This window comes from Eschrichtius robustus, chromosome 13, assembly GCF_028021215.1.
Source record: "Eschrichtius robustus isolate mEscRob2 chromosome 13, mEscRob2.pri, whole genome shotgun sequence".
Lineage (NCBI taxonomy): Eukaryota > Metazoa > Chordata > Mammalia > Artiodactyla > Eschrichtiidae > Eschrichtius > Eschrichtius robustus.
In genome coordinates, this window is record NC_090836.1 from 46427102 (window position 1) to 46496216 (window position 69115).

Below are 69115 nucleotides of genomic sequence, written 5' to 3' on the forward strand. Positions count from 1 at the left end.
GACTGGCGAGAAGAAAGAAAAACTCAGCAGGCCTGGGGAGGGGAACAAAGGAGGCAGGTAGAAAGAAAACTGAAAGAGAAAAGAGATGGTGAAAGAAGGGTAAGAGTTTGATCAACAAGGATGGAATGAAGGGAGAAAACAAGGAAAAGACTGAGGGTGATATAGGAAGAGGAAATTAAGCTGGGGGGAAAGCATGGACTGTCAAAGAAGGCCAAAAATGTGAGAGATTGGCCCCAAGAGGCAGAGAGATGGGAAAGATGTCTCCGGCTTCCAGATCCTTCCCAGAACCGTACATTTCCTACCCTCCAAAGGGGAAGGGATTGGAGGGGACAGGGTCCTGCGCTGGCCCAGGCAGGATCGGGGTGGGGCTTCCCAGGGATGTCCACAGGGACTTGTCCCTCTGCCTCTCCCTTCTCCCCAGGCTGAGACAAAGGCAAAGGGGGGGAGGACATTTTCCAACTGTGCTATTTATAACTCTAATCCAGAAATGGGGCCAAGAAGAGAGATAGGAAATAATTTGACACAACTGGAACCTCACTTGCTGCCACATCCCGTTCCTAGTTCTCTTTCTTACTGGGTGTTGGTCTTGGGTATATCCATCTGTCCATTTTTCTCCCTTCTCTCTCTCACCCTCTGGTTTTGTCTCATCCCCAGCTCTGTCCTTATCCCCCTTCTTGTCTCTGTCACTTGGAATCTTTCTAGACTATTTCTCAATGTCTCTAATGTTTCCTTTGCCCCCCAAACACTATCATATCCTTAAGACTCTCTGTTCTCCCTCCCTGTCTTCAAAGCTCCAATATGTGTTCTCCTTAATTCCTCTTCCCATGTTCCCTTTGTCTCTCTTACTTCTTCTTCCAGGATTATACTTAAAATTTAAAAAAAAAAAAATTTTTTAAATAGGCTCTCACTCTGCTGCCCAGTGGGACAATCCTTGCCCTGTGTAAGTTACGATACATTTGAAAGTTTAGGACTTCCCTCGTGGCGCAGTGGTTAAGAATCCGCCTGCCAATGCAGGGGACACGGGTTCGAGCCCTGGTCCAGGAAGATCCCACATGCCGCAGAGCAACTGAGCCCGCGCACCGCAACTCCTGAGCCTGTGTTCTAGAACCCATTAGCCGCAAGTACTGAGCCCGCGAGCCACAACTACTGAAGCCCGGTTGCCTAGAGCCTGTGCTCCACAACAAGAGAAGCCACCACAATGAGAAGCCTGCACACTGCAGCAAGGAGTAGCCCCTGCTCGCCACAACTAGAGAAAAGCCCATGTGCAGCAATAAAGATCCAATGCAGCCAAAAAATAATAATGAGAAATTAAAAAAAAAAAAAAAAAGAAAGTTTGGGCCTCCATTTTTGCGACACTACACTTGTGGCCATCCCCTCCAGGGGACCAGCACACGTCTAAACAGGTGCTGTCCAGGTAATTCAGCAGGCTGGCCCCGAGATCCTACTTTTATTATCCCCCAGATATGCCCTCTCCATTCCTTTTCTATCTCAGAGCCCAGACAATGGAGAAGAGCTGATAGGAGAATGCAGAGGAGTAAAGTCAGGATAGAGCCCGGACTCCTGACTCTCAGCCCAAACACCCGACCGGGGTCAAAATGCCTTCAGAGCCCCAGCTGCCTCTCTCTCTGCACCTGCAATCCTTGCCTCCCTCGATCTCTACTCCACTGGCTCCTGCTAAATCCGAGGCTGAAATCAGACGCCAAGAATCTGCTTCTGACCTCCTCTGCCCAAATATTTGAGAAGTCACCTCACCCACCACAGGAGGAAGGAGCAGGAAAGAAGAGAGAGAGACAGGCCACCCAAAATTAGCCTGGCTATAAATAGCCGGGAAAGGGAGGGCGGGGAACATGAGAGAGTCCCAGACCAGCCTAGTAAATGTAGATGTGTAGATTTTCCCTAAAGGAGAAATGAATCCAGATTGTTGGAGTGGGGAGCAGTATTTCAGGTTAAGGGGGAATGAAGAAGCCAGAGGAATCCAGAGAATGGAACAAGCTTAATAGTCGAATAAACAACCTGCCAGAGAACTTTTGTATTTGAGTTCAAAGTTCGGGAATTCATTAAACTAAAACCAATGCTGGGAATTCCCTGGTGGTCCAGTGGTTAGAACCCCGCGCTTTTACTGCGGTGGGCCCGGGTTTGATCCCTGGTCGGGAAGCTAAGATCCCACAAGCCCTGCAGCACGGCAAAAAAAAACAATACCAAAACACCAATGCTGATACTATGTGTTTCCACTAATATAACAAAACTGTGGAGATGAAGAACAGATTGGTGATTGCCGGGGGACAGGGATGGGGAGGTGGAGGTGTGAATATAAAAGGATAGCATAGGGAGTTCCTTCCTGGGGATGAAGAGTTCTGTATCTTGATTTTGGTGGTGGTTATCGAATCTATCCGTGGGATAAGATTGCATAGAACTACGCACACACACAAATGAATGCATGTTAAAAAAAAAAAACTGGGGAAACTTGAATGAGGCTTGTAGGCTAGTTAACAGCATTGTACCTATGTCAGCGTCCTGGTTTTGATATTGTGCTACAGTTATATAAGATGTCGCCTCTGGGGGAAGCTGGGTGAAGGGTACACAGGATTTCACGCACTATTTTTTTGCAGCTTCCTCTGAGTCTACAACTATTTCAAAATAATTTCAAAACCTTTTAAAAATTGATGGATTCCAGACCCAGCAAAGACTTTGGCCCTTGTCTGGCAGCCCCTCCCCCCCTCTAACAGCCCTCTTCCCCTCTGACAGGGATCCCTGTTTTTCACCTCCTCCAGATCACACATTTCCCAGCTGCCATCTCTAGCTTAGGAGCAGACACTTCCAGGACACACACTGCAGGGTTAACTTCTCCCTGTACCTCATCTGGCAGCAGAGCCTTGGAGCATATGTCCCAGGGTCAGCCTCTTCCTCCCCAACATACATGAGGACTTTCTCACCCCACCCACTTCTCCAGCACTGGAATCCTTCTGCTAGCCTCTGAATTCCGGCTGGAACCAAAGTTCGAACTATGGGAGTGGCTGGGAGAGAAAGAATATAAACATGATTGAGGACAGTCAGTGGGGAAATGACTTGACCGCTCTGGTCTTCGAGGATCCCAGGGAAACCCCTTGCGTCTTGGGGAGAAGGACTGGGAGGTCACTTCCCACAGTGAGCCATTTAGACTGTCTTGAGGGCCCCTTTTCTTTGAGCACTGGCTTCAGGCCAACATTTGGAACTTGGCCACACCACCAACGGCCCCCTCTTGAAGCCCAGCCAGATTTCCCAGTATGAGAAGCCTTCTCCACTCACACCATGTCCTCCCTCAGTCCTCACCCAACTCCTAACGACTCAGCAGCATCCGGCCCTAAGGCTTGGCCCGGCCAGTCAGCTTGGAGCTTGCTAATTAAAGCTATCTGAAAGAGACCTCAAAAGAACAGGGAAATGAGTGGACAAAAAGAGTATGGAGTTGCATTCATTTATTCTAAGAGAAAAATAATCTGAGTGAGAAATTGTAAGCAGAGGCGGGCAGAAAGAGATTTCAAATTTCAAGTCATTCTCCGGATATTCATGCAGCCAGTGTCCACCTCTACCAAAGGCAGGTGGAGCTGAGTTTCAACCACAGTAGACACTGAGGTTAGACAGTGAGCAACAAGGGCCCAGAAAAAGAGTAGGTGGAGGATGACCCTGGAGAGATCAGCTGGAGTCCCCAGATACAGGCACCCATGTCCTCTGCCCAGCTCTAGGGCAAAGGAACAGCCAGTGTGTGGGAGAGGAGGGCGGGGCTGATGTCCGCAGAGCCTTGGCAGCCTCTGTACCGTTGTGAAATGCCAGGCAGTTGTACCAATGGGGTGAGGGTAATACAGGATGAGCCTGGCACTCTCCGTGAGTCATCCTAATCTTAACAACACAGACTCACCACTGAAACCCCCAACACCAACCCTCCCTCGTTAGCCCCTGCCCTCTGTTTCACGATCCGCTTGTCACCATTCTCCGGCACCCCTGCCAACCCCTGCCTTTCTCTCCCAGCTTTGCGAGTGAGGCACCAGGCATCTTCCAGTCTGCCTCTATTTTGCTTGCTCACTGCGGTTGGAAGCGAAAGCCAGAGTGGGGGAGGACTGGGCCAGGCTGCCCTGCAATGCTCTCACTCTTCCCACTTCTATTGATCAGCTCCTCTCTGGAGCGAAGCCTCTTCCCAAACACTCCCCCCACTACCAGGATTCCCTCCAACTGATGCCCCACAAACATAGAGAGGTATAATGACAAGAGACATGGAGCCGTCCCCAAAAGTGCTTCTGGGCCTCCCCCTCCTGGGTTCTCTCCCATGGTTTCTACAGTATAGTACAGTGGTTACACTCAAGCTCCGGCATCAGATAGCCCAGATCTGTATCCTAGCTAGACCACTTATGAGCTCTATTACTGCACTGCTCTGTACCGCAGATTCTTCCTCTGCAAACTGGGGATGACAGTTATTATACTTCACATGATTGTTCTAGGAATTAAATGAAACAATACACATAAAGTGATTCACACATGGTAAGCACTCAGGATATGTTGTTAAAGAAGTACACATATAAGCAAAAACACATAAACACAGTATCCAACGCTTTTTATTCAGAGTTTTTATTTTGGCACTTAATGTTCTGCTTTATGCTGCCACTTAACCATTTCACTCACTAATCCTTTGAAACTTGTACACCTCCTGGGATTTAAGATGCTACTCTGCAAAGAGTTGAATGAACTAATAGTAATCTTCAACTCTGACTCAGAAAATTCAAGAATGTTCTATTCTAAATCAATCAGCGGGACTTCCCTGGTGGAGCAGTGGTTAAGAAGCCTGCCAATGCAGGGGACACGGGTTCGAGCCCTGGTCCAGGAAGATCCCACATGCCACGGAGCAACTAGGCCCGTGCGCCACAACTATTGAGCCTGCGCTCTTAGCCCACGAACCACAACTACTAAAGCCCGCACACCTAGATCCCGTGCTCCTCAACAAGAGAAGCCACCGCAATGAGAAGCCCACATATCGCAACGAAAAGTAGCCCCCGCTCACCGCAACTAGAGAAAGCCCGCGCACAGCAACTCAGACCCAACGCAGCCATAAGTCAATCAATCAATCAATCAGCATCCATTTCTCCTCCCCCTGCAAGTAGATATAATAAAATCAATTTCCAACTATGTAACTGAATCACAAAGTGAGAGAATGCCAAAGTTGGAAATAGCCTTAGATATGGTTTAGTGCAGTGATTCTCAACCTTGGACGCACATTAGAATCACCTGAATAGGGCTTCCCTGGTGGCGCAGTGGTTAAGAATCCACCTGCCAATGCAGGGGACACGGATTCGAGCCCTGGTCCAGGAAGATCCCACATGCCATGGAGCAACTAGGCCCGTGCGCCACAACTACTGAGCCTGTGCTCTAGAGCCCGTGAGCCACAACTACTGAAGCCCACGTGCCACAACTACTGAAGCCCACGCGCCTAGAGCCTGTGCTCCACAACAAGAGAAGCCAACACAATGAGAAGCCTGCACACCAGAGCGAAGAGTAGCCCCCGCTCACAGCAACTAGAGAAAGCCCGCGAGCAGCAACGAAGACCCAACACAGCCAAAAAAATTCATTCATTCATTTAAAAAAAAAAAAAAGATCACCTGAACAACTTTTTAAAAAATAATTATACCAGGCCTCCACCCTCAGAGATCTAGTTAATTGGTCTCTGACCAAGGCATATTTTTTAAAACTTCCCCAGATGATTCTAATGTTTAGCCAGGGCTGAGAACCACTGATTTAATCCGATCTTCTAATTTTACTAAGGAGAAAACCAACACCCAGCGTGGATAAGCAACTTGCCCAAAGTCACCCGGCATGTCAGTGCACAGTGCACCAAGAAAGAATGTTGTAATAGCAAGAATATGTTGCTGACGTTTATAATTTTTTGTTGGGGTTAATCCCAGAAGCATTTCTCTTTAGTTCAGAGAGGTGTTATATAATTTACCTTTTACTTTGGTAGCAGCTTATTCTGCTGGTAGGACTGAAATAAATGGGTTTGCATTCCCTAACCACAAAAGGACAGAGATGGAATTGCACATTCACCACACATAGCCAGCCAAATTAGCAAAGCTCCCTAGGAGGCCGCTGGAAGGGCCTGAAATGTTTCTTCTCGACAATGATCACCCAGAGCTGAGGGACTTTGGCGGGGTGGTGAGAAGAGAGAGAGCTGGCAGAGAGAGGAAAGCATTCCCCCCCTAGAGGGAGGAGCTGAGGATCAACTGAAAACCGACCAGAGCTGCCAGGAGGGAACGGCCAGGGAAGGAAAAGAATTTCAATGAGTCCTGGGAGCCTCTGCTCCCGCAACAACCGAACCGTGATGGACAGCCTGGCAACAACAACCCTCCTGGGAGCCTGAGATCCAGAGAAGATTAAAAACTGGTTCTGCAATGCGGGTACGAAAGAAAATTTCTTCCCACACTCACCAAAAGTGAGCTCCCAATAAAGACAGGAGCTCACCTGGCCCTACTATCCCCTCCCTTCCCAGCCAAGATCCTCACTACCTACCACCCCAAGTCTCAAAAGGAGGGCGGTTCCGGGCCTCACGTGACACTGCAGCCACGTGACCCCGGACCCCGCGGGAGCCGAGCAGCTCGTTCCAGTTCCGGAAGCCGGAGGGGGCCGGGCGCGCCCTGCTCCCAGCCCGCCGCGACCATGCTGTCCCGCCTGCTGAAAGAACACCAGGCCAAGCAGAATGAACGCAAGGAGCTGCAGGGTGAGCCAAATATCCAGTCCGTCGTTTTCTCTCCCACCGCGGCCTAGCCTCAGCCCGGAGCCTGGACCTTGAGTAACGGCCCAAATCCAAGGAAGGGCGCAGGCCAGTGGGCACGGGCATGTGGGAGAGGGAATTAGAGGAGCTTTTGGGGGAGTTCCGTTCTCTTGCCAACGGGCCCTGGTCTCTAGCAGCGCTCCCGCCCCCCACGGCAACGCCCCCCACACTGTCTCAGCGGCATCCTAGCCCCGCCCTCTGTCACGGAACGCTGTGCCGATTGGTCCAGGGAGCCGCTCATCCTGGAAGTGGGAAGGAACGCTCCTGAAGGGTTGGGGACCCGGCAGAGCTGGGATTCTTGGAGGCCTGAAACCACCGAAATGGGGGTGGGGCCCTTGTTTTCTGAATCCGGGCTGGGAATCCCGGAGTTACCAATCCTAAAGCCAAGACATTGGGAAAAGCGTGCCTGAGAGTCTGGAGTCCTGGGCGCTGCCACAGACTCGTTAGCGTCCCTGGGCGAATCGCTTCCCTTCTCAGGGTACCAGTTTCCTCACCGCTAAAATGAAAGGGCTTGCTTTATGTTTTGCAAGGTCCTTTCAGCTCTGGCACTCTGAGATTAGTTGAAATGTTCCCACAACTAGCAGAATAGTAATGAATGGGTGAGGGAACCTTAAGCACCACCCCTCAGAAAACCAAGTCTCCAGTCTAATCCCTTTTCCCCCTCCACCCAGAGAAGAGGAGGCGAGAGGCTATCACTGCAGCGACCTGCCTGACAGAAGCTTTGGTGGATCACCTCAATGTGGGGTATGAACCTCTTCCCATCAACACCAACCCCGCCCCCCCAAGTTTAGGCACTGGCAAGGTCTAGCCCTCAGACTGCTCTTGAGGGGATGAGATGTCCCGCTCATTCCCCTATCCTCCCCCCACCCAGTTTAACTTTTATGGAGAGAGGCTTGAGCCAGCTCTGACCCCTAACAAGGGCAGGGAGGAACAGCTGCGGTGGTTGGAAAAGCAGCCAGATTTCCCCTTCCCAACAATAACTTCCCTGGTGCTCACAACTTGATGCCATCTGGCCACCTCTCTTCACCCGTCCAAGTCCAGCTGTCACTTCCAGCGGGAGGGAGAGCACCGTCCTTCACCACAGCTTCCCAGCCCCTCCTTCTCCACCTCCCACCCTCTGGCAGACCTGGAGAGCAGCTGGCAGGAAAGAGATGACACAACTGGTGAGGGTGAGGGCAGAACCTATGCCAGGAGCCACCTTAGAGCCAGGCTGTCACTTCCCTTCTTTCTGGGTCTTCAGAGACCACCCCTTGCTTTGGTCCTAAGTGAGGATGCCAGTAATGACCAGAGACTCGGGAAGGAGCAAAGAACATTGTCTCTTGACCCTGAGTGACCCAGAAAAGTGGAGAGATGATGATCTGATAGCCAGGCCATCTGTTGGGAGAAAGGAGGCAGTATGATGCCTTCCACCCCAGGGCAAGTCAAATAGCTTGGTTGTGAATTCAGAGACTGAGTCACCCAAGTGAGCCAGGCAGGAACTGTCACCTTCATTGCTCATCACGGGAAGATTAGGGGGAGAGAAGGCTGTGGTTGGGGCCTCTGATCTCCCTTCCCTCCAGGCCTCTCCCTCCACGCATTGTGAATGAGAGAAAGCAAGAGGTCAACAGGGAAAATGAGGATTTCAGGAACTCCCAGGGGAATCTTGAAGCATTGGGAGCGCCCTGCTATGACTGTTTCAGCTCCTACCACACCCCGTACCGTGACCCAGCTGTCTCCCAGAGAGAAGGGACAGGGTCTGTGCCTTCCCTCCCTCCCACATTGGCGCCTCCTGGGCTCTGCTCTGTGGTTGGCCCAGGCTTCTCCTGCTTCTCTTCCTTTGCTAGGGGCCACCCCACTTTCAGCTTAAAGGGCAGCTAAGCCAAAGCCAGATTAGAAAGGGTTTTGTGTTGCTGCCCACGGCTCCTCTCATTCCCCGGAAAGGAAAACAAAGGCTCAGTCTATCTCAGCCCCTGTCAGGTGTCCTTCCCACTCTCTGGACACCCCCTGCCCGTCCCCTTGTCCCCTCCAGTCCCCACAGATTCCAGTGGGTGGGGGCAGCGGATGTGGAGTCTCTCAGCTGACCCAGAGCTTTGGGGTGGGGAATGAAAGATTTATCAGCCAACAAGGGGGAACAGTTATTGCACAGTTATTGCGGGGGCGGGGGGGTGAGCGGGGGGCGGGGTGGGGGGTGGGGATACCAGCCTTGGGGCAGTAATGTAACTGCAGGCAACCGTGATCGAGGAGAAAAGAAAACCTGTTGCCTAGAGCAGAAGGGGGAGAGAGAGAGAGAGAGAGAGAGAGAGAGTGTGTGTGTGTGTGTGTGTGTGTGTGTGTGTGTGTGTGTGTGTGTGTGTGTGTTCGTTCATCTGTGTGGGCGAGAGGAGAAGGACCGGGAGAGAGACAGAGCCAAGAAGCAGCCCTTGGGATATCTTCCCTTGACCCTGAGTTCCTGGGGAGGGGGTTGCTCTCCCATCCCACCCCAGATTCAGGGAGGAGCCCAATTTCCCTTCCCAACTTCTCGCACAGATCCCTGGCCTTCCAACCATTGCCAGATGTGTCCCTGCCGCTGGATTTCCCAAGCTTCCCCATGCCCCCTTTTCCCTCCCAGCTTCTTCCTCAGTGATACCCCCCAGCCCCACCAGGTTAACCCTCCCTTTTCTCACCCAGCTTCAAGAACTCCTCTGGGGGTAGGAAGTGGTATGTTTCTGGTCAGCTCCCAGCTAGGCTCTCCTGGGAGTCCTGGGAGTGGAAGGAAGGGACCGGGCTCATTTGCATGTACTTTGTAGTCATTTGCCTCACATCCAGGAATGGCCAAAATCACACGGTTTTCTCCAGCCTGACTCCTGACTGGCCTCCCACTCTGGCAGTGGGGTATCAGTTCTGGAGACCACTCCCCACCTGCTGGGCGAGTTGACCTCCTTCCTCCTCCAACCTCTAGCGTGGCCCAGGCCTACATGAACCAGAGAAAGCTGGACCATGAGGTGAAGACCCTACAGGTCCAGGCTGCCCAGTTTGCCAAGCAGACAGGCCAGTGGATTGGGATGGTGGAGAACTTCAACCAGGCGCTCAAGGTAGGCCACGCTCCCTATGTCTCCAGCCACATCCTGCGCCCCCATCAGCTGCCTCCAGCGGGGTCACCTCAGGCCTGGGGTTGAGGAGGAAGTGGGGATCGTCCCAGAAACCCCAGAAATCTATGGCCCCAGTGTCACAGAAGCTAGAGAAGTAAAAGCAGCTGGTGGGTCCACACAAAGCCCTTTCTAGGGGATGGAATGAAAGTGCCCCCATCCATCCCCTAGAGCCACACCCCGCCCACCCTGACTCCCGGGCTCCCACACCCCACCACCACCTTGCAGGAGATCGGGGATGTGGAGAACTGGGCTCGGAGCATCGAGCTGGACATGCGCACCATTGCCACCGCGCTGGAGTACGTCTACAAAGGGCAGCTGCAGTCGGCCCCCTCCTAGCCCCACTGCCCTCCCCTCCCCCACTCCTCCTACCTCCCCCCAGGCGGGCAGGAAGGAGGGGGACAGGCTGTGAATAAAACACAAGCCTCCATGTCTCTGTGTTTGTCTCAAGGAGCTACTAGCTCAGTGTGAGGGGTAGGAATGGAAGGTTCGAAGGCTCTTCCCCTGAGCGATGGTACCTTTTGGGTAGAGGCTGGAACTAGCTTCCTCTTACAAGCTCAACTCTCTTCTCCTCCTTGGACCTGGTACCTGACGCAGGTACTGTTGGGTAAGCAGAGGGTGGGAGTTTCCCACCCCTCCCCAGAGAAGAGCAGGGGGCCCTGTCCCAAGCTTCCTAACCCAGGACTTCCATTTCCCGCAGAGGAGAAACAAGACAGGGAGCAGGCCTGGTCCAGCTCTGGCTCTCTGCCTCTCCACGTGCTCACGGCCTCTCCCAGCCTGGTGCTAAGCAGTGTCATGAGTCTGGACCAGTTGGGAGATTAATTCTTGGGCATGGGAGCACTTCAGGGCAGGGAAGGGGGAGGAATGACAGGTCCAAGGTCACCAACAGAGAGGGGCAGCTGCCATCCTTGACAGATCCCTCCTCTTAAGAATCTGTGACAGGACTTCCCTTGTGGCGCAGTGGTTAAGAATCCGCCTGCCAATGCAGGGGACATGGGTTCGAGCCCTGGTCCAGGTAGATCCCACATGCTGCGGAGCAGCTAAGCCCGTGTGCCACAACTACTGAGCCTGCGCTCTAGAGCCCGCGAGCTGCAACTACTGAAGCCCGGGCACCTAGAGCCCGTGCTCCACAACAAGAGAAGCCACCACAATGAGAAGCCCGCGCACCGCAACGAAGAGTAGCCCCCGCTCGCTGCAACTAGAGAAAGCCCGCGCGCAGCAACGAAGACCCGACGCAGCCAAAAAATAAATTAAAAAAAAGACTAAGCCTTGTGGAATTCAAAAATTTAGAAAAAAAAAAAAAAGAATCTGTGACAGAGGTGGTCAGGAAGCCCCACTGGAAAAGAGAGCCAAGCAGGGCACTGGGCACTTCTGGCCTGTACCAAGCCCTGGCTTCAACCCACAGGCCTCAGCTTCCCTGGCTCCTCCTCCTCCTCCCCCACCCCGCCCCACACGCACTTAATACGTCTGGCACCCAGTCCACCTGCCTCGGACTTTGGCCTCAGTGGTAGCTAGTGTGGGAGCCTGGGAAGCCCTGGAGCAAAGTTTCTCAAGCAAAGCAAAAGAAGAAACTTCAGGTGTTGTAGTGCCTGCTAGCTTTCCCCTGAGAAGGTAAGCAGGGTACTGGGAGCTCGGGGGCTATGAGAAGACAGTCAAGATATTCATGTATTGATAACTCAAAGCCTAAAGCTTTATCATGTGCCGCCTCGCACTTTATCCCCTTTGATCCCCCGCAGGTCCCAGGTGGGCATGCTGGGTGTTAGCCCCACTTGGTAGATGAGAAAACAGGTTCAGAGACACAGTGAGGTGCTCAGCCTCACACGGAAAGCTTGGAGCCAGCAGGACTAAAATGCAGGGGCTCCGTATGTGTCTCCAAAAACAAGGCCCAGCTGGTTTAGCAGGAGGTAAGAGGTGATAAACAAGATCCCTCTGCTCCTGTGTGGCGGGTCTGCACACAGGACCCAGCTCATCTGGTTTTAGTTGTTACCCACAGATAACAGGGTCTGCCCAGATCTTCGCTTTACTTAGATGAACTGTAGTTTGCCAGTTATCTACCAAGCAGATAATTTCTTAGTCTGCTCAAACCAGAGACTTCCAGCTAGGGGGAAGGTATGAGGGGCGAGGGCTGGTGGGCCAGAGTAAGCTAGACAAGTCTCCCTGCCCAGCCTCGGCTGCCACCTGCAGGTCACGTGGGGTCCGGCCATGTGGCTGCCTCTGCTTCTGGGAGTCTCGCTCTGGGCAGCACTGTGGTTGCTCAGGGACCGACAGAGCCTGCCCACCAGCGATGCTTTCGTCTTTGTCACCGGCTGTGACTCGGGCTTTGGGCGGCTTCTGGCACTGAGGCTGGACCAGAGAGGCTTCCGAGTCCTGGCCAGCTGCCTGACGCCCTCAGGGGCAGAGGACCTCGAGCGGGTGGCCTCCTCCCGACTCCACACCACCCTGCTGGATGTCACAGATCCCCAGAGCGTCCGGCAGGCAGCCAAGTGGGTGGAAACACACGTCGGGGAAGCAGGTGAGTATGGCAGGGGGCCACCGGGAACGGGGCGTAAGGTGTGCACTCGCAGGGGCTGTGGGAAGCTAGAGGGGCTACGGGGGAGGAGCAGGGCTCAGATCCTCCCGGAAAGGAGAGGGGCCATTGGAATGCCTCACCTACCCCGTGCCTGTCTCACCTCCCCACAGGGCTTTTTGGTCTGGTGAATAATGCTGGCACGGCTGGCATCATCGGGCCCACACCTTGGCAGACACAGGAGGATTTCCAGCGGGTGCTGAATGTGAACACACTGGGTCCCATCGGGGTCACCCTCGCCCTGCTGCCCCTGCTGCGGCAGGCCCAGGGCCGGGTGATCAACATCACCAGTGTCCTGGGCCGCCTGGCAGCCAGTGGAGGGGGCTACTGTGTCTCCAAGTTTGGCCTGGAGGCGTTCTCTGACAGCCTGAGGTGAGGGGTGCCGGGCCCTGGTCCCAGTCCAGCGGGAGCCCACTCAACAAGCAAATTAGCATCTGCCCTGCAGAGCTGATGAAAACAGCGCGTGGTGCAAACTTAGAGACAGTTTAGGGCTCGAGTTTGTGGGTTCAAATCCCAGCTTTCTCTCATGTGAGCTTGGTGACCTTAGGCAGTTACTTCTCTTTTCCCCAGTTTGTTCCTCCTCTGTTAAATCAGGATGAGAAGGCCTGCCTCATGGGTGAGTAAAGTGAGGTACATGTGAGGCCCCAACAGAGCCTGGCACATAGAAAATGCCCCCAAAAGCCCGCTCTCATCTTTTTAATGTTATTATTACTAATAACAACTATTACTTACCACGAGCTAGTACCTCTACTGAACACTTTCTCATTCAGTTCTCCCAAAAATCCTGTAAGGGTAGGTGTTAACACCCTTAGGTAACATAAGTTACCCAAGACCACATGATTGTTAGTGGGAGCGCTGGCACGTATTCCCCGGGTCTGCTTGCCTACAGACCCTGGTCATTACATTCTCCTGCCCCTCATCTTTAGACAATAATGTTCGAAGTCCCACGAGAGCACAAGGGAGACTTAAGGATGACACAGGAACAGAGTTCGATTCCCCCAAGCTGGGCCCACCTCCTGAAGGAAGTCTTCCTCTGTCACCATCACTCAGCAGATAACATCAGTATCTACTTTTGTCCCTATGCCTCAGTCTTTTAATTTTCCAATCAGCATCACGGAACACATACTCTATAGTTGGACTTCTGCAATCTGTGCCGAGTACTCCCGCCTTCCCCCAGCAAATACCAGTCTACACCCTCCATATCCAGCACTTGGGGCTCAACCCTGTGTTTTGGGATCTAGGGAATGTGTTCTTCCAGTTCAGGAGTCGGCAGATTGTGGTTCTCAGGCCAGATCTCGCCAGCTGCCTACAAGCTACTAATGGCTTTTACATTTTTAAGTGGTGACACTGTAAATGGTTATATAAGTAGCTACATAATATCATTAATTTTAGATCTGCAATGCGAAAAATATTTACTGTCTGGCCCTTTAAGAAGTTTGCAGGTCCCTGCTCTAGATGCTAGAAGAGAATACAAAGGAAAACAAACCTCAAAAATACCTCCTTCCCTCTGCCCCACTTGCCCCTCATCCCAGGGCAGCGGGGATATCCCTTCCTGTCATGACCCCTGACCCTGTGATGCTTTCCCATCTTAGCCTCCCTACCCATGTCCCTGAAGTCCTCTCCCTATAAAGACAAGAACCCAGAAACCTCCCGCTGCCCCCACTCCAGGCGGGACGTGGCTCCTTTTGGGGTACGAGTCTCTATCGTGGAGCCTGGCTTCTTCAGAACCCCTGTGACAAACCTGGAAAGTCTGGAGGACAACCTGCAGGCCTGCTGGGCACGGCTGCCTCCAGCCACACAGGCCCTCTATGGGGAGACCTTCCTCACCAAGTGTGAGTGATGATGGGCCCACGCAGGGGCATATGAAGGGAAATGAGAGTGCCACAAAGGCCAGGCCTGCACCAGCCTGCTGGGAGGAGGTGGGTAGGGCAGTCAGGGAAGGGGTGAGGGTGAATGGGATGCCATAGGAGAACACCCAGGCCATGTGCAACCTGCCCACTCCCCAAACTGGGGAGGGGACTGAGGACCCCTCTCACCTCTACTGGGCAGCAAGCCCCAGGACCCAGGAGATAGGGCCTGAGGTAGGCTGGAACGGGACAGGGACACTGATTACAACCGTCCGCTGGGCTGCAGATCTGAGAGTGCAGCAGCGCATCATGAACCTGATCTGTGACCCGGACCTGACCAAGGTGAGCAGGTGCCTGGAGCATGCCCTGACTGCCCGTCACCCCAGAACCCGCTACAGCCCAGGCTGGGACGCCAAGCTGCTCTGGCTGCCAGCCTCCTACCTGCCAGCCAGCCTGGTGGATGCTGTGCTCACCTGGGTCCTTCCCAAGCCTGCTCAGGCGGTCTACTGAACCCAGCTCTCCAGCAAGAGGTTGTTGTTCAAGGCAAGGACTTTGATTTATTTCTGTCCCCCACCCTGCACTGCCTGGTACAAAACAGGCACTGAATAAATGTGTACTGGGGCTTCCCTGGTGGCACAGTGGTAAAGAATCCGTCTGCCAATGCAGGGGACACGGGTTAGAGCCCTGGTCCGGGAAGATCCCACATGCCACGGAGCAACTAAGCCCATGCACCACAACTACTGAGCCTGCGTGCCACAACTACTGAAGCCCGGGCACCTAGAGCACGTGCTCTGCAACACTAGAAGCCATGACAATGAGAAGCCCGCACACCGCAATGAAGAATAGCCCCCGCTCGCCGCAACTAGAGAAAGCCCGCACACAGCAACGAAGACCCAACAGAGCCAAAAGTAAAAAATTAATTAATTAAAATGTGTATTGTTCAAAACAAAACAAAACAAAACAAAACAAAACGCACTGTAGGTGGGCAAAAATGAAGGTGCCCAGTGGAAGACTCCATGTAACTCCTAACTAACCTAGGCTGACATCCTCCAGGGTCTCTGGCCCATTTAGTACCTGCAAAACAACCAGCACCCACTGGGGGGCGCAAGGGGATTGTCTTGCATCTGTAAGGCATCTTTGAAGCTGCACCTGGAGGGGTGGCCACTAGAGGGCACTGTTGGATGTTTCCTTTCTACCTGGAGTAAGGTTGAAATTCAGTGTTTGCAGTGGGAATGGGGGCATGGGGAGGTGATGAAGAGGGGTCAAGGCCAAGCTGGGTGGTTTTCATGGGAAAAAAGCCAATACCCTCTTAAATTCTTCTGTTATCTAACGTAAGTCAAGAAGGATAGACACTGGCCACACAGGTATAAAAGCAACTTGTCACCATCCTGAAAGGAGCCAGGCCCCCTTGAGGGTCAGTGTGGCAAGGAGTTGCTGGGCCCTCAGAGGTGGGCAGAAGGCCAGAAAGAAGATGTCGACAGTGGACGTGGGCTGGTCTCTCCCAGGTAGGACCTTTGTAGAGAATCCCTTTGACGTGGGAAATGGCTTCACAAACCCTTCAGCACTGAGCCTGGTAGCACGAGACTAGGATACAGGGAGGGCAGTGGGCCTCAGCCTCCTCAGGATCCCCACTTCCACTGCCAGCCCAACGAACGCCTTCAGCACAATCCTCCTTTCCCCCAGACCCCCCAAAATAGGCTTGCCTTTCCAGAGGTGCAAACAGAACAAGGTCCCAGAGGAGAGGAACATGGATGAGGAGGGGGAAGGGATAAGGTATCACTCTTTAAGACAAACTGAGACTCTCTCTCTTTTCGGTCTGAAAAAATAATCCGTTTAATTGAAAAACCTGGAGTATACTACCCACTCCCCTGGATGAGGGGGCTGAAGAGACTAGACCCCCTACATCACCTCATAGCCACTTCGGATGCTCTTCACAAGGCAGCAGGCAAAGATGATACCCAGGACCTAGAAAGAAAGACAGAGATGGGGGTGAAGAGGAGTCAGGAAGGCAAGGTACCCAGGACCCACCCAAGAGACCCCAAACACAACCAGGGCTCCCCTCCCCAGGCCAGCACCTCCTGCTCAGCACCCTCCCACTGCCCCTAGATCCCAGATGCTCAAGGGCATCTCTCACCTCCACAAAGGCAATGCCCAGGGCTGCTGCAGCCACCACCAGCATTTTGCTCCTCAGCCAGCCCCCGATCCTCTCCACACAGCCCTGAAGGGTGGCAGGCACACAAGACACCATCAGAAACTTCCCACCCACCTTCCTTGGACCCCCTGTCTCTCCCCCACCCTCTGTACCTTTCACCCCACCCCTAGCATTCCCAAATTCCCTCCCCATCCCTGATGCCCAACTTCCCAGAGCCCCAACCCTCTCCACCTCCACCCCGGGTCCCTCTTTCCTCCTGAAACATTTCCCAGCTTCCCCAAGTCCCCTACTATCTCAGCCCCCTCCCTACCTCAGTATGGATATCCTTCATGTTGAAATTAATCCCACAGCCCTGAGTGACATTGACACAGCAGGAGTCAGGGACTCGCTTGGTCACGATCAGGATCTTCTCCCAGTCTGTGTAGTTAGCCGCCCCGCAGCACTTAAACTGCAGAAAGATATGGGGGGAAAGGCTGTTAGGTGAACCTCCATCTTCAACATGGAGATGAGAATCTCCCTCCCCCATTACCCCTGCTCCCAGCAACCCCACTCACGTCTTCCTGCATCCTGTCCAGGATCAATGCTGTGTGGTTGTTTTTGGGATAATTCTGCATCTGCTGCCGGAAATCCTTATTAAATTCTGATATCACCTGGGAGTAGGGAGGAGCACTGTTGAGGCCAGAATTCAGGGCACCTGGGTCCCAGAGTATCCAGACCTCTGAGGCAAGGCCCTCCCCTTACTCCCTGCTTACCTTGTCTCTAAACACATAGCCAGCAATGGCTGCAGCCACCTCCACCAGCATGATAAGGGACAGGAAGATGGCAAACTGCAGATGCAAAGGACGGGAGTCACGTTTGGAGTCTGGGTGAGAGGGGCCTGCTGGTCTCGGGAACATTCACCAAGGTTTCCCTCACCCACCCACCCCGACAAGCCCCCTCCAGAGAAATGCCCTTCCGCAGTCCCAGGCACCCAGGCTGGCCCGCACCCACTCACCGTGATCATAAGACAGTAGTTCTCCTTGCAGGCTCCACAGCAGCCCACGAAGGCCACCAGGAAGAGGAAGGCACCCACTGCGATGATGACCACGGGCAACAGGGAGCCAGGGGTGGTCCCCGGGGTGATGGTCTGATTCAGGACGAGCTGGGCCCCTATGCCCACGGCGATCAGCCCCACTGCAAAGGCCTGGGAGGAGGGCAGGTCAGGATTCAGAAGACCCACAACCCATCAGCCCTCCACGGTGGAGGGTGGCGGGTGCACCCAGGACACAGGCGGAACCCCGCGCCAGAGAGACCGATTCTCACAGCTCCAGGAAACTTTTGACTACGGGGGACAAGGAGGACGCGTCCTTGCCCCACAGTGAGGGCTGGGAAATTGTTCAAGGCTCTCTGGGAGAAGGCAGGCGGGAGGAACCACGCCTTCCTTCAAGCAGCTCCTCACCAAAAGCAAAAAGAGAAGTTCCCAGAAAGCCTTGACCCCAAGGCACATAATCCTAACAAAGAATAGTGCTTCCTTTGAGCCTCTTCCTATGGGCCTCTAGGGCTCCCAGAACTGCTCTCTCACTATCCTCCAATGCCCACCACATCCTCATCAGCTGTGACTAGGGTTCCTCAGGCCAACTAGGCCAGGGAGGAGAAGGGAGGAGGAAAAGGGGGTAAAAGTAGCCTGCCCCCTCCTGGACAAACAGTAGCCTCTCCAGCCAGGAGCCCAGGACGGGAGCAATTGAGGTGGGCAGAGCCCTTACCCACCCCAAGCAGCGGGGAGGGGTGATGAGGGAATGGCGAGGAATGAGGGAGTGGAGGGGGTGAGAGGAGGGTGGCGATAGCATCAGGCGGTTGGCTGGTTGCCCCACTGCCCCATATCACAAGAGATTGGGTCACCAGACAGGAAGGGCCCGGAGGGGTTACGGGGAGGGTGGCCGGCCATTGTCGGTACAAACCAGCCTCAGAGATTCCTAAAAGCTGGAGGAGGAGAGGACGGCCGCGCTGGCCTCGGTCGTTCCCCGGGCTTTCCTCCCACATCTGGTCCCCAGCTGCCTTCATTCCTGGCCCCTCAGCCCTCACCACTCCGGAGCCAGGTCTCCCCGCACCCTGCCAGCGCGCCCTCACCGTCCCCGCTCCCCACTCACGCAAAAGGCCAACAGAAGAACGTAGAGCAAGAACTTGACACATTTCATTCCTCCTTCCACCGCCATGGCTGCCTGGCCTGGGGCAGAGGGGACGGCAGGGGGATCAGAACCGGTCGAGGGGGGATCTCGGCTTCCGAGCTCCCTGCCGGCCCTCGAGACCTTCCCTGCGGGGCCCCCATTCCCGGCCCCTCCCACCCGGAAACGCGCGGTCAGATCCACGTCTCCCAGCCCCCTCTTCTCCCCGCAGGAGAGGGGCGGGGGCGCCCGGGCGCCCGCCGCCCAGCCCGGACCCCGCCCCGCCGCCTCCAAGGCCTGGGACCCAACCCGGGGCGCCGGCAGGGGCAGGGGCCGGGGCCGGACGCCCACCCTCGGCCCTCCAGCCCCCAGGCGTTAAACAACCCCTCCCCACCCAACTAGTCACGAAAAACAGTCCTCAGCCCCAGCCCGACCCCCAGGCCCTTTCCCCTGGGTTCTAACCACCGCCAAACAGAAGCGCGGCCGGCGCGCCCCCGCCCCGGGCCTCCGGAACTTTGCAAAGTTGCAAGGGCCTCGGGAGCGGCGGGGAGCGCGGCGGCTCTTCGGAGGCCCGGGGCGAGCCCCTCCCCACCCCACGCGGAAACCGGCGCGAGCCCCGCGGCCTCACCTTGGCTCCCCGAAGCTGTGCGCTGCTCTCCCGCCGCGGTTCAGGGGCTCTCTAGCTGCGCCCCCCGGCTCTGGCCCCGCCCGGCGCACGGCCCCGCCCCGGCTCCAGCCACAGCCCCCTCCCCCGCCGAGTGGCCCCAGCCTCCCTCATGTGACGCGGGAACAGCTGCAGCCTGAGTCACCCAGCCCGCGTGGGGAAGGCTGAGCCCCCAGCCCGGTCGAGGCCACGTGGCCCCTACCCGTAAGACAGCGCCCACCCCCGCAAAGAGAGAACGCCCAGGGCAGGACCTCGGGGTGCCTGGCGCCGCCAGAAGGGTGCTACCTCGGGGTAGGAGAGCGGGACCCGGCGCCGCCAGGTTCTCTCTGGCTCAGGGAAGCGGAGGAGACGTGTGAGAGCCAAAGGAGGGATGAGCGGCCCGAAGTTACTCTCTGAGCGCCCGGCCGGGCGGCAGAGCTGAGTCGAGGTGACAAGATGGTCTTCAAGAGGCCTGCATCCTCCACCCAGAGCCCACTCCCTTCCTCTCGCTCCAACTCCGTTCCACCCCTTCCCCGAGTCAGCAGAGGGCGCTGCTGGCTCTCTGGAATCGGGTAGGGGCAGAATAAACTTTCAGAAAGTCCCCAGCCTCACACCCTGGGAGTCCCCCAGCGTCCTAGAGTGGGTGTTCCTGTCCCTCTCCCTTAGTCCCTTCTCCATTTTCTAGGGCTCCTGAGTAGTGAGCCGAGAAGTGGAGGAAGCCCTTCCCAGCACCATTCCACCCAATCATGGCACGTCAGAGTCAGGTCCCTCCCTCTGGGAGAGGATTGCTGAGGTCAGCTCCCACCCCTCCTGGATCAGCCTGTTAACGGTGGAGGCGTGGGGAGGACACTAAGGCGGGCATGGCATATATCCCCTGGATTTCCCCATCCCATCCTAGCGGACAGCCGAGAGGGCAAGGCCAGGAGAGGACTGGAAGGTGAGGGGGTGGTCTCAAGCTGCCTCCCTCCCTGTGGGCCATGGTGGTCCCAGAAGGAGCCGTGTGAACAAGCAAAGGACAGAACCAACCACCACACCCCTGCCCCCCTGGCCTGGACCCCACCCCTTACGTTCTTCTGGTCCTGCCTGAAGAACCGTTTCCTGAGCCTTCGGTATGTGTACACAAGGAAGGAAACTGTAAGAGCAGAAGGAAGGAGACCTGGACTGGGCTGAGAACCAGTTTCCAGGATCACAATCTTCCAGGAAGACACACCAAGCCCCTTCTGGACTTTGCTTCCCAGTTATCACGGCAGGCAGGCTGTGGAGGAGAAGCAAAGATGCTGAAGAAAGGAGTATATTCATCTGTTTCTGCCAGGCACGTGCCGGGCGCAGGGCCAGCGAGGTGAGGCAATTGGTGGCCCTGTCCTCTGCCAGCAGGCAGAACCGAGCCCACACTGTGAACAGAGGCAGAAACCCCTGGTGGCAGCTGGATGAGCTCAGAGGGAAGGACAGGTGGTGCCTCTGCCCCAGAGAAGAAAGAAAAAGAACGGATTTCACAGAGGTGGGTGGTGCGCTCCCAGGTGACCTTAGACAATAAAAGGGTAGTCGCTCCGTTCCAGGGACAAGGAAAGGGCCAAGTGTAAAAAAGGAGTCGTTTTCAAAGTCCATGGGGACTTCGGTGGTCCAGTGGTTAAGACTCCGAGCTCCCAATGCAGGGGACCCGGGTTCGATCCCTGATCAGGGAATTAGATCCCACATGCATGGCGCAACTAAGAGCCGGCGCAGACAAATAAATAAATAAATATTAAAAAAAAAAAGTCCATGACACATTGGGGTTGGCCAGCTCACAGGGCTGAGGAAGGATGTGGTGACAGATGGAAGTGGGGGAAGGTGGTCTGAAGTCAAGATGGAGAAACTTTAGCTACCTAACCACCAAGTATAATGCTTGGTCTTTGACTGAATCTTTGCCTGAACAAACTGACTGTGAAAGACATTTTGGGAACAGCTAGGCAAATCTGAATATAAACTGAGGATTAGACATGAGAAAATAATTTTGTTAGCCGTGATGATAGTATGATTATATAGGAAAATTATTTTTTAAAGATGCATACTAAAATATTTAAGGGTGAGATGTCCTGTCTGTAATTTATTTTGGAATACTTCATAAAACAATAGATGAAGCAAAAAAAGAAGACAGTCTGGGTGACAGGACTGTTGAGAACCTAGTGGCTGTGTGGGGTGTGTTCTAGAGGCAGAGGGGAGAGAGTGAACTCTCTTGGGATTGGCCCTACCGTGAAAGGAGGGATGAGTGCCTGGAGGGTAGCTGGCACATCATGGTCCAAGGGAGAGCTGATGAAGGCCAGAACCAGGGAAAGGAGGGGAAAATCCTTGGAAAGGCCCTTCAGAGGGAAGATCAAAGAATGGGGTGACTGCTTACCTGTGGGAGCAGGAGAGGAAGTGGGAAGAGTCTGAGATGACTCAGAGTTTCCAAACCTGGACGCCCAGGGGAGAGGTGGTTGTCACCCAAGGCAGGAGGCACACGAGAGGCAGCTGCGTGGAGATGTCCCACCTGGAATTGGGGATGTGAAACTCAGGAGGGAGGCGTAGTCAGACTGGAGATAAAAAGTGATATCTAGGACTTCCCTGGTGGCGCAGTGGTTAAGAATCCGCCTGCCAATGCAGGGGACACAGGTTCGATCCCTGGCCCGGGAAGATCCCACATGCTGCGGAGCAACTAAGCCCGTGCGCCACAACTACTCAGCCTGCGCTCTAGAGCCCGCGAGCCACAACTACTGAAGCCCGCGTGCCACAACTACTGAAGCCTGTGCGCCTAGAGCCCGTGCTCCGCAACAAGAGAAGCCACCGCAATGAGAAGCCCACGCACCGCAACGAAGAGTAGCCCCCGCTCGCCGCAACTAGAGAAAGCCCACACGCAGCAACAAAGACCCAGCGCAGCCAAAAATAAATAAAATTTTAAAAATATATATATATAAAAAAAGTGATATCTAAATCCATAGATGGGTGAAGGCCAGAGCAAGAGAAGAAAACAGAGACAGAGTTTTGGGAAACCCTTATGTTTAAGGAACATGGGGGAGTAAAGGAGCTGAAAGGGAAAGGAAGTTGCAGAGCTGGACCCCTGCACTCTGCCAGGCACTGTGCTGGGCACTTAGAGCCATGAGTTCATTTAATCCTCATGACAACCCGGTGAGGTCCGTATGATTTGTCCTGTTGTAGAGATAAGGAAACTGAGGCTCAGAGACAGGGAGTGATGTGCCCAGAGTCCAAGCAGGTAAAGGGCAGTGTTAGGATTTGAACCCATATCTCTGGGGGTTCCAAAGCCCGTGCTTTTTCCTCTCTCTCTCAGAGGCCAAGAGAAAAGAGAAGTCCATGACAGGAGGAGGGGACAGTGGCCAGAAGCGCCAAATAGTAAAGAAAGGTGAGATGCCAGAGAAGGCCACTGGATGGGGCGGCCTTTTCCAGAGCAATGTCAGGGCAGGATCCCAAGCACCTGCTGAGCGGGGAGTGGAGGCATCCAGGTAGACAGGGGTGGAGCTGAGGTGAAGGTCAGGAGAATGGGACCCTCCTAGAGGAACGCCAGGGGGAGGGCAGGGAGCAAACTGTGGCCAGTGCAGAGTACTGCAGCAGCTTGGTCACGCAATGGGAGAGAAAGAATGGGGCCAAGGAAGATAGGAAAGGATGGGGCCAGGGAAACCCCGGAGAACAGACCTGTGTGGAGCTGGAAGGGAGAGGGCAAGAAAAGTCCATGCCTGGTCACCTTCATAGAGACAGAGAGTAGTGTGGTGGCTGCCGGGGGCTGGGAGGAATAGGGAGTTATTGTTCCACTGGGTATGCAGTTTCTGTTTAGGAAGATGGAAAAGTTCTGGAGATGGATGGTAGTGACAGTTGCACAACACGTGAATATACTTAGAGCCGCTGAACACTTGAAAAATGGTTAAAAGGGTAAATTTTGTGTTATGTATACATAATTTTTTTTTAATTTTATTTAACACAATTTTTTATTGAAGTATAGTTGACTTACAAAGTTGTGTTAATTACTGCTGTACAGCAAAGTGATTCAGTTATACATATATATACATTCTTTTTTTATATTCTTTTCCATTATGGTTTATCATAAGATATTGAATGTAGTTCCCTGTGCTATACAGTAGGACCTTGTTGTTTATCCATTCTATATATAAAAGCTTGGGGAATTCCCTGGCGGTCCAGTGGTTAGGACTTTGTGCTTCCACTGCAGGGGGCACGGGTTTGATCCCTGGTCGGGGAAGTAAGATCCCACATGCCTCGATGAGGCCAAAAAAAAAAAAGTGAAAAAAAAAAAGCTTACATCTGCTAACCCCAACCTCGCACTCCATTCCTCCCCCAACCCCCTCCCCCTTGGCAACCACCAGTCTGTTCTCTATGTCCCTAACACAATTTTTTTAAAAAGAATGGCCTACCCCGCTAGCCTGGGAAGTAGGCATAGAACCCTGTGTACCTCTGAGTGGGGAGGAGGCTGACCTCAGACTTGGCCTTCACATCACATCCTTCAGAGCTTTCAGCACCAACTCCAAGTGCTAGTGTCCAGAAATGCCACCAAGCCACCTGATTAGCTCAGGCTTCTGTACCTTCAGCGCCTGGCACTGGCTGGTGGTGGGTGAGCTGGAGTGGGCTTGTCCCCTGCCCACACAGCAGAGCCAGGCTGCCCTCTAGCTCTCCAACCAGGGCCAGCAGCAGGGCATGGGGGTCTCAGGTGTCCCAAGCAAGGGTGGTGCCATCTGAGAGCATGTAGGCATCGGCCAGACCCAGTGCAACACACAGTAGCTTGTAGCCAGCGCCCAAGGCCTCCCAAAGCTCAGATCCGTACAGAGTCCAGCGCCTGCTGCAGACACCTTCTCCCCTCCACTCAGCAGGACCCCTGCCTGAGCCCCACTGGGAGGGGCCAGCTCAGAGGTAAGACGCAGGCGCCCTGGTAGTAGAGGCCCCAGTGAACTGGGAACTTCTACCTGCAGAAGCCCTTGGGGGCAGGGGAGCATGGTAGAGGAGCCAGGAGGCATGGGGAAGGAGAGGAGGAAAGAGAGGGAAGAGTTGAGGAGGGTTGGAGAGGGGCACAGAGATACAGGAGCAAATAGAGGAGGGTGGAAGACAAGGGAGAGGTTGGGGGATAGGAGAGGGGAAACAGACAAGAAGGAGGGGGTGGAGAGAAAGAAGGGGAGGAGACAGGGATGGGAGAGAGAAAGGAAAAGGGTGCATCTCTTCACTAGGGAAGGTAGGAAGGGTGATGCTGGGACTTAAGGTCAAGAGGTTGGGTCTGAATTGGGGGCCTGAGATTTCAATCCAGAGGCCCAGCTTTGGATATGAGGGAGGCATGGGTGCTTGATGGCAGCTCCCAGATGGCAGGGTTAGATCAAAACAAGGGCAAGGTTGGAGATGTTCTGATTGTTGGAGTCTGTGGGCATAGAGAGGGGCCTCCAGTCACTGTGCGGCCAACTCCGACTCTGGGCAAGACTAGGTCAGCGCGCCGTGGTACCCAGGAGAACATCATCATTGCCAAAGTCAGCTTACCTCCTCACTGTGAGGAAAGTAAGGCTCAGAGAGATGAAGCCACTGACTCAGGCACCACCTGCAGATGAGAAACAGGGTCTTGACACACCAGCTCCGGTGCTGGGTGCACCATGTTCGCCGTCAGCAAGCAGCGCCCTGAGGTCAGAAGCCTTGGTGAGAGACATGTTCTGCCCCACGTGAGTGGGTGACTTGGACTAAACTCTCGCCCTCCCTGAGCCTCAGCTTTCTCCCACTTAAGCAGGAGGGAGACTACTCCCTTCCTCACCTCACAGGGCAGTTGTGAGGGTCAGAAGAGAATGAAGGGGATCAATTTTGTTACCTTAAGAATGATAAAGTCTTGATCATACCCTGTTTTTAGACTCATGGGAATTAAGATGATTTCACTTTGAAAAATATCTGGACACCACCCCACTTGAGATGGCCAAGGAAAGGGTTGGGAGAGACAACCCAGCCTCCTTTAGCTCCTCCTACTCAACTTGGCCTTGGCCCAGAGTTCCAGCTCCAGCCCCACCCCCACCCCACTACCAGGCTGGATCCTCAGCTCTCACCCCCATTCTTACCCATTCCTTTCACTGCTCCTGCGGCCCCCAGCCCCTGACCTCTGGCCCCTCCTCCTCCCTACCCTTGCCTGACTCCTGTCCCAGCCTCCCCCCAGCCCGTGTCACTGTTACAACAGGGTCAATCCAGATGCCCAGCTGGTGACTGGGCAGGACAGGCAGCTGCAGCCCCTGGCCTTCCATGAACCACCTGGACCGGGAGCTCGGCTGCTGTGTGGTTCTGGACCAGGACCTGCTCGGGAGTGCAGTGGTCTCCACCTGAGAGTCAGCATGACTAAGGTTTCTCCTGAGAGGGAGCAGACAAGAATCTGGGAGAGGGACTTCCCTGGCAGTTCAGACTTTGCCTTCCAGGGCAGGGGGTGCGGGCTCCACCCCTGGTCGGGGAGCTGGGATCCCACATGCCTCGCAGCCAAAAACCAAAACGTGGAACAGAAGCAATATTGTAACAAGTTCAATGAAGACTTTGAAAAAATGGTCCACATCAAAAAAAAATCTTTAATAAAAAAGAAATGAATCTGCGAGAAAGGAGAAAGAGGCAATGCGGGGCGGGGTGGTTAGCCCAGGTTTCTGTTCCTTGAGGCTGGATCAGCACATCTACCACGGGTTTGAAGTCCCTGGAGAAGCAGACTTTGTGCTCAGACCCCTCCTTTTCTTTGACCAACAGCTGGAATAGTGGTGCCTCCTGCCAGCATAGTTGGGCCATGGGGCCAGCCTTGGCCACCGCCCCCAGCAGGACCCCACCACGGGCCTGGAGAAGGAGCAATAGGAAAGAAAGACAGGAAGAGGTGGGCAGGACTGGGGAGACCAAGAGTGAAGGTAGAAAGAGGGCACACCCGAGGACTGAGAGGGCTGGGCCTGCCCTGAGAAAGTAGGGGGAGCGGATGGGGGCAGGGGCACTGGAGGAAGATGTGAGTCCTAGTGATTCTCAGGGTTCCCCACTTGTATCCCACCCATCTCCACCCCCTCCCTCCAAAACACTAAGTCTTTGGCTCCCTCTTCCCAACCTCCAACTTCTCCTAGAGGGCCTCGGGGTTAAAGAGGTTAACAGGCCTGCCAGGCAATACAGGCAGGATAATTATAGGGTTTAGAATAGTGGTGTAGGAGAGGATGGTAATTACACAGGGAGGTTCTCTCTGAGGGCTTCAGGGTTTGTGGGCAGGGACCTGGGAGGGGCCCATTCCACAAACATACTCTCCCCAGCCCAGAATAGCCTCCCCACACCACATTCCCTGAGGCTCCTGCTGGGAGGGCCAGGAGGGGAAAGCCCCTCCTAGGGAAGCCCCCCTTCCCAGCTACTTCTCAATGGCCCAGCCTTTCCCCTCCTTGGAAAGACCTGCAGTGCCAGGGAAAGAGTCCACTGACCCTAGTAACAGGGTCTTTAGGAGGACGAAGCAAGAAGAGATGGGATTAGAGGTCATGAGTTACTGCCCACTAAGCCCAGCTCTGATGGACAAGGCAGTTTCAGTGCATGGTAGCAGTGCAGGATAGCAGGAGCCCCTCCTCCTCACAGTGGCTCCCCTTTGCTGGGGTCTGCAGCCCTGAAAGTGGTCCAGGTGTCTCTGGCCTCGAACCCTGGTGACCAGCACCTGGGACCTGCAGTTCCTTTTCCTGAGGATGTAACATAAGGGACCCTCTACCCAGGGCTACACAAGCACCTCTTGCCTACAGCAGCTCTTGAAACCTCATCCCTGCTTCTCTCCCAGCAGCTCACACCCTTCAAAGCTCAGTGCCTCCCTTACACCCCAACCCACATTTGCTATGAACCAGTCAGGACCTTGAAGGAGGCGGGCCTGAAGGTTGCCTGGGTAACACCGGGAGAGGGGCACCCTTGGCAGGAAGACAGTTGCCTGGGAGACCAGGGCAGTGGGCGGGGCCCTAAACCCTGGTTAGCTAGTGTTGTGATGAGGAAGGATCTAAATGGCCACATCTCTCCAAATTCCTTTTCAGTAAAGCCATCAGGGTCCCCTCCTCGGGACTGGGTCTAGGGCAGCTGGAAGTCTGAAGCTCCTGAAAGAGACCTCCCAAGGTTTACCTGCAACTCAAGGGAACCCAACAGTACCAAGCCGGAGGGAACTCAAGGAAAGAGGCAAGATCTAGGAGGGGGTGGAGAGAGAAACAAGGCTTAATACATTATGATATAGAACTTCTTGAACTAGAAATCTAAAGTGAAAATACACAAAGTATGCAAAAAAAAAAAAAAAGTCGTTTTAGACCCACCTCCAAGCAGAAATTCCAGATTCGACCACCAGATGGAAGTCTTGCCCACTCATTGGATTAAATGCAGTCCTGTAACCCGCGGGAGGAAGCCAGGAGGCAGAAAATCCTTTCTGTCTCACAAGTTCCAGACTCTTGCTCTCTAGTATTTGGCAGATACCCATAACTCCTTATGGCCATAAATACACAGTTTTCTTTCCCTAACCTGGCTCTGACCAGAGCCAGTGGGCAGGGTTCATTCATTCTTTATTCAAAGCCGTTAAGGAATACTTTGGTGAAAAAAGCTCCCGCTCTCTTGGGTCTCACAGTGTGAGGCTGATAAGTTGGGTAGTAGTAATGACTAATTATCTCATTTAGAACTGTGTGTCAGGCAGTTAATCTTCATAACTTTATGAAAGAGGTACAGTATTGTTATCTCCACCTTACAGATGAGGAATCTGAGGCATAGAGCCAAGTTCACACAGCCAGGAAAGGGGGAGAGCTGGGGCTTGAACCCAGGCAGCCTAGTTTGAGTTTAGAAGCTATGTGATTAACCTCCGTGACACACAGGATGGTGCAGGTATAGCTAGGAGTAGCATCTACTCTAGTCTTGGAAGTCAGGAATGGACTCCTGGAAGACATGTCCAGAATCTCATCTATACTGAGACCTGAAGAAAGAGTAAATTGGGGGGGGAGGGAGGGAGTGGAGGTAGGAAGGGGAGTTGTTCAAGAAGAGGAAACAACTTGTGCAAAGATTCGGAAGTGATCAAGAGAAAGAGGGTGAAGGCTACATCCAGGTTTTTGACCTGGATGATTGAGTGTCATTCACTAAAACAAAACAGAGCAGGATGGGGGCACAGTTCAGGGGAGAGAAGTTCTCTGTTTACCATATTTAAACTATGATATTTGAGGGTGTGTCCAGATGGCGATATCAAGGAGGCATCTGGCCCCTGAAAAAGGGGGCCAAGTCTTACTTATCTTTGCATCTCTCATAGACCTGCCGCTAGCTACATGTTTGGTAGGGAAGTGAAAGCTGGGCCACCTCCTCTGAGGGAGAAAGAGGTGACACCACCTCTGCTCTCAAGGAAGTTTGCAATTTTGCTGAGGATATGACATCAGAGAAACATTTTGGAGAACAGGATATGCCAGAATATGTGGTGAAGGTAATCACTGCTCTGGGAAATCAGAAAAGAAAGCAAATAATCATGAAAAAGAAGCCCATGAAGGCCACTATTAATTGATTGTTGTGTAATCCTCACAGCCAGTTGAAGGCAGGCAATGTGATCCTATTTTATAGATGAAAAAAACTTGATGAAATGTTGAGATGCTCGTGTCTTGGAGGGAACCAGCTGTCTAAGATTTTTGGGTTTTTTGCTTTTTTTCATTCTGCTGCAGTCTTAGTTCCTGCTCTCCATGGAATGGATCATTTCTTCAAAGCTCCCCAGCTTGGTCCTCCTCATCCCTACCCAACCTTCCTCCTTCACACCTGGACCCCCAGTTTCTAACCTCATTCCACTCCAGCTCCCCAGACCAACTCTGTCCTTACACCCAGTGCTCCATCTAATGCAAAGCGGAAACCAATGTCTCTCTGTTCTGCCTGAGAAGCCCAATAATGTTCATCCACGTATTCAGTCAACATTGTGTGTGCCAGGAAACAAGCAAGATCTGATCTGATCCCCTCAAATATTTTCAATCTACTGGTTGTCTATTGACCTCTAGGGCTTTAGACTCAAGAAATCAGCCTGAAGAAACTGAGGTCTGGGAAGAGGTATCCAGAACCAGAAGTTAAGCACTTCAGGGGCATTTTAATACCTTGGCACTCTTATACTCTGCCCTCTGGCTGTACCCAGGGTTACACCTGAAGACTAGGGCTGGTCCTACATCTGGGTTTCTCCCCTTGGGACTTACTTTCTCCAACTAAGGCATCTGAAGGCAGACCTCCCTCTCATCCTCACCCCTGCAACTACAAGCCCCTTCCCAGACTTCCAAGACCCTGCAGATCCAAAAATCCAGAGGTCCAGATTCCTCTGCAAGCACAGTGGTCTCTGGCCCTGTTTCCTCCCACTCCTCCCCTAGTGGTCCCCACTTCCTGCCTTTTCCAGCCTACTGACTCCCTTATCGCCTTATCAATCCTCAGTTTCAAGTACACATTCTTCCCAGCTCTAAGTCTTCCTCTGGTCTCAGGGCTTCCCACCACCTCTCCACCTTCTCAGATTGTCCCTGGTCTCTTCTTCTCCTATTCTTCCTCACTAACCCCCATGTCCATCTCTTGCTTCTTGATCCCCCTGATGAGCCCAGCCTGATGCTTCCCTCCACACCCTCCCCACTTCTGGTACTGGGCTACTTCTGATAGCTGGGGCTCCTCTGGGCTCAAATTCACCTCCTCCCCCTTGTGCTCTCAATGCTCCCACCAACGCTGACTCTCGTCGCTGGGCTGTCTCTGTTTCTTCCCTCAGGAGTCTCTGTCTTGCCATCTCTGCCTTCCCCTGATCCTCTGTGTCTGCCTTCTCTGTGTCTACCAAGGGGCTCCCTAGGTATTGCCCAGTCTCTGGGCCTCCCCCGCCTCCCCCTCCTGATTTCTCTCCCTCTCTCATTCCCAGGGTTCTGGTCTCCGTCCCATCAGCTCCTCTGCCCTGTTCCCATCTCTATGCACCCCTGACCTCCTGTGGTCTGGATCTGTAGACCTCCAGCTCTCCCCCTGTCTAGCCATACCCCCTCTCCTCCCTCTAGTCTCTCTCCCCTATCTTTGTCTCGTGACTCCCCCACTAGTTATGCCTGTCACTTTCCTTCTCTGTCTCTAGTTAAGTCTCTCCTCTCTGTGTCTTCCCCCCTCTGACCCTCTCTCCCCCCACCCCCACCCCCACCCCGCTTTGTCTCTCCCTCCTCTTCCTCCCCCTCTATCTCTGTGCCTCTGGTCTGTGTCTTCCCCCCTTTATCTCTCAGTGTCTCCTTGGTCTCTCTGACTCTGACTTTCTCTATCTCTCCTTTCCTCTCCCCCACCCCAATACTCTGTCTCTCCGTCTCTCTGAGCCCTCGCTCCCTCCCTCTCTCTCTTTTCCTCGGCTCTCTCCGGCTCCCTCTCTCGCCTCGGATGACAGCGCTGCCTCTTTTGTTGGCTCCGCAGCCAATCGCGGCCGCTGACGACACGGGGGCCGGGGCTATAAAGGGCCTGGCCCGGGCTCGGGCCCCCCCAGCCGCCCGCCCCGGCCGCCCGCCCGCCCCGCCCGCGCGCCCACCGCCCCCGGCCCCCCCGGCCCCCCCTCGGCCGGGCAGCCCCCAATCCCGCGCCGCCCGGACCCCCTCCTCCTCCCTCCCTCCTCCCTCCGCCCCCTCCCCGCGGGACTCCGGCGTCCCCGCCCCCCAGTCCTCCCACCCCTCCCCTCCAGCATGGTGCTCGCGGCCCCGCTGCTGCTGGGCTTCCTGCTCCTCGCCCTGGAGCTGCGGCCCCGGGGGGAGGCGGCCGAGGGCCCCGCGGCGGCGGCGGCGGCGGCGGCGGCGGCGGCGGCGGGGGCCGGGGGGGAGCGCTCGAGCCGGCCGGTCCCGTCCGTGGCGCCCGAGCCCGACGGCTGCCCCGTGTGCGTGTGGCGGCAGCACAGCCGCGAGCTGCGCCTGGAGAGCATCAAGTCGCAGATCTTGAGCAAACTGCGGCTCAAGGAGGCGCCCAACATCAGCCGCGAGGTGGTGAAGCAGCTGCTGCCCAAGGCGCCGCCGCTGCAACAGATCCTGGACCTGCACGACTTCCAGGGCGACGCTCTGCAGCCCGAGGACTTCCTGGAGGAGGACGAGTACCACGCCACCACCGAGACTGTCATTAGCATGGCCCAGGAGAGTAAGTGGGAGGCGGGGCATGAGCGGTGGGATGCTGGCTCCCACTCCGGCTCCGGGAAAGTGAGTGGCTCCCGCTCCGAAGCGGGGAGCTCCCGGTTGCTCCGGCCGGGAAGCCTTTTCTGCGAAAACTTGATGGATTGGGGGGCGGGGGCTGCTCCACAAGTTTTTCGAGCTGTGGAGATGGGCTGCGGAGTTGTGTGCATGCCCCGCTCCCGGAGGTGAGGGGGCAAACGGAAAGGGTTGCGAGATACGGCTTCCCACCCGTGTGTGTGTGTGTGTGTGTATGTGTGTGGGGGTGTTTCGGGGAAGCTGGGGTCCCCCTGCAGCAGAGGGGTAGGGACAGCAACTCAGTCCTGAAGGACCCTGGTGGAGAGGCTGGAGAACAGGAGCGGGGGGCTTCGGAACCCCTGCAGTCCCAGCCGGGCTGCCGTGCTCTCCGCCTCCCAATGGCCCTGGCACCAACTCAGCACCCCTTCCACCTTGGGCTTCGCAACGCGCCCCCCGGGCTGCAGAAAACCTAGTGCTCCTCTCCTTCTCCCAGGAATGAGATCCCAGAGCCCTGTATCTCTCCCGTCAGTCCAGCTGGCACCCGTCCCATCGGAGCCCTTCTGACACCAGGTCTCCCAAGGGGCCGGGAAAGCTGTACCTTCTTGGTACTAACCGAGCTCAGAGAACTCAACTCCGTTGCGCTGGGGCTAAGGGCACCCATTTGGCAGTTCAAACCTGAGTGTTGTATCCCATGTTCACGTGCCCTTAGCCGCAGCCAGACTTGAGGCGAGAGAGGAAGACCTAGGGGGATAAAGAAAGCAATAGATGGGGGGGAGGGGAGGGGGAGGGGGGGACCCAGGCATCCTAGTCCCTGGCCAAACGGAAGATGAACATGTTAATAGACTTGAGCTGCTTTGAAATTTTATGGCCTGGAAAATCCAGGCCAACACTTTCCCCCCCGCCCGAAACCCCCCAGCTCCCCCCTAAGGTCAGATGACTCCCTTTTCCCCTCCCCCACTGAGGTCTCCCCCATCCCAACAACTCTAGGGAGCCAGGCCCTCCCTTATGCCCTAGTGGTTTGGCAAGTCGCCCCCGACCCCACAACTGTTTGGTTTTATGGCTCTGAACAGAAGAGGGGGAGACCGGTTTATTGGCAGATGGGTCATAAAAAGCTGGGGGCTGAGGGGAGTCCTAGTGGCCCGCCCCCCAGGGAGAGGCACAGGAACCCAGGCGTGCATCCGGGAGGCTGAGTGCCTCACACTGCCACCAGTTTTTCTGTGACCCTAACTCCACAGTACCGGTCAGGGCTGTAAAGAACACTCGGAGGACTAGGAAACTAACCTGGGGTGGGGGGTGGGAAGGCCTAGGATCTGGTCTTGAGTTCCTCAGTCTCCCTTCTGCTCTTAAGGCTTGTGCTTTATAGAAGCTAGGGTCAGTCTGAGACTGGCTGAGGGCAGGGGTGGGGGCAGGGATAGCAAGAGTTAGAAACGGAGAGTGGTAGAGGGATTCTGAAAAGAGTTTGCTGGAAGAAGGTGAAGGGTGCAGAGGAAAAAGATACTTTGGTCTGTGTGGTGCAGTGTGTGAGGATTTCCAGAATGAGTGATGGAGCTGAGGACTTCCCCTTGCTCATTCTATCCCTAGCATCTCTTAACCAATAGGCCTGAGCCCAGAGTTAGCTCTGGTAATGGGGATGCAGGAAGTGAACAGACACTGCACACACAGTTTGGGAAATGCTGTTTAGACTCAGGGGCTGGGGAGGACGGGGAAGGACACCAGCAGGTGGGGTCCCACCTCGGCTTCTACCCTCCTGCCACCCCGGACTTGGATAACTAGGGAACTGGGTCTCCATCCAGGTATTGTACGTCCCCTTTAAGAGCCAAGCTGAGCTCTTAAGGGAGGGAGGGGAAGCCGAGGGGCGGGGAGGGAGAGAGGGGAAAAGGAAAAAGAGACTTTTATAGTCTAATCCCCAGGGACCCGCTTTAATAAGAGACTTGTGCTCTGCTAATCGGGGGAGGTGTTTGTCAGCAGCGATGGCCTCCGCTCCCCTCCCCCTTCCTCCCCTCCCCCAACCCTCAACCCTGGACCCCAGCCCCCACCTCTCCTAGGCTGCAGTGCCTGCCCTAGTTCCTCCACCCTCTCAGGCTCTCCCACCGCAGCCTTCATCCTGGGAACCCAGCTCCCTTGCCCTTCTGGGAGCCAAGCCCAGCCCCTCAGTTTCTCTCTCTCCTCCCTACACCAAGAGGCCCCTGCCCTCTCAGTCCAACCTCCTGCCCCTAGGCCTTCCAGCCGGAGTAAGGAAAGTGTGTTTGGTGTTTGGGAGTGGGGCGTGAGGGAAGAGGAGGAGGTGGTGAGCAGAGAGGGGGTTGGGCTTTTGCTGAAAATAGTGCAATGACCTCTCTCCAGAACAGAGCCGCCTACTAAACCTGACCTGCTGCCTGCCACCAACCCGGATCAATCCAACACAGATGTGGCTCCTTACCCTCCCTTTGGGAGCTGGGCCTGTGTGTGTGTTGGGGACTCTCTCAAGCCCCTTGTTTCCCTCTGTGGCTCTACCTGCTTCTTTGTTCTTCCCTCTGTTTCCTTCCATCCTTTCTCTCTACCCCACTAGTCTTAGCTACTTCCCTCCTTTCAGCTTCTTAACCCCCACTCACTCCTTTTGCATCCCTCCTCCTCTCCCAGTGTTCTCCAGCTCCCAAACCTATTTCTTCTCCCCCTACCGTGATCTTCCACTCTCTTCCTTCTTTTTTCCATTTCTCTGTCAATCTCTTCTAACATGCCTTCATCTCTGTCTTTTCTCGATTCTTATCTCCCTCACCATCTCCAGTCCCCTGTTTCTTCTCCTTTCCCTTTTCTTTCTCCAAATGTCTTCATCCTGTCCCCTTGTGATACCAACTGTCCTCATATCCAGTGGGGGAGAAGTGTATGGTGATTCCCGGGGGTGAGGATGGGGGACTCTGCCTGAAGGAACCAAAGACTTAGAGAGATGGGGCCCTGGAGCCCAGTCCCCCATTACTAAGCCTTGGGTCAACTTACGTAGGGACATATGTTTAGAGTTTAGAAAACTAACGATAAACCAACTGAGAAACTACTGCTATTTTCACGTTCTTTATTTAATGCTCAGCACTCCTATGAAGCAAGGATTATTATCTGTATCACTGAGAAGCTTGGTGAATAAGGTCAGATACTGGTTAATGAGTCAGGCAGTGATTAAACCCACTTCAACTGTAGTCAAAGAACAGTGTTTAGATGCCGGGAAGAACTTTCAGGCACTTGCCTATATAATTTAAGATTGGGAGTTTAGGGAGTTCATTCAGCATGCACTTACTGAACACTGCCCCAGTACTATGGGAGGCAATAATGCTACAATGGTGAGCAAAACAGAAACAGCATCGACACAGTGTCTGCTGTCATGGAGATTAGTACCTAATGGTGAAGACAGGCAGGGAAATAAAACAATCCCTATACTGAAATTAGGCATAGCACGCTATTTGGATTGTTGCTTGTCACTCTCCATCTCACCAGCAGCTACCCTGCCCCAGGGACTCTCCTAATCCCCCGTCTCCACTCCCCAAACCCTACCCCACTGCACTATCACTGAAGCTCCAGCTGGAGGATAACTGGACTACCAGTGCCCTGGGACTTTGGAAAAGAACCAAGGGAAAGCTGCAAAGGAACTTTGTGTCTTGTGTCCTGAATATGTGAAGATCTTTAAGTACTTTCCTCCCCATCTCACTTGAAGTATCCTCCTTCTCCTAGGATGGGGGTGGGGGAGTGCTGATGAAACAACAGATGATAAATTCTCCATGATTATGCAGACCTGGGCATGATACATAAGGGCTTGGACTTCCTGATCATCCTTACATGGCTCTGGAAGCTCATTCCCGATTCTTTCTCAGGCTATTTAGAGTGAGAATTAATATCCAATAGAAACATGATTTAGGGCACTCCCAACTGATTTAAGAGATTAGAAAGGGGAACTGAGAGGAGCTGAAATGGAAGTAGAGGCAGATATTGAGAATCATCCTTTAAACTCAAGAAGGGTCAGTTTATTATCCAAAACAAGGGGAAATTGGCCAAAATGTAAAGTTGGGATGTTAAACCTTTGTAAAGACTCACTGGCACTGGACTGAGAAACCAAAGGAAGCTTAGGGGCGAGAAGACTGATTAAAGTTGATCTGATGTGCTGAATACTAGTTCTGATGCTTTGGGAAAGTAGGAGAAAAAATACACGGAGGTAGTTCTTCCCTTTCTTAAAAGTGGAGGCATTAATGGTGATGAGGAAGCAGCAGCTGAGGGAACTTTTCTCAGGGTCAAGGGACTGAGCAGTCAGATGCATGGGGAGTGCTTGAGTAGTTCCATTCTTTTGGGTGTGTTGTTTCTGGTGGGAATGATGGAAGAAGCCTAGATTTGAATTCTGGTTTACTTCATGGAATAAATTTAGCCCATGCTCCCTATCTGGACCCTGGGTTATCTATTCCCTGAGGCCATCTGTTTTGGGGGCTGTGCCGGGCTCCACCTGGCCACCAGACAAAACAGAGCAGAAATGGGGCAAGGTGACCTGGGGACAGCAGGTGTGATATGAGCTTTGGCTTTTATGGAGAGCATCAAAGGTTCAGGAAAAGTTGGAGCCCTACATGCTAGGGAAAGTTGGAGGAAGGGAAGACTGAAGGTGGAAGAATTCCCTAACAACTATCTTTGCAGGTTATCTGGTAGAGAGGAACCTCTGCATTAGGGCAGACAGATTAAAGAAGGGGTGTAGATCAGTAAGGCCTGATAGAGCCGTTATCTTACAGGGAGAGCAGGGGTTGCTGTTCTAGGTACCAGTGACATGGTAGTCAAGAAGACAGGCAGGGAAGAAGGGTAAAGAACTGGAAAACACAGGCTGAGGAGTCTGAGTTGCCAGCGTCCCCCTCCACAGACACCATGTGCTGATACTGTGCCCCCTTCTCTCTTATCAGCTGACCCTGCGGTGCAGACAGATGGCAGCCCTCTCTGCTGCCATTTCCACTTCAGCCCCAAGGTGATGTTCACAAAGGTACTGAAGGCCCAGCTGTGGGTTTATCTCCGGCCTGTGCCCCGTCCAGCCACAGTCTACCTGCAGATCTTGCGACTGAAACCCCTAACTGGGGAAGGGACCGCAGGGGGAGGGGGCGGAGGCCGGCGTCACATCCGTATCCGCTCGCTCAAAATTGACCTGCACTCACGCTCCGGCCACTGGCAAAGCATCGACTTCAAGCAAGTACTACATAGCTGGTTCCGCCAGCCACAGAGCAACTGGGGCATCGAGATCAACGCCTTTGATCCCAGTGGCACAGACCTGGCTGTCACCTCCCTGGGGCCGGGAGCCGAGGGGCTGGTGAGCAGGGAGCCTGAGATATTGGCAGATATGTATAACCTGGCCCTGAGGAGGTGGGGTGTTGGAAATGGTAGACCAGAAACGTAAAGTGGGTTGGGGACCAGCATTATTTTTCTAGGGCCCGGAGCTGATTCTAGAGGAGAGTTAGGTGGTGGTAATGGGGTGCTATCACTTTTCAGAGATCCAAGGGGGGCAACAGTTGAAAACTAGATTTGGGGTGAAGTAAATCTATTTGAGTAAATAGATTCATGGGACAACAAAGATGGGCTGTTGTTGAGACCTTGGGCCAAGGGGCTGATGAGGATCAGGTTGCCGGAAGAGAGAGAATTGGGGAAGGTGAGTTGAGGGAGAGGTGGCTAGCTGGCAAGAAAAGTGGGTAAAAGACGGGCTGGGGATGGGAGCGTTGGAGAAGCTGAGAAATCAATAGCATCTCTGTTCTGATGCCCCTTTGAGGGGCAGGTGAGAAGAAACAGGGAGTAAGAGCTCTGCAAGGCTCTATCACATCTATTTCTCCTCTCCCTCACCCCCAGCATCCTTTCATGGAGCTTCGAGTCCTAGAGAACACAAAACGGTCCCGGCGGAACCTGGGCCTGGACTGCGATGAGCACTCAAGTGAGTCCCGCTGCTGCCGATACCCCCTCACTGTGGACTTTGAGGCTTTTGGCTGGGACTGGATCATCGCACCTAAACGCTACAAGGCCAACTACTGCTCCGGCCAGTGCGAGTACATGTTCATGCAAAAGTATCCGCACACCCACTTGGTGCAACAGGCTAACCCAAGAGGCTCTGCTGGGCCCTGCTGTACCCCCACCAAGATGTCCCCCATCAACATGCTCTACTTCAATGACAAGCAGCAGATTATCTACGGCAAGATCCCTGGCATGGTGGTGGATCGCTGTGGCTGCTCCTAAGGTGGGGGACAGAGGATGCCTCCCCAGCAGACCCTACCCCTAGACCCCCAGCCCTGACCCCCTCCCCCCAGGCCCTAGAGCTCCCTCCACCTCTTCGGATGAACATCACACCTTGTTCCCTGCCCAAGCAGTGTGCAATACAACCGAGGGAGGCAGGTGGGGAATTCAGGGGTGAGGGGTTTGGGGGAAAGGGGGAAGAAGAGGGGGCATGGTCAGGTGGGGAGTTTTTGAGGTTTGAGGTGAGAAGGTTTGGCAAGAAGACAGAGAGACGTAGAGACAGAGGTAGTGCAGAGGAATAGAGACAGAGGAACAAAAAGAGCAGCAGTGAGAAGAAGGCAAAGGGATAGAGATGCAGAAGAGACAGAGACTAGGCAGAGATAAACCCTGAGAAAGAGACAGAAATGGAGTATTGAGAAAGCCCCACACCAAGCCTCCTTTCTTCCACTGGCAAGGTGAGGGGCTTGGTATGGTCTGGGGAGATCCCCTGACTACCATTCTCAGTAAGAGAGGAAATCAAAACCCATTCTTAGCTTCTTCCCTTTCTCCCTCCAGCAGTGGCTGGGGGAAGGGAAGTGAGGGCAGGGGCAAAAGTGAGGATTTGGGAATTTTATTTATTTATTTATTATGACTTTTCATTTTTTGGTATTTGGCTTTACTGAAATAGATGAGCCCCTGCCCACTGTGCCCTATTTGTCCCTTATCTCCCAAACCCTGTTCTTCCTCAATACTCACCTACTTAAGCACTTGTTTAAAGCTTCCAGGGTTGAGAATGGGAGTAGAGGGCAAGAGGGCTGACACATGGAAGTTTCCAACCCAAAATCACCCTACTTAACCTTCCTGAGCCAAACGGGTTGAACTGAATTCCAGCAGTCACAGAAACAGTAAGAGGTTCGGGTTTAGGAGCTGGGGGGGTGGGGGGTGGGAGGGAGGGGCTCAACATCCAGTATCTGTATGAGAGCCACGAAACTTAACCCTCAGGTCTACCCTCACAGTACTGACTTAGGCACAGGTGTGGCCTGCTTATGCCCAAATTCCCCCCAGCCAAGAGAGAGACCAAAGAGCCTGTGGAATGCCTCTGCTCCCAGCCTCTATCTTCAGGTCAATAAAAAGAAGAGTAGAGAGAGCCCAGAGTCCCCAGGTCTGGGAAGGGTCAGGAGGGGTCAAGAAAGGAGTTGTAAGGAGGCTGAAGGTTACAGGGCATTTGAATCCAAATCACTGCTCTGGGCTAGGGAATAGAGCCAGCAGACCAAGGTGGAAGGGATTCTGGAAGGGGGACATTTTAGTCCCCCAACCCCAAAGCTCAGGGTGGAAGGGGGTAGAACAAAGGAGCAGAGTGTCTATAATTATTTTTATCTTTTATTTTTGGAATCTAGCAGTACCTGGCAGCAGGGAGGGGACAATACAAGTGGGGAAAAGCACCTGACAAGGCCAGTTAGGGCAGAGGTTGGGAAGGATGGAGACTCCCTGGTTTGGAAAGCTAGGAAGCAGGCAGGGACTGGTTGCCACTCCAGGTCAGTAGCTGGGCCTATTCATTCCTCCCACAATCCTGACCCACCCTCCTCTGGACTCACTGTGCCTCAGTTTCTTCCCCTCGATGGAATGAGAAATAGCAGCACCCGCCACAGCCAAGAGATGAATTCTGAGCACTTACCACGGGCACTTTATGGACATAAAATACCTCTCGCTGTGGGACAGGTAACCAGGGCACCAGAGTAGTGGTGAAGAGATGAGGCTTAGAGGAGTCACAGGCTTCAGAGTACAAGTTCCCCTCTGCCTCCCAGCTGGACAGTGCCTGAAGACAAGGAGCTGAGAACCTCCTGATCCATACCCTATCCATACCTCACCTCCAGACCTCTTGGCTCCAGGCAAGAGCCTAGAGGATGTCAGGAGAGGAGGGGGAAAGAACCTTCAGCAAAATAGTCACTCTAAGTAGAGCCAGCAGTCGTGGGTCTGATGCAAACAGTACTGAACTAAAGTAAGCCCAAGCTGGAGAGCTGACCATTCCCACAGTGAAAAAGTGAGATATTTCGGTACCGGAATGGGCAAGGGCTGTTAAGTGTTTCAACTTGCCTCCTCCCAGATAGCAGCTATACTAACCCCCAGCCTCTCCTCTCTGGCCCCGTTCTTCATCATTCCTTATGCCCCAATCTTGGAGAACAAGATACACGTGACCATCAACACCATTCACATTTCCTTGGTGGAAAGAAAGGAACAGAGAAGTGAAGAACAGAAGACGCCTCCTCCAAGGGCAAATGCCCGTGTCTCTTGATCTTGGCACAGGGTGGGGGCTGGGCAATAGGCATCAGGTGACTTCCCTCTACAAATTCTAGAGAGCTGGTGCATTAGACTTGGGGGACACTTAGAATATGCCCCTTTAATGCCACCAAATAAAGACCTTTGGGGGAGGGTCTTTCTCTTATGAACATAAATCTATGAGTTGAAGTCTCATTCCCCTGGTCCTCCTCACCCCCAAAGAGGCATGGGGTAAAGAGGCTTGGGGGCACAGCCCAGCAACCTAGTGGGAACTAGTACTCCCCTCTCCCACCTTATGATGTGTGTGGACCTGGCCAGTGCCCCTCTGATCATAATTAGTGTAATTATTATTTGTGTATTTGTTACACCGCGTGCGTGATTGCCTTTGTTTGTTAAGGGTGTCTGAGGAGTATGGGGCTGACAGGGGCACTGGAATGCCGGGAAAGGACTTCTTCACTGAGATCAAGGCTTCCTGGAGGGAACCATTGCAAAAAGGCCATCAGGCAGTTTTCAAGTTATGTGACAGAGGGCAAAGATGGCCATAGGGTGCTCTGAGTTTTGGGATGGTCACATGACACAATCCAGCACTTGAACCTGAAAAAAGAAAAATAAAAGCAGTCAAAGAGTTTAGAATTCAGTGATGAGCTCTTCTCCCTAATCAAGCGCCATGTTTACACCTTGGAGACCAGGAAGCAGAGGATCTGAGGGAGAATGAAACTTTGTGCTCAAGGACTAAGAAGATGGGGGTCTTTGAAGCAATGAACACTAGGGTCATTTGGGACGAGGGCTGGGACATGCAGCCCATGGGAGGTTGGGCAGAGGATGGGAAAGAAAGGCAACCTAGTACAACACTTCACTGGAGGCTTGATCCTAAACAGTCCCAAAGACTACAACACCCTCTCCCAGCCTCCACAGAACAGAAGATCTAAAAGTCCTCTTGAGATGGTTCAGCTAATATCTATCCTATTCTCCTGCAGTTCCCTGACCCTAGGTTTCCTCAACAAAATTTCAACAAAGTCCACAAACCAACCCAACTTTGAACTTCCAGTGTACCAAGAGTGGTTAAGCATCTTAAGTATTCTTTGATTCTACTATAAAAATGTTGCCCATATACCTAGAGCATACTTCCCAGGGCATGAGGCGGGGGGGGGGGGGGGGGGTAGCAAAGGAATCTTGCTTTATAACTGAAAACAAGACAGGAAAGTTCCTGTAACATCGATCTGATCCAGAATGGGGGACAATGTGGGTTCAATGTGCCACCATGCTTTCCCTGTCCTGTCAGTTCTGTCAGCAGATTGACCCCACCTCAGACCAGCTACACCTCAGACCAACTACAAGTTGAGGGAGGACCGAAGTGCTACATATTGTATCCTCTCCCCAATGAACTGCTTTATCTCCATCTATCCCTACCTTTTGGCCTGAGCTAAAAATAGGTTCCTCCCCCTCCATTGCTCATTGTTTCCTACATTGAGAGGACACCCAGAAGAGACTGCAAGATGACGTTTATCCCCAAACATCCTGCAACCTAATGGATGAGAAGCTGACCTATACTCTGTCTTTGCCTGTGTCAGGGGCCCCAAGCTAAGAACCAGCAGGCAGTGGCACTTAGAGCTTCTGGTGTGTAGTGAGGCAGAAGCAGGGAAGTCAATGTCCCCAGCCACAACGTCAGCTTTCCTGCAAGTGAGCTGGAGGTAAGGGAGCAATTGGGACTCCTCCTACCTCTTCCCACTCTCTGAACCCCCAAATGCACCTGCATATGTGGTATGCATACACATACACACTTACAAACTAGTCCACTCAGACCCCTACCCTCTAGCTGGAACCTACTCAAGGAAAATAAAATACTTCTATTGTAAATCACCTAGTAAAATTAAGAGCCAATAGTTACTGAATGATTACTCTGCAAACTATGGTAAGAAAATTATGCACCATACATAAATATGATAATAACAATTCTCACAGCAACCTTCACAATAGGGGTGCTATTGGCACAGAGTCTAGAAAAAGAGTCAAGAATGATTAAGTAATTTGCCCAGGGTCTTGGACCCAGTTGAGCTAGTGTGGTAGAACAAGGAATTACACCAAAGTAGTTGCTATACAATATTTCACTCTAATCTATTAATAAGTGATCTGAGAGGTGGAAAAATTAAAGGCTGGGACAACTGAGAAAGGAAAAGAAATAAAGAGAAAGCTGGGAGTACTTTGGGCTCAAAAAGGATCCCCAAAGTTGTAAAACCTGACATTTTTCAGTCCCTTTGGAAGGGAAAACAAGAAGAGTGTGGACATGTTGCAAGAGGGGGGGGGACATTAGAGTTTGGTGGATTCCAATAATCAGAGGTGAGTGACAATGTCAGGGGCCTTCATAAAAGAGAACAGGGAAAAATAGCTGTTCTCACTTACTTATATAAGGTCTTTCCTTCCCCCTGATCTGTTTCTCATGTCAGATATGGCAACAGGACTCAACACCAAGAAGTGTTGCTCTTATTCACATCTTCCTTCCTTATAGCCCTCATCCCCACAGAAGCTTCTAGCCTTGTATCTTCAGAAGTAAGTTCCCAGGATTTGGGGTTGGGGGAAGGGCAGTTTAGAGTGATGGTGGAGAAAAAGAGAATGATCCTAGAGAACCATAAAAAGGTGCAGATTTACAGCTGACGGAGCTGGTTCCCTCCGCATCTTTATAGACTCCCTCATTAAGAGCTTCCAGGTATGCAGAGAATGTCACAGCTTCAGAACAGGGAAAAGAAGCCTGAAGTCAGCTAACTACATCTGGATCTCGGATTAGCTACACTAAAGAGACTAGGGGATAGGAAGGAAGGGCACTTGGATCCCAGATAAAGAACTGCAAGCTTGGATGCCTGTTCTGCCATTCAAGGGACTTACTATTTTAAGACTGAATTAGTAAAAAAGACATAGGCATCCTGAACTATTCACACTCAAAAAGTATGTGTGGAATGATTACAATGAGACAGGAAGAGGAGGATCTGGTGATCAGGCTTGGAGGTGAGAGACTTCTGACCAACATAAGAACAGCTGCTGGAATGGGATGAAAAGGGCTAGTAAAAAATCCACACAAATTGAGAAACACTGTGTCAAAGATATGGGGAAAGCGAGTTTAAGTGTGGAAAAGACTGATTAGGCTTCAGGAAGAGAATCCTGGGGGCAGGGGTTGGGGGTGAGGAGGCTGAATACTTTTCTGGAACATTATAGAGGATAAGGAGACAAAGTAAAGAAAACTTCTGAAGGACCTAGTGCTCCACTCCATTATCAGCATCTGCCCTATTCCTCTACCTCTTTTTTATTTTGGGTAGAAAACCCTTCCTGAATCTATGATCTCTGTAAAGCTACAGAACTGAACTAATTCTCTCTGGTTCCGTTTTCAGAGAGACAGAGTAAGAGAAAGGAAAAGCTAGCCTCAGAATCAGGGCCTGAAGAAAAGGGAGGCAGACAGTATAGGCCAGAGATGATAGGAGGAAGAACTTTAACCGGCATTCCTTTTTGTTCATTTCTCCAAAGTTTCAGAATGGGGCAAAATTCACAACAAATGGGCAATCTTTGGATCTCCTCATTCTAAACTTAGGTCCTTGTCCTCCAGCAACCAAGGAGACTTTGTGGAAAGAGATTCTTGTTAGGAAGGTGATCAAACCATTACTTTTCTATTAATTACAAAACCAGACAGAGGTGTTAGTAGAAATGGGAACGAGGAATTACACCACAGCAACATGGGATCTGATAATGAGACCAAAGTCTTCAGGTATGGTGCCAAGCTCTTAAGCTTTATTATCAGAAAACCAAACAAAACCCAACCTTATATAGATGTACAGAAGTAAAGATTAAGAGGAGAAACCCTATACCAACACGTCCAAAAAGATTAAGTAGCAGGTCTCAGATCTACATGAAAATTCAAATGCAAACAAGCAACCCTGCTTAGGGAGAGCCAAATCTTTCTAAATAGGAGGCTCAGCAAAGGAAAATGGATTTTAGTAGTATCTATGAAACATTGCCACCAAAGCTGCAAAAGTATATTTCTGCAATAGAAGACAAACTAAACTAGCATAAGGCTTGACTAGAAAATAGAAGCCTCCAGTCCAAAGCTTACGTTCCCAATGATCTGGTAATAATGCTTAATACCTCTGACATCCTGTCATACTCTGAATCCCCATACTTCTAGCTCTGAGGGGTACCCAGCCAATCTCCTTTCCTGAACTGCATAACCAACAGGATCCCACATATTGGCTTCGACTGAAACCAGACAAGTCACTCTTGAAAACAGGGCCCTTCCAGACTCCAGAAAAGGGAGGGACTCTGGACTCCATTCCATTATAGACTACCAATCACTAGTCCTTGTGTTTATATCCTTTGCACCTCCTAAAACCCACAGTGTTCTCCCTATCTTATTCCAGTGGGTCATGTCAACCTGCTGAAGCAAAGATTCAGGGTGAAACTTGGCCTCTTCATGGAGGATAAAGAAGTAAAAGGATGCCTGTGAGTATGAGAGAAGTAAATAAATAGGCTTAAAGGGACATACTCAATCCTTTTCCTTGTTCTCTTTTCTAAAGGATAAAGGCATTATGGCTAATTCGCTATAATATTTGCCCCTGAAGCTCTCCTTATCCGGTCTAATCTGGCACTAAGAACTCAAAGGAGCACCTGATAAAACACACAGTCTTTTTTCTATTTTTTTTTTATTAACAAGCAAAATAATAATTAAAAAACAACAACACAACAACAAAAACCTTAAAGTTGGAACTGCAGTAAGTCAAACTGCTGCTGGAGTTCACGGATGTACCTGGGGTACATGCTCCCTCACTGCAAGGCAGGACCTAGGCACATGACTGTGCATTTAGGTATATATGTGACCAGGAAGAGTCGAAGAGATGGAAACCACTGGAGAACAGAAAGCATCAAAAGCTTTTCATCAGGCAATCCCAAAGCGCTCTGCTCTTTTCCTCTTCTTTGCCTATAAGGAAGAAGCAAGAAGAAAAAAATTAGATTGCAAGACAACAGTGGCCTGGGTTCCTGGCTGCTTTAATCCAAACTCACATGGACTGTCACAAGGTCCAAGAAGGAGGGAAAGCCAGGCTTATGCTTGGCAGCCAGAGATTTAATGTCTGAATCTCTCTAGTTATCCAGTTAGAGCTGGTTTGATGGGAAAGGAGAATAAGGAGGGGAGAAGACTGTGGGGAGTAGGGGGTGGGGGCGGGAGAGGAGGAAGAGAATAGTGGTAGAAAATGGAAAGATTCCTGAAGGAGAAAGGGCCACTCAGCCTTACAGCAAGTTAGCCTGGAAACAATGGATCCTTAAACAGGCTGGGAAAAGTCTTCCAGTCAGTGGGGAGATGGGAAATTTCAAAGGACAAAAGGTTGACCAATGCTATTTCATGGAGAAGGTGAAGGGGATGCCCTTCTGGGCAGTTAGGCCCAATCAGCAACTATTCCTTCGGCCTCCAAATCCACAAAGAGGCATATAAATCTTCAATGCCAACAGAATAAATGGGGGGTGGGGAGGCCCCAACATGGATCTCTTAAGGGAGGCAGTGTGGGAAAGAGGGCACAAAATGGGTGGGGGAGAGAAAGAGAGAAAGATATTTTTGTTCTGGGAGTGACTCACAAAACACTACTGAGTCCTCACTCTAACCACTGCCCCCAGAAAAGAGGGGGATTTTTTAAAATTCCATTCACAGAGGAGGTTAAAGTTATATTAAAAAGAAAAGCTGAGTGGGACTTCCCTGGCGGTCCAGTGGTTAAGACTCTGCGCTTCCAATGCAGTGGGTGCGGGTTTGATCCCTGGTCGGGGAAACTAAGATCCCACATGCCGCGTTGTGCACGGCCAAAAAAACAAAAAAAAAGAAAAGAAAAGCTGAGTGCATACAAGCCAAGCTCACTTCCACCTGGATTACTGACACAATTCTTTGGAATCAAATGAAAGTCATCTGGTTCATATAAACTCCATCAGCCTCAAAAGTTACTACTCCCTTACACATACTAACTCTCCTAATAAAAGCCACTATTCCTTTCTACTCAACAAAATCCTCATCTGCCTTATCTTGGAGGTCAAATGTACCAACTCAGTGAGCATGCCTGGTCTAATGACAGTTTCCTTGGCAAAGAGGGAGTAATTTTAACTAGAATTAAAACAAGCCTAAGTTTACTTCTAGCTCATCCTGGCAAGTCAGCAAGTAAGCAGACATTTACTTAACAACAGGTAATGCTTTATTCTGAATTAGTAGCACAAAGAAGAATACAAAATCCTTTAGTTTTTTCATAGTGGAGAATGTAAACTGATCAGATTCTGAAATTTTCAGGGTTTATTACAAGATTGACTCTGATATTTATTCATAAAGAGACTATAAGATTTTGAGGGTTTCCCTGGTGGTGCAGTGGTTAAGAATCCGCCTGCCAATACAGGGAACACAGGTTCGAGCCCTGGCCCGGGAAGACCCCACATGCCGCGAGGCAACTAAGCCTGTGTGCCACAACTACTGAGGTCGCACGCCTGGAGCCCGTGCTCCGCAACAAGAGAAGCCACCGCAATGAGAAGCCCGCGCACCACAACTAGAGAAAGCCCGCGTGCAGCAACAAAGACCCAACGCAGCCAAAAATAAATAAATAAATAAATTAATTAATAATAAAAAAAAGATTTTGAGTGTGTCAGGTAATAGAGTTTCAGAGGCCATCTCTAGAAGTAGATGGAAAGAAGTAAATTTGGATTAAATGGAAGAAGTAACATTTCAAATTCCTCACCACCTAAGAAATTTCTATAATTCTAAACATAGGCTGCGCAGGGTCTAGGCTGTGGCACGCGGGATCTTCGCTGTCGTGTGCGGGATCTTTGTTGCGGCATGTGGGATCTAGTTCTCTGACCAGGGATTGAACCCAGGCCCCCTGCCTTGGGAGCTTGCAGTCTTAACCACTGGACCACCAGGGAAGTCTCTAAACATATTCATTGTTTCAACTGTTCATGTACACCTCTGCTAATGCTTGGTCTCCATTATAGATACTCTCAAACCAGCAAATCAATATTGTCTGTCAATGCTTTGAGCAGTCTGCCAATGCTCAGAGTCTCAATGAATGTTACTCCAGAAAATACTGGGATATAGATGCACACAAGTCTTAAACAAACAAACAGACAAACAAAAAGCCATTCTTTCATTTTGAGAAACTATCTGTAAATAAAGTGATAAGAACAAGAAGTCTCATTTGAGGACTTCCCTGGCGGTCCAGTGGTTAAGACTGCGCTTCCAGGGACTTCCCTGGTGGTCCAATGGGTAAGACTCTATGCTCCCAAGGCATGGGGCCCAGGTTCGATCCTTGGTCAGGGAACTAGAGCCCACATGCCACAACTAAAAGATCCCACATGCCGCAACAAAGATCCCGCACGTGGCAACGAAGATCCCATGTGCCCCCAACCAGTGCAGCCAAATAAAAAAGTAGTGGGGTTGCGGTGGGGGGAAAGGCTGCGCTTCCAATGCAGGGGGTGCGGGTTCGATCCCTGGTCGGGGAACTAAGACCCACATGCCATGGAGCACAGCCAAAAAATTAAAAAATAAATAAATAAAACAAAACAAAAAACATCTCATTTAAGCCCACTGTCCTATTCCAGAAGGGAGTTAGGCACAACTATATTTGTGTCTGGGTTGGATATGGCCTTCATTAAATGATGAAAGAAATTTGCTTGGCAGATAATCAGAAACACTGCTACTTACTGAATACTTGACATTTTACACAGAATCATTTCATGCTTAAAATACCACTTCGAGGTAGGTTTTATTATCTCCACTTTCCAGACGATGAAACTGAGGCTCAGAAAATTACTATAACTTGTAAGAAATATAGTAATACTAAGTGGCACAGTCACTTATCCAAACTTAATTGATTCCAAATCTTGTGCTCTTTCCTACTAGGTTAACTGGCTCTTAATAGTGAATTACTTAAGTATACTGATGGAATTAAGTGGGGCCACTTTATCCAGAAAACAGATATCAAGCAAAGTACCAAAAATCTTGTCATTTAGGCACTTAAGAAGTAGGCCAGGGAAATAACAATGTTTCTCCATTCTGTTTGTTTGTCTTCATTTTCCCTTCAAGGGTCCTGTGAAGCATTCCAGGTATATTTTACCTCTGTATCCTCTGTGGTTCCTGTTCCAGCTGAACTTGTGACAATCCCAAATCGCTCCTTCCTCTTTTTCAGCTTCTCGTCATCCTCAGACTGTTCAGGGACAAAGAAAAGGGCTGAAACAAGCTATCCCTCCATTCACAAGATAAATGGGAATGAAATTATAACTTATTCGCTACAATATGCTAGCCAACCTTGTGTCAAGAACTAAGGATCACACCCACAGAAAAAAACAGATAGGAAACTGAATAAGCTAGCATATAGCATATTGTCCCTAGAATGACTAAAAACTTAATGTTAAGTAGACTTCAATATTCATAAGACAAGGAGAGTCAAGAAAACAGTAGGAAACACCCATAAAACAAATTTCTGTGCTAAAGAAATTTTTGTAGTTCAGAGATATGGAAAACTGAGGCTTTACTAATAATACCTGCAGAGAGCAGGTTGGTAGAAGGCACCCAAACTATTTGTCGAACACTGCTTACAAGTTCCATTTTCTTGCTAAGGAAGGGAAGGGGAAGCGGGCCAGAGTGGTGTTTCTGAAGAACTTACAAAGAAAGCTAAGTGTTATGAACACCCAGCAAAGTCATAGTAGGCTCTGGATTCTGAAATGATTCTGAAGTAAGGAAACAGCTGCAGTCGTCTCTCTGAGAGAGATGCTCTGGACCTTTTCCAAGCATCCAAGAGACTCATGGTGTCTGCCCTGTAATTGGAGAGAATGTTCCAGCATACTATGAATCGGAGCTGGCCATTCTCCTATAGCATTTATTTTTCTCATACATATATATATTTTTTAAAGCATTATTCATTTTAAATAATTTATTTATTTTTGGCTGTGTTGGGTCTTCGTTTCTGTGCGAGGGCTTTCTCTAGTTGTGGCGAGCGGGGGCCACTCCTCATCGCGGTGCGCGGGCCTCTCACTATCGCGGCCTCTCTTGTTGTGGAGCACAGGCTCCAGACGCGCAGGCTCAGTAGTTGTGGCTCACGGGCCTAGTTGCTCCGTGGCATGTGGGATCTTCCCAGACCAGGGCTCGAACCCGTGTCCCCTGCATTAGCAGGCAGATTCTCAACCACTGCGCCACCAGGGAAGCCCTCTCCTATAGCATTTTAAAGACTGAGCTACTGTTCACATCCAGCACTGTTCAGTGTCAGAGTCTCATATATATTATATTCTCATGAGGACCTAAACCCTGCCACTTTATTTATCCCACTTTAACAGTTACTTATTTTCTCCTTTTCCACCTTCCCCTCATACCCTGTCACCAGCAATCAAAAGCCCAGCCCTAGGATTAGAAACAACTAAAAGTATGTGGGCTTCCTGGGTGTTTTTTCTCCCCCAAAAGCATTTTCTAGAACTTGACACATCTAGACAAAGATCCTATCTTCTCAGATATCCCAGGGGACCCTCTACTCCATACCCACACAACACCCTAATCATGAGCCAGGACAGTTTCTTTGACTTTATTTACAAAAGTTAACCAACATAAGGTCAGGTCAAACGTGTTGAAACAAACTTTTTTTTTTTTTTTTAATTGGGGTATAGTTGCTTAAACAAACTTTTGAGCAAGCTTATGTGTGGTGCTCCTGAGCTGGATTTTTTTTAAAAAAACCCAAGAAGTTCATATTCCTGACGTACGTAGGCAGGTTGTGTCTCTGAGTGTCCCAAAAACCAGAGTCAAAAGGAAAGGCAACCAAGAGGCCCACAGAGACACAAGAACTTTTGAAATACCTTTACTCTCAACCCTGACCATGGAGCTGCGTTTGTCCCTACGACCACAGGAACCACCTCTTGGCCAAAAGCAGAGCAGCTACACAGCCTTCTGTGTTCAATCTGTCTAGCTAGCGCAGCTCTCTGAACACAGTAGTCAGGATACTTTCTCAGTCTTACTTTGGCTCTTTCAGCTTGAGAAACGTTCATTTTCTTGCTTTTGCGCCACCTGCCTTCTAGCAAGTAAGAAAGAAGCTAAGAAGGGTTGGTGGCTATTGAAGGACTGAAGAATCCTACACACGAGTTATCACTTAATCACAGTGTATTACTAGAATAGAATACTGCCTACGTACTTTTTCTGCCTTCTTCATTATAACCATCAGCAAATCCATAGTAGGTGCATAATTAATGTAATCTAAACTACTGTAAAACACTGAGCCAGGTTCCAAAGGAAAAAGTATTCCTGTCTTTAATAATCATAAATTAAAATAATAATGATTATATTATAGCCACTAACATTTGGGTGCTTACTATGTGCCAGGTACTATATGAAGTTCGTTACATTCAGTATCTCATTTAGTTGTTTTAACAATCTTAAACATATCAGGTACTATGACATACATAGCAGGTCATTTTATAGACAAGAAAACTGAGGCTTTGAGAGATTAAGTAACTTGCCCAAGTCTCACAAATAGTTAAGTGGCAGAGCCAGAAATGCAACCCAAGACATTTTACTCGAGAACCCACTTTCTTAACTTTACCAAAACCTCAGGTATCTTACATAAGCACTTCTTTGGAATAAGAGTAGCAGAATGGAAGTAGTGCTTAATTTCCAAGGGAAGAAGGATCACTAGGATCCTTAGCTAAAAGTAGTTATAGGGCTTCCCTGGTGGCGCAGTGGATAAGAAGCCGCCTGCCAATGCAGGCGACACAGGTTCGAGCCCTGGTCCGGGAAGATCCCACATGCCGCGGACCAACTAAGCCTGTGCGCCACAACTACTGAGCCTGTGCTCTAGAGCCTGCGAACCACAACTACTGAAGCCCGCGCGCCTAGAGCCCGTGCTCCACAGCACGAGAAGCCACAACTCGCCGCAACTAGAGAAAGCCCGAACGCAGCAACGAAGACCCAACGCAGCCAAAAATAAATAAATTAATTAAATTAAAAAAAAAAAAGGTAGTTGTAAACTACTTCAACAACTTCTACATCACTCAAATGACTGGGTCAATGCAAGGATCCTACCCCCTTTACCATACCATATGCCTCTACTTCATAACTAACTAGGACTCCAATTAGTAGTCTCATACTAAAGATTTTCTCAACTCAATTTGTTTCTAACCTTGGCTAACTGGCTATTCCATCTGTTGAACTGTATGAAACGAATTAGGGTTTCCAATGAACACAGGCCTCACTATATTTTTCCTTACCAAAGTCACTAGGAGGCTTTTCTTGATTTTGTCTACCACCGCTAAGATAAAAAGTGAATAAGGGATATAAATGGAGATTTCAAAATGAGAACCTCTATAGAAGATTCTAGATGAAAAATTCTCCATTTCATTAAGCCTCCAGGCCAAGCAGGAAACAGCTTTAAGGGAAATAAAAGGAGCATACCATACCCTTCTTGGGGATAGGCAGGACTAGATCATATCCTGCTGAACTGCCACTATTTACTTTCTTCATTCAATTCAGCGCTAGGGATACTTCAGCACGTTCACATCACAGAGGGAGATGTTACTGCTGAAACCTAGCTATTCTCTCTGCACAAATCTTGGGGCCATTCCCTTCACAAATCTCATCACAAACCCTACGTCCATTTGGAATGTGTGGGACAGCCTTTCCTCTGGTTCTCTACTTCGCCGTATCCCAAAATGGGGAGTTTGACTTCTAAATTAAATTTCCTGTGTTTCTTTTTGAGCTCAAAGGTGAGGAAAGAACGAGGGAGGAAAAGAAGGGGGGGGTGGGGTCAGATGGATATATTTCTCTAGCCACTAAGGCTAGTATCAGAGATTTCCCCTTGAGATTCCTTTTTTAATCCTCTGGTGCCTTCTCCTGGAGATCTAGGCAGAGCATCTGCTCCAAATATACCAGGGGCTCTAGGGGGAAAAAAACAATACAGATGCCCCCACCTCCCACCCCCTATGAAGAGCCTGTCCACCCCTCACCCGCAGAGACCAGCGAGGGTTTTATTTATTTTGTGCATGCCTGCCCTTCTCTCCCTACCCAGTGCCCCTCAGCTCCCCTCCTAAAGCCTCTTTCCTCCTTGCCCTGCAGGGAAAGTGCACAACAGGCCCAGTAAATCAACACAGTTCTAATGATCTCTCTCACTTGACCCTTCTAGCGTGACGGTGTCGCATGGAAACAAATGTACAATAAACTTCACTCCATCTTTAGCTCCTTGCTGACAGGTTTTGATTCATGGGATGGTGAGACCCATCTGAAGGAAATTACCTCGATCAAAATGCATCTCCCTCTGCATTCATCAGGCCAATGCTCCCTCAGGCCATGCTCAAGTGCACAAATGGGGTTGTGCATCTGCAGGCAGCACTGACCCCCCTAGCTCAGTGTCATATGCATTTGCAAACCTTTCCCTTCTTCATCCCTCCCCCACTTCCCTCCCACAAACCCTCAACCACTAACAAATCTTTTTTCTTCCCAGGCTTGCTCCCGTGTGGGAAGAATAGTGCTGGAATCTGAATCGCCCTTATTTGCTATCAAGTGAAAACTCTTCAAAACACACAACTTGCCTCCAAAATCAGAAGAGAAACCTGTTCTCACTGACTAAACACAAGCACTGGATATTCAGATTGATCCATGTACTTCACTTCCCTCATTCTCTCACTCAAGACTTAAAGAGCAAGCCAACTAACTGACCGACGCCAATAACTTCAGCATACATGATCCTCACTCCTATCTCCCAATAACTGCCCTGTTTTTCTTTTCAGAAGTTTGGTGATAAAAACAAGAAAGAGAACTGTGTAAAAGAGGAGAGGGGTTGTATAAGAAGCATAGGGCAGAAAGCATGATATATATTTAATAAAGCCAAATGCCCCCATGAATCACTATCACTGTATTTTCCATCATGGAATAAGATAGTTCCTAACTGAACCTTTCAGAAGACATCTTCAACTTTTCAAAATTCACTTTTCTTCTTGTTTCCTTTTCACATTTGGCAAATCCTTGGACAATATAAAGAAAATGATACCTGCTGAAAGAAAAGACTGAGACATTCCAGGTTGCCCCAAGATTCAAATTACATGTGTGAAAGTGCTTAGTACATAGGAACTATCATATAAGTATTCAATAAATGTTAGCCATTATTTCTACTGCTTCCTTCTGGTCCTTGAAACAAAGTCTGAGACCACCAACAGAATTTTGAAGCTAACAATGCCATTCATTCTTCTTCTACACTACAAGTGAAGTCATCAAAAGTTGTCAAGAAACAGACACTACCAAGGCAACAAGGAAATTCCCTTCAGTTGCAAGGCAAATGATATTTGGAAAAAGGATCAGATTTAAGGTTAAAGTGTAGCAGAACAGTAACTCAGCAAAACCACAGTCTTCTCCATCAGGTACTATTAACCATCTTCTCTTTCTGGGACCCTAAAAAAAAACAACTATGCTGTCAGGCTTTAACTGATATCAACATCCCTAACAATTAATGACTACAAAAACAGATATCTATATAAGGTAATGTCCAAGGGAACTGAGCAAGGATCCGACCTCTAACTCTGTAGACCCAATTCCAGGTACTCTAAAGGCCCCTGAGGAATTGCTTTCACTGAATTACACAACATCAGTTTCTATCAACATGGTCAATAACACTGAAACCATAAAATTAAACCATTCATCCACTAGTCATTCAAATAAGCACTGAGAGCCTACTTTGGGTCAGGCACTGTTTTCTGGCATTGGGAATAGAGAGATGAATAAGACAAAAATCTTTAACCTCATAGGGCTTATGAATTCACAACTGAATGACTATAAAGATGTGTGCCACTGTTCATTACATTACTGCATTATGAGGACTCATAGGGAAATTTTCTTTCTGATTCCCAGACCCCAAATAATTATGCTTTTGCTGAGCAACTTGTTAGTTTTACCTTTTGAACCCTGTGAATCACTGTAAACAGTACAATTGTGTTTTCCTCTTTCTACTGACTGCGATAAAGTTTGGAGCAAAATGTGTGGCCTGTCCCTGGCAAGTGGTTTTGAAAATATTTCTATTAGAAAGGAGAGGCCAGGGCTTCCCTGGTGGTGCAGTGGTTAAGAATCCGCCTGCCAATGCAGGGGACACAGGTTCAAGCCCTGGTCCGGGAAGATCCCACATGCCGCGGAGCAACTAAGCCCGTGCGCCACAACTACTGAGCCTGCACTCTAGAGCCTGCAAGCCACAACTACTGAGCCCACGAGCCACAACTACTGAAGCCCGCACGCCTAGAGCCCGTGTTCCGCAACGAGAGAAGCCACTGCAATGAGAAGCCCGCGCACCGCAACGAAGAGTAGCCCCCGCTCGCCGCAACTAGAGAAAGCCCGTGGGCAGCAACAAAGATCCAACCCAGCCAAAAATAAATAAATAAATAAATAAATAAATTAATTAATTAATTAATTAATTAAAAAAAAAAGAGAGGCCAGAAGTATTGAGGTGAGAGAGAAACGTGAGCTCAAGAGACGGAGATCAGGGAATTTCCTGGCAGTCCAGTGGTTAGGACTTGGGACTTTCACTGCCAAGGCCTGTGGTTCAATCCCTGTTCGGGGAACTAAGGTCCAGCAAGCCGTGTGGTGTGGCACGGCGAAAAAAAGAGAGAGAGAGAGCGAGAGAGATGGAGATCAAACACCCAGATCCAGAGGTAGAAACTTAGAAGACAAGATGACATAAAGTTAGTCACAGGGTTGGTGCTGGTCCTTTAAGAACTTATTCCTCTCTAAATACAATGGGATTAATTTTAAAAAAAAACAAAAACACCTCAGTGCCCCAAGAAGGAAAAGGAGAGGGAATGGAAGTACAAAGTTACAGCTCGAAATTTTAAATTAAGGAAGGGCTCTTGTCAGTGGTTTCCATGGCATATACACTGTAGCCAGGAATTAAGTCCCAAGATCAGCTGCAACAAGTGGCAGCGTGAATATCACAGATGCTTTCTAAAGTGATTGCCTCTTTTTATGGCAGAGTACCATAGATAAAATCTCTACCCAAGGACTTCCCTGGTGGTCCAGTGGGTAAGACTCCATGCTCCCAATGCAGGGGGCCCGGGTTCGATCCCTGGTCAGGGAACTAGATCCCGCATGTCACAACTAAGGATCACGTGTGCCGCAACTAAGACCCGGTGCAGCCTAAATAAATAAATAAATAGATAATTTTATAAAATAAATGAAATAATATCTCTACCCAAAATGGAGTTCCAGCTTTACCTTCCAAACCCAACTTGTGTCTTCAAGATTCAAATTCAGGTGAACATTTTTCAAAACTTACTAATTTTATCCTGAATACAATAAAGAATACTGCTTCAAGCTTAGTGTGCTAGGGTTATTTGCTCTGCCAAAAGGAGTCCACTTTGATTTAATTAGCACCCCATGGGCTGTGCTAAAGTATTCACCTTTTTTTTTTTTTAATTTATTTATTTGGGTTTTTTTTTTTTAAAATTATTTATTTATTTATTTATTTTTGGCTGCGTTGGGTCTTTGTTGCTGCGTGCGGGCTTTCTCTAGTTGCGGCAAGCGGGGGCTACTCTTCGTTGTGGTGTGCAGGCTTCTCACTGTGGTGGCTTCTCTTGTTGTGCAGCACGGGCTCTAGGCGCATGGGCTTCAGTAGTTGTGGCTCATGGGCTCTCTTAGAGCACAGGCTCAGTAGTTGTGGCACACAAGATTAGTTGCTCCGCACATGTGGGATCTTCCCAGACCAGGGCTTGAACCCGTGTCCCCTGCATTGGCAGGTGGATTCTTAACCACTGAGCCACCAGGGAAGTCCTATTTATTTGTTTTTATTTTTGGCTGTGCTGGGTCGTTGTTGCTGTGCGCGGGCTTTCTCCAGTTGTGGTGCGCGGGCTTCTCATTGCAGTGGCTTCTCTTGTTGCAGAGCACGGGCTGTAGGCTCGCGGGCTTCAGTAGTTGTGGTGCGTGGGCTCAGTAGTTGTGGCTTGCAGGCTCTTGAGCACAGGCTCAGTAGTTGTGGTGCACGGGCGTAGTTGCTCCGCGGCATGTGGGATCTTCCCGGGCCAGGGCTCGAACCCGTGTCCCTTGCATTGGCAGGCAGATTCTTAACTACTGCGCCACCAGGGAAGCCCAAGCATTCACCTTTTTCAATCTTATTACCAGTGCCACTCTGGATCACAGAGATAAACTAGGAGAAACAAAACAGTGACCCAAATGTAACCAGGCTTATGCAGGGAATTTGAACTCAGTAAATCCCAAAACACAAAGCAAGAGTATTTACGAATTCAAATAAAAGATATCCTCACTGTTCTTATAGGAGACCAAAAGAATTAACCAAGCCAGGTATTTTTTTCTGGTCAGTACAACGAGCTCACTCATATCATTCCTTCTTACACTATGTATGAGAAGCAGAAATTCCAATCTAAACAATTCAGTCAGAGATATCCTTACAAGTAGAAAGGGACATTTCAGGGAAGCTTAGGTACTGCTGAGTTGGAGTTGGCCCTTCTCCTATAGCTGTTTTAATGACTGAGCTATTGCTCACATCGACACTGTTCAATGTGTAAGAGTCTCATCTATATTCCCAACAGGACCTAAACCATGCCACTTTATTTATCCTACTTTAACAGTTATTTTCTCAGAAGTCTTTTCCCTGGAGTGATGGAAGAGAGGCTGATAGTGAGCTACGGATGATCACAGTTTGCAAAAAAAAAAAAAAAAAAAAACCCAAATAATTGCCTCCTTTTGTAATTGAATTACCATACTAAGATGTTAATAGTTCTCAGGCCAATCTGATTTTCCAAGGGAATGTAAGGTAAGAGCCAGGCAAAAAGGAAGACAGGGAGCCTTCTGGTGACTTTCCTGACTTTCGCTGCCACGTGACTGATGGCAGGATGAAAAGCAGTGCCTGGGGGCTTTCAGGTAATGGTAGATTAATAATGACATGGCCTTGACTTCCCAGAGGTAAAGGTTATGAAACACTCCAGGGTGAGTGGGCTTCTAATTTCATACTCTCAGGGTGAATGACAGCAACTGATGGTTTTTCTCTCAGAAACACTTTAATGCTTAAACACACAGCTGTCACCTCCCTGCCCCAGTTTCTGAAATTCATTTGAACATGTTTATTCCTCAGCCTTTATGCCAGCCAGACCACAGAACACGAGGTGGTAAGCAGGACTAAAGGTGAAGGACTGGACTAGCAGAGGGTCTCGTCCATCATCTTAGCACACACAGAGTAAAGAGATACTCCAATACCGCCACACATATACACATAACACACCTCCCAGTACAACAATCTTACCTACTCTCAACAATCTTTTAACTGTTGAGATCAGATTCAACCTTCTAGAGCCAGAAGGATGCCAGGAACTGTAAAGCAACACCAGAATTAGAGACTACCAGGAACCGTATCTCCTATCTTTACAGTATTTGAAGCCCCAGTACACAGTCAGCTCAGAACCAAACACTCTTCTGAGTCACTAGCTCCCATCACTTCTTCTCTCTTGTCCAAATCAAGCTTCTTCCCCAACCCCCACGCTTGTCCAACCCCAGAGGAGGTCGTCTCGGTCTTGCTCTAGCTGATTGTAGGACAAAGCAAGGAAGGTGGAGGAAATGAAGGCTTCACACTTGAGACCCCTGGAAACCAAGTTTCTATTAAAAGTCCCCACCTCCCTCCCTTAAACGTCAGGAAGCTGCTGCTTTTAAGGATAAGCGATGCAGAGCTTGGCAGAAATGTCAAGAAGTCAATAGAGGGAAGCTAAAACCTTCTGAGGAGAGGTGAATTCTGTCTTAGCCAAAATATACAGAGAATGAAGGACAACAGTTACCTGAGCATTCAGAAATTTACAATGAGCGCTAGGAAAGCAGATTCTTTTCCCCTAACATATTTTAAAACGCAGATTTCTGGCTTCGCCCCAACCTTATAAATCTGAATCTCAAAAGGAAGAGCCTAGAGAACTGTAAGGGACCCCTGGTGACCCTTATGTGCAGCAACAGTTGACAATAACTGCAAATAGCTTCGAGACAGTATAGACCAAAAAACCAAAACAAACCAACCAACCCCCACCCCACCCTCACAACAAAGAAACCCTCACAAAAACCCAATAGGCTGCTACTCCACTCCAACTTTCCCCCCAAAGCACTAGGGGCCTTCCAAAAAAGCTTATGCTTCCTACAAACAGGTTATCTCAGCTGCAGGAATGTGAAGGGGAAAAGAAAGCTATTAAGGAGTCACAGCTGGCTCTAAGGCACACCTGTCTTGCTGCCTTCCTAGAATTCAAATAGAGGAACAGAAACTCTTTTACCAAGGGAGTTCAATACAGGAAGAACATGCTGAAGCAAGATCCGGGAACACCTCAGATATGTGGGGAAAAGAAAGAGGCAACCAGGTTCAAGCACACAAAGGTATTTTTTTTCTCTATAGAACTGGTATAGAGAAAGAGGGAGAGTATCAATAAAGTAGAGAACAGACAGGGGAACAGACGGCTTTTGTCTTAAGGCTCATGTGTTTTACTTGTACATTTAGAGCACTAAACAGGTCCATCATATAAAACCTCTCATCCTGTGAGTCTGTTCATTTCCAGTTGCTCTTCCTCCTGAAACATTTCATACTCAAGATGAGCATGACAGTGAAAATTCTGAAACTGCCCCCCTCTACTCTACCTAAATAAACTCTTCACCCAATAAATATTTTCTAACATCCAGACACCAAGCATTTCAAATATAATCTCCTTCTCAGTAAGATATCTTCATTGCTAGGGATTTAAAGATTCAATATGTGATATAAAATCCAAATGTGGAACCCTCTGAAAATTCATTTCTATATCTGTCCTAACAATCTGCTCTGGGGATGAGAAGGTAAAAATGGATTAAAATACTATCTTTAAAAATATAAGAAAAGAATAGCAAAGGAAAAGGAAGGGAGGAAAGGAGTTAACATTTTCTAGATCTTAACAAGGGACCTCAGATTTTATTAAAAACAGGGACTTTGCTAGTTTGCAAAAATCACTACCAAGTATCTTCCTATAAAACATCTCACGATCTGATGCCCTGTCTCATTCCCATCTGCAACTTCAAAATCTATAGGATTTTATTTGACCTGCTTCAGCTTTCAGGCATAAAAAGCAACTTTACTATTTTAGTGAGTACATAAGAGAATGAACTATCACGTTATTATTAAACCTTACTTGAACCAAACCCATATGTATTCTTTAAAATGTTACCTCTCCTTATCAATGTCAGCCGAACAAACAGTATTACTCAAGTATTAGTCTCTCAAGTATTAAAATACATCTTAAACATTCCTATACTGCTACTGCTCTCACATCATGAGGAGCGTTTGAACACCAAAATTTCATACCCCCCCAAAATTAATAACACAAACACAAACCAAAACAACAACAACAAAAAAACACCCCACACTTTTTCCTCCCATACACATTTTGAAGGATGGATAGACTTGGATTCAGAGGGTTAGCTCACATTTCACCATAGCTAGGGAGAGTACCTGGAGTGATCGGACAGATATTGCTCTGCTTAGAGAGCCAGCTAGCTACCGGTCACCTCAAAACTAGACATACAACTAGATATACAATCAGATATGATTTACAGGTGGGTTTTAAAAACCTTACATGCTAAGAATCTAAGAGTGGCACTTTTTAAAAAACAGGCACTCAGGGACTATCCTGGCAGTCCAGTGGTTAAGACTCCATGCTTCCAATGCAGGGGTCACAGGTTCAATTCCCGGTCGGGGAACTAAGATCCCACATGCTGTGCAGCACAGCCAAAAATTTTTTTTAAAAAAATAAATAAAAATAAAAACTGGCACTCAGAGAATGACCCCACCCCAAGAACTTGGTTGGCAAAAACAGCTGAAGGTATTTAAAAGTAAAAGACTCAACAGAATGCAGTATTCCCCTCCTTTTCCAGGGTATGTTTACTCTTGGGGCAAAGACTAAGGGGGACCACAGAGAGGCATAAAACTTGTTTTTTATCAAAGTCATCAATTCTGACATGTTAGAAGAAGGAATGCAAAGACATTAGTGGGGGCGGGGTATCAAGCAGAGGAAACAGAAAAGAGAGTAAGTTTTTTTTCTTACTACAAACTTTTGTACCTCTAGTTCTTTAGGTTCAAACTCAATGAATGAAATCAGAGAGAGAAAAATAAAATGAAATGGTACAAGATTCTAGTGGTCTCAACCACGTACCTTAGGGAAGTATAAACCCTCTATCACAAACTTCTCAAAGATCCAATTTACAGTGAACAGGGCAAAACACCAGCCACAAATGCTGATATAGCACCAAAAGTTTTCTTGCTTCCCCCAATTTTTAAAGTTTTTCCTCTAAAGTGGTCAATTTATATTCCTAACATTTCTTGTCCAACTTTTTTCTCAACCATAGCCAGGTAAAAAGTATGTGTTTGAGGTTTAGGGTATAGAGGGAGGGTAGAAGTTGAGCAAAGAAAAACCTGATTCCTATTTCTCTAGTTAAAATTAGAATACATTTTCAACAGCCCTGGGCAGGAGAGAAAAATTCCATTCTGCCTCTTTGCTCTTCCAAATTCCTATAGCCAAGTGGTTCAACAGCAGTTGAATGGCACACATAATGACATCATTGATTGGAATCATAATAGAAGGGAGTGAGAAGAGCGGGTGTGGGGGGGGAAGTGGGAAGGGAGGGAGGTAAAGATGTATTTGTGTTACAGACAAAAGACAAGTTCTGTTCCTCAGCAGGGACAAATGAAGAACCAGATGAAGGGATAAACTGAGGTCAGAGAGTTTTCCCTATTGTTTCCTCTTTAAACAGCTCCTTCACCACTCCCTCAAGGCTTGTTCCAATGGATGGGTATAGAAACAGCAGCGTGTGTTTTTATCTTAGAGGAGAAGGTAGAAGAAAAAAAAAAAGCCAAATATTTATTTTCAAATTATTATGAATTAAGAAGGGGATTTAAAGGACTGGTTAGATTTTAGTTAAATCTTAAAATGCTTAAAAGGCCTTAAAATGCTCCCAGAAATGCTGAGGACTATGTGGGGTTGGGTCTTGGCTTTTCTGAAATTCATCTTCTCTGATAGCCACTCTCAATTGCCATCTCTATCTACTATATAACCTGTTTTTATCGTCTTTTCTTGTTGGTTAATGTAAGTTAAAATAATACAATTTTTCAAGTGGAAGAAGCATTTTTGGGGGAAATGACAATCTAGGATGAAGGAGGAGGGGAGGGAAATTTCCCCCCAAAGCCCTTGATCAATGAAATACGATGACTGAGAGGATCTACACTGAAGTTTTTTCCATCTGCAATCCTACTACCTGCATTTTTCTTGGTCTCATGGGGCACCATGAGAAAAGGAAATAGAGTATTAAGTGTTGCCCTTGGCCTAAGTACCGCTGCTTGAATATATGTGGTTGGAAAGAACCCAAACCTACTCAGCATGCTACTTTTCCTGGGATCTAAATCTTCTACCCCTTTAAAAAATATTCTACCAAACTCCTCACCATAGCTTATGGTTCCTCAGGTCCTTCCAGTTCCATGTTGACAATGTCCTATGCATAGTCCCACAGTTCTTCCTTTGGAACAGGCTCGTATACACATGCCTAAACTAGTTAACAAATCCCAATTATAGACCCTCTGAGAAGGCTGGTGACCAAATTTTTTTTTTGTGGCCATGCCACGCAGCTTGCAGGATCTTAGTTCCCCGATCAGAGACTGAACCCGGGCCCCCAGCAGTGGAAGCTCAGAGTCCTAATGACTGGGCCACTAGGGAATTCCCTCAACTTCTAAATCTATACTGTGGGGGCTTCCCTGGTGGCGCAGTGGTTAAGAATCCGCCTGCCAATGCAGGGGACACGGGTTCGAGCCCTGGTCCAGGAAGATCCCACATGCCGTGGAGCAACTAGGCCCGTGCGCCACAACTACTGAGCCTGCGCTCTAGAGCCCGCGAGCCACAACTACTGAGCCTGCGCACTGCAACTACTGAAGCCCGCACACCTAGAGCCCATGCTCTGCAACAAGAGAAGCCACCGCAATGAGAAGCCCATGCACCGCAACGAAGAGTAGCCCCCGCTCGCCACAACTAGAGAAAGCCCGCGCGCAGCAACAAAGACCCAACACAGCCAAAAATGAATTAAACAATTTAAAAAAAAGAAAGTAAATCTATAGTGTGAACTTCCTTTTTTCCATATCCCACTGACTAACCTCTGTACCAAAACCCACTGCTGAAGGGAAGAAACAAATATTCTTCATTTATTTCAGATGGTGGAAGGGAATCTAGATAGAAACAAATAGGCCTTCCAGAAGAGAGTGAATGGAGACAAGCCATAATGAAATTTGTGTGCTAGAACAGGGGTTCCCAACCCCTGGACCACGGACCAGTACCGGTCCACGGCCTGTTAGGAACCGGGGCGCACAGCAGGAGGTGAGCGGCAGGCTAGCGATCAAAGCTTTATCTGCTGCTCCCCATCGCTCCCATCACCCCCTGAACCACCCCCACCCTCCCCCCACCCACACCCCCCTCAGCCGTGGAAAAATTGTCTTCCACGAAACTGGTCCCTGGTGCCAAAAAGGTTGGGGACCGCTATGACAGAAGACACTTGTGCCCTCCTGTGCTTGGAACTGACTCTTTGTCCCAGCTTCCTCTTTGATATCGCAACACATTTCAGCGACAAGCTCCTCAAAAACAATAGGTCCAATGTCTCTCTCACTCTGAAGTGGTCCATCTCCAACAAATGGTGAGCAAAAATATACAATTATACGAAAGGTTCATGAAACTAATCACTGCAGCCACCCAAGACTCTTCTAGCTACCAGCCTCAGCAATAAGAAGATAGTCAGTGGAGGAATATTTAATTTGTTTTCAACCTTTTTATCAATATATTCTAACACTGTGTATCACAGAACATTCATCAGGGAAGAAAACTGGCAAAAGCACGAACATGGAAAAAGTAGCCTTTAGGGTTTACAGGCCCCTTAAGATAACTCATTAGGATAGTTACCTATATGAAGAACTACAAGTAGGGAAAACTCAGTAATATCCTAGTAGAGAAGTAAGGAAGATGTACTAACGTCAACATTTACTACTACTAATCAAGAATCAAGAAGCAGTAACACATGCCCCTCACAGTCTCGGGAAGGGAGAAAAGTATAAACCACACTCCAGTTTTCTGCTTAGTGCCTGGGCCTGGTGTTTTTGTTTGCGTTTCTTTGTAATACTTACCTAGCTGGATTTCCTGTAACTTCCTCAAGTATCAAGTTTCACTTTCCCAAATGCGTCAATGTTTGAAAACAAACAAACGAAAAAACCAATCCATGCAAATTAGCTACATCAGTTAACAATACCTCTCTAAGCTCAGACCCAGTTTCTACCAAAACTAATGTCCTATGACCATCATATATTAACTGAGCTGGCTTCCCATCTATTTCCCTTACCCATTCCTTTTAGAGATGAATTTCTTATGTGCCAGGCCAAGTCCTTCATCAAGAGGACTGACCCAAACACTACTTCTCTTGGGAGGCATGGAAAACTGACAAAGAAAAAAAAACAACCAGTTAAGCACAAGACTGAAAACTTAGCTGGTGATCAATCAGAACCAACCAGGCAGAGGTTATTTATCTGGGTTTTGTTTTGTTTGAGGGGGTGGGAGGTTTCTCAGCCCACAGTCACTATGAAGCTTATAGGAGAAAAGGCATGCCATTCTATCCTCAAATAGCCCAAAGAGTTGGAGGGGACAATTTACAGCCTCTTGTGTAAAAAATGTCTATAAATGCCAGTGCCATTCTTTGCCCTGTCACTTCCCATTATCCTAAACCAACAGGATTCTATTTACTGAGACTTGAGCTGGAAACATGAACAGACAGGTCTTTTTCTTGGGCAGGGGGAGAGAGGGAAGATGGTTGGGGGGGTAGCCACATTTCTTGAAGTTTCTGTGTACTGCCTAATGTGTACAGTATACTAGTGGAGCTGAAAAGTGAAATATATGAGCAGTCATGCAAAAGTTAGCCAAGGAAGAATAGCAGAAATTCGATACCCTCAAATTTATAATATGCTGAAGCCATATATCTAAAATATGAAGAGGAGATGGTCAGATTGTGATAGTTAAAAAAAAAAATCTGTCACAAACACTACGGCTCACTCCTCTCACACATTCTCTCTCTTTATCATATCCACTGGTATGTAGCGGAATCTACTGAAGAGAAACCATGATGCAATGAGGGCCTTAAGCTGGATCAAGCAAACGCAAACTCCATGCAATGAGGTGACAGACAGTGGGTCTCTCTCATTGCCCCTTTTAGGATACTAAGATGAAGAAGAGGTATCTTCACATCACCTATTAACCTCCACTATTTGCACCATATCTAACTGAATGAAATCTGTGCCTGGAGAACTGTAAAACTTAAAGACAGATGACCAAGTTACACAGGAGGAGGCTATACTGGAACCCAGGACCCCAGGATGAGATGGACATAATTGTGCTGCTCTGGCTGTTCCATAAATACAAATTTAATCATATCACTAACCTCTGGCCAAGCAAATACTAGGTAGCAAATCATCTCTGGTTATAGAGAACTGTTAAACACAGGACTCCGAACAAAGCAACTCTTACTGAGAACGCAGCCAGTTGCAATTTCATGATTTGGGTCTAGAACACTAAGTTCTAGAAAAAAAGTTACTTGAAAAAAAGAACAGTTCCTCTTCTTATCTCTTATTCCCTTTCCTCCAATTTCTCTCCTCCTACAAATTCACTCTGAAACTGCTTATATTCTACAAGTACTAAAAAATTCTGGGCTATGGAAACAGTGATCCAAACAGGTGGTCTGATAAAGGATTTCTATGCTGCTTCCAAGTATGAAAGCTGTGTGGGAGATATAAGCTGGACTTGAGTTGTCCAATACACATATGGCTACTTAAGTTTAAAATAATTAAAAATTCAGTTCCTAGTCACACTAGCTATTGTGTGACTATACTGATCATTAGCCGCATGTGACTACTGATCACATTTCAGGTGATCAATAACCACATGTGGCTAATGACTAGTGTACAGGCATACCTTGTTTCATTGTGCTTCGACTTACTGTACTTCACAGATATTGTAGTACTTTTCACAAACTGAAGGTCTGCAGCAACCCTATGTTGAGCAAGTCTACTGGAGCCATTTTTCCAACAGCATTTGCTCACTTCATGTCTGTGTCACATTTTGGTAATTCTTGCAACATTTCGAACTTTTTCATCATTGTTATTATATGTGTTATGGTGATTTGTGATCAGTGATCTTTGATGTTACTACTGTAATTGTTTGGGGGCACCACAGAACATGCCCATAGAAGACAGAGAACTTAATCAATAAATGTGTGTGCTCTGACTGCTCCACCAACTGGCCGTTCCCATCTCTCTCCCTCTTCTCCAGCCTCCCTATTTCCTGAGACACAACAATATGGAAATGAGGCCAATTAATAACCCTACAATGGTGTTTAACTGTTCAAGTGAAAGGAAGAGTTGTACATCTCTCACTTTAAATCAAAAGCTAGAAAGGCATGTCAAAAGCTGAGATAGGCCAAAAGCTAGGCCTCTTGTACCAAACAGTTAGCCAAGATGTGAATGCAAAGAAAAAGTCCTTGAAGGAAATTAAAAGTGCTACTGCAATGAACATTAGAAAGAGAAGAGAAACAGCCTTATTGCTAATGTGAAAAAAAGTTTAAGTGGTCTGGATAGAAGATCAAACCAGCCATAACATTCCCTTAAATCAAAGCCTAATCCAGAGGAAGGCGCTAACTCTCTTCAATTCTACGAAGGCTGCTGAGAGAGGTGAGAAAGCTGCAAAAGTCTGAAGCTAGCAGAGCTTGGTTACGAAGGCTGCTGAGAGAGGTGAGAAAGCTGCAAAAGTCTGAAGCTAGCAGAGCTTGGTTCCTGAGGTTTAAGGAAAGAAGCCACTTCCATAACACAAAAGTGTAAGGTGAAGCAGCAAGTGCTGATGTAGAAGCTGCAGCAAGTTGTCCAGATTTAGTTAAGATAATTAATGAAGGTGGCTACACCAAACAAAAGATTTTCAATGTAGATGAAACAGCCTTATATTGGAAGAAGGTGCCATCTAGGACTTTCACAGCTAGAGAAGAGAGGTTAATGCCTGGTTTCAAAGCTTCAAAGGACAGGCTGACTCCCTTGTTAAGCGCTAATGCAGCTGGTGACTTTAAGTTGGAGCTAATGCTCATTTACCATTCCGAAAATCCTAGGGCTCTGCCTGTGTTCTATAAATGGAAGAACAAAGCCTGGATGACAGCACGTCTGCTTACAACATGGTTTACTGAATATTTTAAGCCTACTGTGGAGACATATTGCTCAGAAAAAAAGATTCCTTTCAAAGTATTACTACTCACTGACAATGCACCTGGTCACCCAAGAGCTCTGATGGAGATGTACAGTGAGATTAATGTTGTTTCCACTCCTTCTAACACAACATCCCTTCTGTGGCCTACGGATCAAGGAGTAATTTCAACTTTCAAATCTTATTATTTAAGAAATACTTTTCATAAGGCCACACGTAGTGATTCCTTTGATAGATCTGGGCAAAGCAAATTGAAAACCTTCTGGAAAGGATTCACCATTCTGGATGCCACTGAGAACATCTGTGATTCATGGAAAGAGGTAAAAAAAAATCAACATTAACAGGAGTTTGGAAAGAGTTGATTCCAACCCTCGTGGATGACTTTGAGGGGTTCAAGACTTCCGTAGAGGAAGTAACCGCAGATGTGGTGCAAACAGCTAAAGAACTAGAATTAGAAGTGGAGCCTGAAGATGGGACTGAATTGCTACGATTCATGGTAAAACTTGAACAGATGAGGAGCTGCTTACAGATGAGGAAAGACAGTGATTTCTTGAGATGGAATATACTCCTGGAGAAGATGCTGTGAATATTGCTGAAATGACAACAAAGAATTTAGAATGTTACATAAACTTAGTTGATAAAGCAGCAGCCAGGTTTGAAAGGATTGACTCCAATTCCGAAAGAACTTACTGTAGGTAAGATGATATCAAACAGCATTGCAAGTTACAGAGAAATAATTTGTGAAAGGAAGAGTCAGTCAATCAATGTGGCAAACTTCATTGTTGTTTTATTTTAAGAAATTGCCTAGGAAACACATTTGTCTAGAACTCCACACAGCATATGATTTATATTTACTACATAAATATTAAACTACATATAATATTTCCTTCATTTTGTACAACTCCTGGACAAAGATGATTTATTTTATATAGTTCTAAATTAATTTTATAATGTAATTTATATATCTGTCCCATCCTTAATTCTACTTCAAGTGATTATGTAATGCAAAGTAATTTGGGGAATCTATTAATTATGTGAAAGTAACATTCAGGAGCAAGGAATAGATATAATATTTCTATACACTGCATTTTGTACTAAATTTAGGAAGTAACTGAAACAGATCTTTTTTCGTATATAAAGCTGAATTTTTAAAAATAAATAATAAGCATAAATTATTTCACAACACAATTATTTCAGCTGCATCTTAGTCACTTGGCAGTCTGAGGTTCAGAATGCCACTTGGTTGCATTGGTTGTTTGAGGACATTAAAAGCAAGAATTTTTTTAATAAAAAATGCATTTTTGGCAAAAAAGAAGAAAGAAAAGAAAAGAAACTGCCACTGCCACCCCAACCTTCAGCAACCTGATCAGTCAGCAGCCGTCAACATAGAGGCAAGACCCTCCACTGGCAAAATGATCACAACTCGCTGAAGGCTCAGATGATGGTTAGCACTTTTATTTTAGCAATAAAGTAGTTTTCAATTTAGGTATGTACACTGCTTATTTGTGACTCACTTTACTGCAATATTCACTGTACTGTGGTGGTCTGCAACTGAATCCACAATATTTCTGAGGTATGCCTATATTAGATAACAGATTATTTAATAGAACAGTATCTTGTAGAATATTTCTATCATCACAGAAGGTTCTACTGAACAGTGGTGGTCTAGATAGCAAAATAGCAGGAACATTTTAATGGTTTATGAGGCAACTTAGAACAAACCACTGAAATTAGGATAATTCTGAAAATCAGGATTTATGATCAATGTAAACGAAACCTATACTCAAAAAGGACATCTCAGAAAGTCACAAGCCTCCAAGCAAAGTGGTCCTTGGAAAAAATCGTATATACTCTAGTACAGTGCTACTCAAAATGTGGTCTGCCTCCTAGTGCTTGATCCCCAAACTGCTTATCAGTCTAGAAATAAGTCCAGAAATTGAGAGTGTTTAGAAACTTCCAAAGTAATTTAACATTTTTTTGACATTTTTATTTTATTTCGCCAAAGTTACCTCTCGACAATGAATTGCAAATTTTTAAAAACTAGTCTTTCGTCACAGAATTTGCAAAGCACTACTCTAGAACATATGTGTGACAATGAATGTTATTAGAGAACAGAGCTCATACAGTTAGAGTTCTGCCAATTACCATTATCTCATTTTAACTCTTTAGAATTTAAAATGGGAACTGTAATCTTATCAATGATCAACTGAAACACAGAAGTTAATTGACTCAAAGTGATAAAACCAGAACTGAAAACCAAGGAAGGAAACTAAAATTTATTGAGGGTCCAGACGTCCCTGGTGGCGCAGTGGTTAAGAATCCGTCTGCCAATGCAGGGGACACAGGTTTGATCCCTGGTCCGGGGAGATCCCACATGCCGCGGAGCAACTAAGCCCGTGCACCACAACTACTGAGCCTGAACTCTAGAGCCTGAGAGCCAGAACTACTGAGCCCACGTGCCACACTGCTGAAGCCCGTGCGCGTAGAGCCCGACCTCCGCAACAAGAGAAGGCACCACAATGAGAAGCCCACGCACTGCAACAAAAAGTAGTCCCCGCTCACCGCAACTAGAGAAAGCCTGCGCGCAGCAACAAAGACCCAACGAAGCCAAAAAAAAAAAAACTAAATAAAAAACATTTAAAAAACATTTAAAAATACATAAAAACAAAAATAAAATTTATAGAGGGTCAAAGTATCATTATGTTAGGGAACTGCAAATATACATTTATTCTTCACAAACATGTTAGGTGTTACTCCCAGTTTTATAGATGAGGATCAAAGAAGTTTAGTAATTTGCTCAAAATCAATAAATGTATCTCTTCATGTTTTACTCAGCCTCCTGTGGAGGCTGAAAACAGGTCAAATATAGAGAAAGATTCCAGGGAAGAGAAGGGAAAAGACTGATATCCCTGTATAACTCAGGTGGGCAGCACAGGGTGACAGACAAATTCCCCTCAGAAATGTGTCCCTATGAGCTAAGTAGTAGGAGATATCGTGTTCAATTTTGTTAATTTTG

General features: G+C 49.0%; 5 protein-coding genes across 8 annotated transcripts in view; 3 read left to right on the forward strand and 2 right to left on the reverse strand.

Moving 5' to 3' along the window:
* Window positions 1–6565: 6565 nt before the first annotated feature.
* BLOC1S1 (biogenesis of lysosomal organelles complex 1 subunit 1) lies at window positions 6566–10321 on the forward strand. Its single transcript, XM_068559735.1, has 4 exons — window positions 6566–6733; window positions 7459–7531; window positions 9705–9837; window positions 10120–10321. The coding sequence occupies exons 1-4, from the start codon at window positions 6673–6675 to the stop codon at window positions 10228–10230; spliced, it is 378 nt and encodes a 125-aa protein (XP_068415836.1). The 5' UTR covers window positions 6566–6672; the 3' UTR covers window positions 10231–10321.
* A 72-nt stretch (window positions 10322–10393) lies between these two features.
* On the forward strand, window positions 10394–15392 carry RDH5 (retinol dehydrogenase 5). Of its 4 annotated transcripts, none has more exons than XM_068559728.1 (6): window positions 10394–11502; window positions 12057–12403; window positions 12571–12829; window positions 14126–14289; window positions 14591–14847; window positions 14971–15391. In XM_068559728.1, the coding sequence occupies exons 2-5, from the start codon at window positions 12094–12096 to the stop codon at window positions 14812–14814; spliced, it is 957 nt and encodes a 318-aa protein (XP_068415829.1). In that variant the 5' UTR covers window positions 10394–11502; window positions 12057–12093; the 3' UTR covers window positions 14815–14847; window positions 14971–15391. The 4 variants fall into 4 exon arrangements, with proteins under 4 accessions (XP_068415829.1, XP_068415831.1, XP_068415830.1 ...); XM_068559730.1 differs by having other exon boundaries at window positions 12076–12403; XM_068559729.1 differs by having other exon boundaries at window positions 10394–12403; window positions 14971–15392.
* Window positions 15393–16112: 720 nt separating this feature from the next.
* CD63 (CD63 molecule) lies at window positions 16113–19330 on the reverse strand. The gene is made up of 8 exons (XM_068559734.1): window positions 19226–19330; window positions 18583–18659; window positions 17451–17639; window positions 17209–17283; window positions 17011–17106; window positions 16767–16904; window positions 16439–16522; window positions 16113–16269 (listed from the first exon to the last, which is right to left on the reverse strand). The coding sequence occupies exons 2-8, from the start codon at window positions 18646–18648 to the stop codon at window positions 16204–16206; spliced, it is 714 nt and encodes a 237-aa protein (XP_068415835.1). The 5' UTR covers window positions 18649–18659; window positions 19226–19330; the 3' UTR covers window positions 16113–16203.
* An 11546-nt stretch (window positions 19331–30876) lies between these two features.
* GDF11 (growth differentiation factor 11) lies at window positions 30877–37737 on the forward strand. Its single transcript, XM_068560279.1, has 3 exons — window positions 30877–31318; window positions 36264–36661; window positions 37192–37737. Exons 1-3 carry the CDS (start codon window positions 30877–30879, stop codon window positions 37570–37572), a joined length of 1221 nt encoding a protein of 406 aa, XP_068416380.1. The 3' UTR covers window positions 37573–37737.
* A 6752-nt stretch (window positions 37738–44489) lies between these two features.
* SARNP (SAP domain containing ribonucleoprotein) overlaps window positions 44490–69115 on the reverse strand; it is a 51713-nt gene continuing 27087 nt past the window's right edge. The window contains exons 10-11 of the mRNA XM_068561879.1: window positions 47940–48029; window positions 44490–44782 (exon numbers count right to left, since the gene is read on the reverse strand). Of these exons, the coding sequence (XP_068417980.1) occupies window positions 44741–44782; window positions 47940–48029 (132 nt within the window). The 3' untranslated portion in view covers window positions 44490–44740. The remainder of the gene's footprint in view (window positions 44783–47939; window positions 48030–69115) is intronic.

Bases quoted from the DNA above. Each gene is read 5' to 3' on its own strand.
- BLOC1S1 (XM_068559735.1), top strand. From the start codon at position 6,673: ATGCTGTCCCGCCTGCTGAAAGAACACCAGGCCAAGCAGAATGAACGC. The intron at 6,734-7,458 runs GTGAGCCAAATA...CCCTCCACCCAG, and splicing joins TGAACGCAAGGAGCTGCAGG to AGAAGAGGAGGCGAGAGGCT. The intron at 9,838-10,119 runs GTAGGCCACGCT...ACCACCTTGCAG, and splicing joins ACTTCAACCAGGCGCTCAAG to GAGATCGGGGATGTGGAGAA.
- RDH5 (XM_068559729.1), top strand. From the start codon at position 12,094: ATGTGGCTGCCTCTGCTTCTGGGAGTCTCGCTCTGGGCAGCACTGTGG. The intron at 12,404-12,570 runs GTGAGTATGGCA...ACCTCCCCACAG, and splicing joins AACACACGTCGGGGAAGCAG to GGCTTTTTGGTCTGGTGAAT. The intron at 12,830-14,125 runs GTGAGGGGTGCC...CCCCCACTCCAG, and splicing joins GCGTTCTCTGACAGCCTGAG to GCGGGACGTGGCTCCTTTTG.
- CD63 (XM_068559734.1), bottom strand. From the start codon at position 18,648: ATGGCGGTGGAAGGAGGAATGAAATGTGTCAAGTTCTTGCTCTACGTT. The intron at 17,640-18,582 runs GTGAGTGGGGAG...CCCTCCTCCCAG, and splicing joins TTCTTCTGTTGGCCTTTTGC to GCCTTTGCAGTGGGGCTGAT. The intron at 17,107-17,208 runs GTAAGCAGGGAG...CCCTACTCCCAG, and splicing joins GCTATGTGTTTAGAGACAAG to GTGATATCAGAATTTAATAA.
- GDF11 (XM_068560279.1), top strand. From the start codon at position 30,877: ATGGTGCTCGCGGCCCCGCTGCTGCTGGGCTTCCTGCTCCTCGCCCTG. The intron at 31,319-36,263 runs GTAAGTGGGAGG...CTCTCTTATCAG, and splicing joins CATTAGCATGGCCCAGGAGA to CTGACCCTGCGGTGCAGACA. The intron at 36,662-37,191 runs GTGAGCAGGGAG...CCTCACCCCCAG, and splicing joins GGCCGGGAGCCGAGGGGCTG to CATCCTTTCATGGAGCTTCG.